Source organism: Lytechinus variegatus, chromosome 6 (assembly GCF_018143015.1).
Source record: "Lytechinus variegatus isolate NC3 chromosome 6, Lvar_3.0, whole genome shotgun sequence".
In the NCBI taxonomy this organism is placed as follows: Eukaryota; Metazoa; Echinodermata; class Echinoidea; order Temnopleuroida; family Toxopneustidae; genus Lytechinus; species Lytechinus variegatus.
Window position 1 is genome coordinate 28,806,779 of NC_054745.1, and position 72,089 is coordinate 28,878,867.

Sequence of the window (72,089 nt, forward strand, 5' to 3'; positions counted from 1 at the left end):
GTACACCATGTGGAGTGTTATAGAAACAGTGGATAGAAGAAGAAAAAGAAATGTATAGGCGAGAAAGTGGAGATTAGAGTAAAGTGGTCTTTCTTAAAAGTAGTCCTGAATAGGACTGTAAACCAGAAGAGATTGATGAGTTAAGAACAGCTTGAGTAGTAGAGCCGATGAGGAGATGCTGGCTTGAGTCGGCGAATAGAGATGATGAGTAGTTTCTGTAACACTTCACATGGTGTACCGGAAAACCACATCAGCGAGAATAGTGTTTATACAGAAAAGTAATATCATTATTACAATCGTATATCACGTCTCAGAATTACACACCCAGATGTTTGGTACTAACTTCCCTGTTTAAGAGTAGTAGGTATTGGACGAAGTTACCCTAGATGTAAAATTAGTTGATGCCATCAAAGGACAAATCATATTTGAATCCCCAGGATCCAACAATTTGAATTATACGATGTCCTAGTTCCATGGAAAAATATAAGAGCAACAAAACAGACTTGAAGGAGCGCCTGTACCTCGCATTATACACACATTTGCCTATAATTCGTAAGCCTGTGACAAATATTTTATATGCATCCTTTAATTTACCCTTTGGGTCGGATGCATAAAAATAGCAATTGCTTCAAACAAAATAAATACGTATCCAAGCACAAGATCATACTTCAGCAATTGCTTTATTTCATATGCATATACTCCTTTGCTAATGCTTGAATCGTTTTCTTGCTTTCAGAAAGCAATAGCTAGCGGTTTGAACATAAGCATTGTCACGCTGGTACGAACACGACTCACAGAAAAGGCAAAACTCGAACGCAAAGGCGTGGCAATGTGAATTAAATTACCGCCCCTTTCATCTAACATCTTTTCCCGGATGTTTTCCTCAGACGTGGTGTCAAACTAACCTTTTTCTTTTTGATAAATTTGTATAGCTACCATTTGGTTTGCACTTATAAGGAGATTAAACATGCATATGTAGGCTATTGTTCACCTTGGGGGTCTCGCTCAGGTGCATTAACCATGTTAACATGATTAAAAAAAAACGCGAGCGTCCTGATCTGCAATCTCTCAATTATGCTGCTCTAATCTGACGGAGCTTGAAAAATCCCAAGTAAAGGCGTGGTCACACCGCGCGAGCGTTGTTGGAGCGGTCATGGAGCGGAGAGAAAAAATCATCACCGCTCGCTTCCGTTCACTATTTTCGATTTCGATTGTCTTTTTTTTTGTTTTCGATTTTCCCCCAATTTTGTGAGCGAAATTCGACCCTCTCTCCCTACCGCTCCACGACCGCTCCGACAACGCTCGGGCGGTGTGACCAGGCCTTTAGTGCTTTAAATGCGCACGCACAAGCGAAATGCTCGCTTTATGCATACACTTTTAAGCAATAGCTGAATCGTCAATGAAATGATAGCAGTCACACCGCCCGAGCATTGTTGGAGCGGTCATGGAGCGATAGGAGGGAGAGAGGGTCCAATTTTTGTCACCGCTCACAAAATTGGGGGAAAAAAAAATCGAAAACATGCGCGTTTCCTTAGCGGTGTACCGCTGAAGCCAGCGTAGCTTTAGCGTTGGTTTAACGGTGGCGAGCGTTGGTTTAGCGGTAGGAAGAGAGGGTCGAATTTCGCTCACAAAATTGGGGAAAAAATCGGAAACAAAAATTGAAAACAGAAAAAAAAAAACAATCGAAATCGAAAATGGTGAACGGTAGCGAGCGGTGATGATTTTTTCTCTCCGTTTCAACAACGCTCGGGTGGTGTGACCAGGCCTTTAGCGATTGCTAGAACTTACTAGCAAACGCAATTGTTCGCTTTTTTTATGCATACGGAATCAAGCAAAAGCCTAGCAAAAGCAATTGTTACTTTTCATGCATCTGACTCATTGTCCCATGGGAGTGAAGAACCCCCCCCCCCCATGATCTTCCTAGTAAGTGTACAACAATGAACATAACATTTAAAGGAGAAGGAAATCTTTAAAACAAGATAGCTTGTGTAAAAACAGAAAAACCAAAGAAACAGATCAACGAAAGTTTGAGAAATATCGGATAAATAAATGAGAAAGTTATGAGCATTTGAATATTGCGATCACCAATGCTATGGAGATCCTCAAATTGGCAATGCGACAAAGATGTGTGATGTCACTTGTGTACAACTCTCCCCATTATTTTAATATATATTTCACTTACATTGCCTCTTTTATCACATCTATCGGTAGATCATGTGTTCTTTCTATAGGAGGGCATGTAATACAGATTTTAAAAAATGCATCATGGATAAAGAGTTTGCATCACACAAGAAAAGCAAAAAAGAGACATTTTGAGGGTATTTTATAGTCCATCAAAGGGAAAGTTGTTCACATGTGACATGACACATCCTTGTCGCATTGCCAAAGGGAGGATCTCCATAGCATTAGTGATTGCAATATTCAAATGCTCATAACTTTCTCATTATTTGTCCGATTATTCTCAAACTTTCTTTGTTCTTATTCTTTGATTTTTATGTTTCCTCACAAGCCTACTTCTTCCAAAGGTTTCATTCCCCTTTAAGTAAAATAGACCCTTTTTCTGAGTTGCTGCATTTTGGCGAAAAGAACAACCTTGCACTAATACTTAAAACATGTGAAAATCTTAAATCCAACATATTACGGGAACTTCATGTAAATGAAGCGTAAAAAAATGTACGATAAAAACGTTATTATGTTTAGATTTAATTGATTTAGCTTAGACTTAATTCAAATATATTCTGCATATATCCATCAAGGCTTAGGATATTGCGTGGCTGTGTTTAATCGAAGTTTAACTTGCTTGATTCCGTTTGCATAAAAATGAGCGAGCAAATATTTTAGTTTGTAATATAAAGCAATTGCTAACTGCCTGGTAGCATTCGCTTGACGATTAAGAAATTGCTAAAAAGCTTACGGATAGAAAGAACTTTTGCTTGTGGGTTTAAAGTGATGATCCGGGCTGAAAATATTTATATCTTAATACATAGAGTAGAATATACTGAGCAAAATGCCGAAAATTTCATCAAATTTGGACAGCAAACAATAAAGTCATTGAAGTTTAAAATTAAGCAATATTTTGTGAAAACAGTCGTCATGAATATTCATTAGGTGGGTTGATGATGTCACATCTCCACTTTGCGTTTTATGTTATTACATGAAATCATATTTTATATCATTATTTCATACTTGTGTGAATAATATGTTTCCCTTTAATGAAATAAGTTGCAGCAATAAATATATAATGCACTAAATCAGTTGTCAATCCAAGTTTTCCAGTTCTTGGAGGAGTTGGAGTTCTTGGAGGGATGTGACATCATCAGTCCACCTAATGAATATTCATGACGACTGTTTTCACCAAATATTGCTAAACTTTAAAATTCAATAACTTTGTTATTTGTTATCCGATTTTGATGAAATTTTCGGCATTTTGCTAAGTGAATTCTACTCAATTTATTAAGCTATAAATACTTTCAGCCCGGATCATCCCTTTAAGCACTTGCTTGGGGCTCTTCAAGCTTTGTTAGAGCAGCTTGAGCGTTTGCTTTTTCAGGGCGTTCGTGGTTTATAACCATGTTTATGCACCTGAGAAAGAACCCCAAGGTGTCTACGTGAACATATTATCTTACTGGTAAGTGCTACCCGAATGCAATCTATAAAAATGTGGAGCGTTGTGGCCCAGTGGATTAGTCTTCGGACGTTGAAACAGAGGGTCGTGGGTTTAAATCCCAATCATGGCGTAATTTCATTTCATTTATTTCATTTTCAACAAAATATAAATCAAATAAATACAATCATAACAAGTCGACATCATAAAAAATCTACCAAGGTCATAAAATCAACTTTAAAAAGACATGTTATAAGAAAGTTACATACAAAATAATCTTGCGTAAAGGATTTTTGATTTACACTTTGTGAAAATGGAGGATCCCACTAAAAAGCAAAGCTTGTATATTGCGGGCTCCTCAAAATATGACAAGCGAGAAATAAATTTTATATATACAAATCAAAATACAAACCATGATCGCCAAAAGGAGACATCATTAAAAGAAAATATTAAACAACCAAAATATACGAAAATTACGCCAAAAACTCAGATCAGGAATGAGAAACTAAAGAAAGAAAGCGGATGAATGAGAGAGAGAGAGAGAGAGGGAGGAAAGAGGGGGGTGAAGAGTGAATGTGAGAACTACAGAGAGAGGAGTGTAGACAAACAGAAGCGAAGTAGGGCATAAGTGAAAAGGGAAGGTGAATAAAGAAATAAATCTGTGATGATTTTTTAGACGTGATTATAGGATTTCAGTAAGAAAGATTTTAACCTTCTTTTAAAAGTGTACAGAGAGGGGGATTTTTTTAAGTCGTTATGAAGTGAACTTCAAAATTTGGGGCTTTCATAAATGAAAGTATTTTTGGCTTTGAACGTTCTGAAAAGCGGTAAATGGAATTCATCTGATTGCCTAGTTGGGTATTTATGAATGCCCTCATTTTTATGAAACATGTCATGAAAAACAATAGGTAAATTATTGCTTTTATATTGATACATAAACTGACCTAGTTGAAATGAATATAAATCCTTAATTTTTAAAATCTTGTTTTCGAAAAATAAAGAATTAGTAGGAGAGCGTATTGGAGCATTACAATAGATCCGGATAACCTTATTTTGCAGTATAAAAATATTTTCTATCAATGTTTGATGGGTATTACCCCAAATCAAGAGACCGTAATTCAGGTATGGCAAAATCAATGATGAAAAAAGCATGATTTTATAATGAGGATTGTGGTAAAACAAATTTCATTCTATTGATAACACCAATATTTCTTGATAGTTTTACATAATAATATGCATTTTCCATGTAAAATGGTTATCAACAATGACCCCAAAAAATGTCTGAAAAAAAGTATGAGAAACCTGTTTTAATGGTGTGTTGTTTAGAATTATACCTGAAGGTAAAGAATCTAAAGAGTTGCTAAATAGCATGTAATTTGTTTTTTGTAAATTAAGACAAGACAAGTGAAAGTTTGTGCGCATGTATCCATTGCGATATACTTAATAACTCAGTATTAACTGTATTAACTTAAATATTTGGATCTTTATGTGAAAAGAAAATATTGGGATCAAATAATATAATATAAATGATAAGGAGTTTGATGATCTATAGAAGTCGTTTATGTACAAAACAGATAGAAGAGGGCCAAGTAAACTTCCTTGCGGTACACCGCAACTGGTGTTTCGCAGTTCAGATTCATATTCGTTTAAAGATACATATTGTTTCCTATTCAGTAAATAACTCCTGAACCACTCCAAGGCCTTCCCACGCACACCATAGTGCGACAGTTCATAAAGTAAAATGTCATGGTTAATGGTGTCGAAGGAGAAGTCCAGGAATATACCTATAGTGTGGGACAATAAATCAATTGAGTGAGAGACTTTCTCAACAAAAGACAATGAAGAGTGTACGGTACTGTGCTTCTTACGGAAGCCAAACTGGAAGTAAGAAAATATATCAAACTTCTTAAAAACGAAATTACAATTTCCTTCGGCAAAAAATGTATCCACATTGTGTTGCACTCGACCCACGTGAGGTAAATGGGTACCTGGCAGGAATTTATTCCTTGAAATGCTGTAAAAGGCTGCGGGGCTAAAGCCAGGGTAATATCCAATTAAGCGCATAGAGACGCATTTGGCAGTGATATGCGCTATAATGTGCATGTTGGTATTATTATTATTAAATTTATTGATTATAGACATGTTATAGAAACAGTTTGACTACACGTCTAAGGAACCGATGTGACATAACAGAAGTGTTATCTTGCCCTGCCACACCTCTGCATTCGAATCCAGCCTTCTGGGGGTCGTGTTTTCACCAGCGTAACATCGCCATTTATTGTTCAAACCGATATCAATTGCTTTCTGAAGGCAAGAAAGGGTTGAAACCCAGCCTTAGGTTATGCATACGAAATTGCTAAGGATCTTTTGCTTTCCAACAAATACAGTGGCGTACAGAAAACTTTAACGTCACTTTTATCTAATAGCCAGTCGATGTAATTACAATTGTGACAAAAGAAAGAACGCCCCCATAATTACCTATCAATAAATACAAGTTCGAATAAACAAAAGTCTTTGTTTTTATTAATTTACATTGTACTATTATATCATTATCATTACATTATGATAATCAATAACAAGGATGATGATGATATTGATAATAATCATGATAATAATAAACAAGTGGAATGCCTCTGGCCGTCTCAACTGCATCACGCGGTTCAATATAGCAGCAGTGCTGACTTTGAATACTACTCTAACTCGCACAAGATGTTCAGTGATACATGGTTACTCTTATGTCCACTTTTTATGAACTAGACCAATAAACTTACAGAGATATGATGGTTATTCAACAAAAAACCCCAACATGGCCAAAGTTCATTGACCTTACATGACCTTTGACCTTGATCATGTGACCTGAAACTCGAACAGGATGTTCAGTGATACTTGATTACTCTTATGTACAAGTTTCATGAATGAGATCCATAAACTTTCAAAGTTATGATGGTAATTCAACAGATACACCCAATTCGGCCAAAGTTCATTGACCTTTGACCTTGGTCATGTGACCTGAAACGCGCACAGGATGTTCAGTGATACTTGATTACTCTAATGTCCAAGTTTAATGAACTAGACCAATAAACTTTCAAAGTTATGATGGTAATTCAACAGATACCCCCGATTCGGCCAAAGTTCATTGACCCTAAATGACCTTTGACCTTGGTCATGTGACGTGAAACTCATGTAGGATGTTCAGTGATACTTGATTAACCTTATGTCCAAGTTTCATGAACTAGGTCCATATATTTTCTAAGTTATGATGTCATTTCAAAAACTTAACCTCAGGTTAAGATTTCGATGTTGATTCCTCCAACATGGTCTAAGTTCATTGACCCTAAATGACCTTTGACCTTCGTCATGTGACATGAAACTCTAATAGGATGTTCAGTAATACTTGATTAATCTTATGGCCAATTTTTATTAACTAGGTCCATATACTTTCCAAGTTATGACGTCATTTCAAAAACTTAACCTCAGGTTAAGATTTCATGTTGACGCCGTCGCCGTCGGAAAAGCGGCGCCTATAGTCTCACTTTGCTTCGCAGGTGAGACAAAAATGATAATGATAACAATAATAATAGTAATAATAGCAACAATGATAATGATCATGATAACCAATCGTAATCATAACAATTGTTCTGCAGCACAATTATTGCATTTAATACAACGTTCTAAGCACTGCATATTTTTACCACGGCGTTAGCACGGCTATACCGGCTCTTGAACATTCAATGACTCTCTTCCTATTGAGGCAGCCGTAGGGGAAATGTGATTGCACCATTATTTACTAAACGTGGTAGAGAATGGCTGATGTTGATAATATCATAGGTAGGATCCATGATAATAGGCAGGTCCCCATAAAGTAGCTTCTCCCATCTGTGAAATTCATGACTAGAGAGGGTTTTTTTTTCATTTTTAACGAGCTTGGCCCCAAAGTCCCCTTTTTAACTCTGTCCTTGCTGCTCTAAATTCATATTTAGATACTTACATTCAACTCTTAACCAGCCAAATGTACTATTCTGTTCTACACTCTGTGTATATACTTTTGGAATTTTCTATCATATTACTATGAACAGATTTATATATGGTCATGTAGACAGTATGAGTCATATTGAATTCTTTGGTTTTTTGAAAAGCCATCACAAACTAGTCTTGCTGTTTCCTAACTCAAATATAGTCAGGGTTAGACATTTCCCCTTTTGATATATTTTATTTTCTCGACTTTTTTAGGAGTACATTTTTTTTCAATATAAACGAGATATTTTATATGTTAACAGAATAGATCAACATGTATTTTGTCTATACATATATAAACACCCTTGAATCGTATGCATCATAACTCAATTTGTTTGTGATAATATGAGTTTACATTATCATATCAGCTAGTTTAACCTAAACATTTCACCACATTCTAGCCAAAATTAAACCAAACTAATAGTATATTATTCTACTTTCAGAATTGTCTCGCTTGTTTGTAACTGAAATTAAAACCCTTTTAGATATTCCTCCTTTCACAGGATCTATCTCTGCATAATTTAAAAAGGATTTTCTCTTTGGTCGATGCGATCTTAACGAAAAAAAAGTTATATTGCGATAGGTTGACAGAGTCAGATCAGCATTACATGAACGTGAATTATAAATGACGCATTCTCTTATTCTAATATTCAGATTTTTGCATTTGGTCAATGTATAAAGTAACATTTAAAAAAAATATTCATTTTTGCAACTGTTGAACTTTCTGCAAAATCCGTAACCAAATAATGGAAAAAAAAATTTCGAGTTTTTTTTTCTGTAATGACGATTTCCAAAATAAAATTAGGAATTCATTGAATCGGTGCGAGTCTTCCTTGTGTATTATACTCATTAACAAATATTTATAACTGACAATCTAAAGTTGATGAAACTTTTCATATTCTCAGTACAGGAAAAAAAATTCTCATTCTCCATATAAGAATTTTCTGTTGTCACGATCTGTAACCCCTGGTATCCTGAATCACTAAATGATTCTTTTATTGCAATTTTCTAAAATGGTCACTTTGTTACCTGTTACATTGTCTGATTTTTTTTATACTGTTCTTTTTCCACATTAGGGATCTATTTTTTATTTTTACTATGCTAAAAATATCTGATAATCTTTTGGCTTCGCTTGAACTCGCTACACACAGCGTGTAATTCTAAGTAATGCAACCCATTTTCCTTTGAAGCTTTATAATTCTAATGCAAGATTCAATGAAGCTCTATCCACTTTGAATAGTATAGTGTGGTACATGTGCACATTCCTCTTACTGGAAATTTCTCACAATCATTATGTAAAATGAGATCCCTTGTCGAAAGTAATTTCTATAGTATCTATGCCTTTGCTGTATTATCTCCCTGCTTGTATTAATCATTTGCATACTTTCTATGTTCCATGCCAACGTTTGTCTATTCATGTTATTTCAATCACCTTGTTCATTTCAATAGTATCTCACTTTCACTCCGATTTTCCAATGTAGGCTACATGTATCTTTACATAATCGACAATATAGACCTAAAACTGTAGATTAATGACCTGGATACGATTCTTATATGTAAATGGATATCCTCATTGTCAACATACTTCACTTTTGTAAACAATTTGATTTCCTCGCTCTTACATTCCATAATACGCTTAAATGATAGGTAAATTGATTTTTTTTCGGTGACGATCCTATCCATGAGGTTAAATAGAACATTGTTAGTATTCATTGTATCATGCCAACGTAGATTTCACCTTTTTTTTTATTCTGAGACTAGTGAAACTCGAGATTTATTTCAACCAAAGACATGCATTTGTACAGGTTAACAAAATTCCGCAGGATCCCCCTTCTTTTTTCCTCTCTTGTTTGTTATACTGTGCAGCCCGGAGTCTGTTCGTCACATAATCATGTACGCTCAAAACATCCGACACACCCTTATTATTATTATGATGTACATACTTCACTTTCACTCTCACATGCACGCACCTTTCACCTCAAATTCACTACTCCTTATTTCAAACCGAAGTTTATTCAGCCTTTTATGAACATAAACGACGTATTCATGAATAATGAAGTCTTTACACCCCAGTGTAAATACTACACTGCAAATGAATTTAATTCAGCTTTCAACACAGCTAAAATCGATAAACCAACCGACTTTAGCCTGATGCACATAAATATCAGAAGCTTGCAAAAAATGTTGATACTTTCAGTGAATTTTTATCCATATTGAATACATCTCCCTTTTCCTTAATCGCCATATCAGAAACCTGGTTACACTCAATTTCACCAAACATTTTTAATATTGACAATTATACATTAAAACATAGTGATCGTAAACGTAGAATGGGAGGGGGTGTCGCTTTTTACATTCATAATGATTTACATTTCAAGATAAGACATGACATTCAACTTGAAGGTATAGAATCCTTATTCATTGAAATTATTGATGATAACAATAAAAACAAATTAGTCGGTGTAGTCTATAGACCACCAAATAACATCGCTAACATTTTTTTTTTCGATAAATTGGAATCCTGTCTTGAAACAATATCACACGAAAACAAGGATATTTATCTCATGGGAGATATCAACATAGACATATCAATGCCTTACTCTCCTCTTGGCCAACAGTTAATTAATTTGTTTTCATCATTTTCCTTTAGTCCTCTGATAAATCAATCAACGCGGATAACAAGTATATCACACACAATAATAGATAATATATTTTTGCAATGCAAATTTATTAGATAATAATAATAACAACAACGGAATAATTTCCTACGACATTTCTGACCATCTACCAATCTTTACGATATGCCGAGATTATAAACATTTACATAAGCCACTCATTAAAGGAAAAGTCACCCGGCGAAAAGAAACTAGACATAACATAGATGCTCTTAAAACTGATTTGAGTGCAGAGGGATGGGAAGACGTTTTTGGAGAAGATAATGTTAACAGATCATATGACATATTTCTAAATAAACTTCTCCAATACTATGACAAAAATATACCTCTGACGAGAATCAACCCAAGTAAAAAGAAGAATAAACAACCATGGATCACCCAAGGCATAATTAAATCAATATTCACTCGTAATCGATTATATAAGATATCGCTTAAATCTCCCACCCTAGAACATATACAAAAATACAAAAAATACCGAAATAGATTAACATCAATAATCCGTCTAGCTCGTAAATCGTATTTTTCTAACAAAATAGAAAACAACAAAGATAATAACAAACATTGTGGATAATGTGGAACACAGTAAATGAAATGTTAGGTAAAAAAACCGCATGATCTTAATAATGTTGATTTCCTTCTAAACGGGCATAAAACGCAAGATCATTCCGAAATTGCTAATGCATTCAATTTTTTTTTTCACCAATGTTGGCCCTAACCTTTCATCTCAAATAGTAAGTAATGCAAACGACTTTACAAAATATTTAGACAACCATACTGAACATTCCTTATTTTTCAATCCCACTAATATTTATGAAATTTTAGAAATAGTTCGATCATTTACACCTACATGTACTAAATCTAGTGGTCATGACGGTATCAGTGTACATTAACTTAAACAATTAAATGGCTTCTCCACTATCACATATATTCATTTTATCTCTCACAAATGGAATTTTCCCCGATCAACTTAAAATTGCAAAAATAATTCCCATATACAAAAAAGAAGACCCTTGCCAAATCGCCAACTACCGCCCTATTTCATCATTACCAAGCATTTCCAAAATACTTGAAAAAATAATTTACAAACGACTATATTCTTTTTTGGACACAAATAACTTATCAATTCCCAATCAATACGGATTCAGGTCAAAACATTGAACTGACTATGCAATTTTACAATTATACGACAAAATAACAGATTCCCTTTAAAAAAAGAGCATACTGTCGGAGTTTTCATGGATCTATCAATAATAATATTGATAGGATCAACTCTGCCATGTGCTTGTAAAGTGTCTACAAAAAATCTTCTTTTCTAGTCTAAGTCTTCATACTTCACACTTCATATGTTGTGCAGCTAATAGATGCCATCTTTGTGACATCTGTGTTGATATACGCTACTATCAGAATGTAGAAACTTTATGTGTTTTTTGGTTGGATTCCTCATGGGTCTTGCAAGGAACTTCTTACTACAGTCCCACACCTTGGACTTTTTGTGATACTTGGAGCTAAAAATGTTAGTGAAAGTGAAAGTGGATCAATGTGGAGAAATGTCCTTGAGAAGTTATTAGTTAACATTCCATTCCTGTAAACATAGTCTTCGCTTCAAAACAGAATACTACTCTATCAATGCTCTTGCTGTTCACATAAACCTGTCCTCTCACTTGGGTCTTTTCCTCCGCTGCAGACTTCACTCACATTAATTTTCAACAATTTGCTTTTTTTTGGATTATTCCCACCCATTTCTCATTTTAAACCCATATTTTTTAATATGCCAACAAAAAGAGAATCTGACGACATTGCCCAGCTTGTCATCGACAAGCTCGAGAAAAGTAGTCAACTAAAAAAGTTTGTAAAAGATGCGGTTACAGAGGCAATGTCTGCAATCATCACCCGGCTAGAGATGCAGGAGGGCCGGATCATGGATCTTGAGGGGAGGATAAAGGCCCAGGAGTCAGAGATTCAACTACATAAGGAGGCAGAAAAGAAATCCGTGGAAAAAATGGCAGTCTTGGAGCAAAGAATTGATGACCTGGAGCAAAAATCCAGGTCACGCAACATCAGGATCCAAGGAGTTCCAGAGGTGAAAGATGAGGATCCAGAGGAGGCTGTCCTTGACGTTGGCAGGAGGATGGGGGTCAACTTGAGTTCATCCGACTTTGTCCGATGTCATCGACTGGGTCCTCCAGTAGACAAAGGAGCAAGGAGAAGTTCTCCTCGTCAACTGCTAGTGGAGTTTTCCAGCCTCCGCACCCGAGCTCGTATTATGGGAGCCAGATCAAAGTTGAAGGGTTCAAAAATCTTTGTTAACGACGATCTGACTCCCACAAGACAGAAGCTACTTTTCAATGTTCGTCACTCACCGAAAGTTGAGCGGTCTTGGAGCAACGATGGAAAAATTTTCGCTGGAATTAAGAACACGGGAGGCGGACTTACGAAAAAACTCATCACATGTGATGATGATATTTTGAAGCTTTGAATTATAATTAATGCCTATTGTAGGATATCATGCTGACCTATATGCCCACTTTGAAAAAAGGGTTATTTCCTTGCAAGCCAAATCCCATGATAACCCAAAATTACTTTTCTTTTTCCATTCAACTTTCCTTTGTAATTTCCTTTGTGTTTTTTTTCTTTCATTGTTATTTCTATTACAATCTCTAATCATCTTTTTTTTTCATTTGCTTTTGTAAGTTAAGTAATATGTTCATTTTATTTTATATACATTATTGGATGCTTTTCTCTTATATATTATGTGTGCATCTTGACAATCTTCCTTTTCATGCTGACATGTTCTTTATGGTGCAAACAGTTAGATTTCACTTGAAATTGTATACTCAACATCCTAATGATTAGTATAGAAGAAGCCATTTGTAGCTCCTTAGAAAATAATTCAAGAATTCTAGAGCTTAGTGATACTGATGATTTAGGACATGCTTCTGCAATTAACTGTCAATACTATTCAGAAAATCAGTTTATTAATAGTTTTCAAGACAATCTTGAAATTGCTACTGTCTTGCATTTAAATATGAGAAGTATGCCTAGGAACTTTGATGCATTTAGTACACTAATTGACAAATTTGAAGATAGTAAAACAGTGATTGGAGTCACTGAGACGTGGTTCTCGAGTGAGAATGACTCAAATCTTTATCGTATTCCTGGTCATAATCTTGTGTCTAATCATAGATATGCTAAAAAAGGAGGTGGAGTCGCTTTATATATTCCAGATTCAGTGGACTTTCAATTAAGGGATGAGCTAAATATGATGGCTGAGCATATGGAATGAATATTTGCAGAGTGCTTCATTCCAGGAAAAAGATATGTTTTATTTGGAGTTGTGTATAGACCCCCTCAGAGTAACTTAGAGAGTTTTGTGAACGAAATGCATAGTATTCTTTCAAACCCACTTTTCGTAAACAAAACAATTTTCATAATGGGTGACTATAATATAAACCTCCTTCAGTGTGATGAAAATTATCATTATGATGCATTTCTTAATATGATGCTGTCTTTTTCCTTAATGCCATTAATTATTAAACCAACAAGGGTAACTGAAGCTTCATCTACGCTCATAGATAACATTTTCTGTAATAGACAACCTTTTCCATCCTCAGGGATCATTGTATCAGATATTTCAGATCATTTCCCAATCTTCGCTCGTCTAAACTTGGATAGAGGCTGTAGACAAGAATCCAAATCAATTCGGAAAAACACTTCCGCTAATATCGCAAAGCTGAGAGCAGCATTAATGGAAACTGACTGGAGTGAAGTTCTTAAAGAAAATGATGTGAACATATCGTTTAAAAGGTTCTTACAAAAATTCATGTCTCTGTATAATAAAAATGTACCAGTTGTAAAGCAAAGTAGAAGAAATCGTAAAACTGTTCCTATTATGCCATGGGTTAGTGCTTCTTTGTTGAGATCCATTAACAAGAAAAACAAGCTGTATTATTCGTATAAAGTGCGTGGTACTGAATCTTCACGTAAACGTTATGTAAATTATAAAAATACGCTTACTTCAGTTCTTCGTACTGCAAAGAAATCATATTATTGCACTCAATTTCAAGCAACAAGAAACAATATCAAGGGAACTTGGAAAGTGATTAAGAAAGTATTCAAGTCAAAGGAAAGATATCACATGTAAAGAGTATTGAAATTAACGGTCATGTGGTGGAAGAAGGAATATTATAGCAGACAACTTTAATGATTACTTTTGCAGCATTGGTCCAAAACTTTCACGGGCAGTGCCACTTTCTCAGCAGACTTACAGAGATTTTATGAAAGAGCGAAATAGTAAAAGTTTATTTTTCTTACCAGTAGTTCGGGAAGAACTGCTTACCATTGTGAAATCTCTTAAAAACGGGAAAAGTCCCGGTTATGATGGGGTTACGAACAACTTAATTAAAGAAATTATCTTAGGAATTATTCAACCGCTACTTCATGTCTTTAATCTATCAATGTCATGTGGGGAAGTTCCTACTGACATGAAAATTGCGAAGGTCGTACCCATTTTTAAGAAAGGGACCCTCAATATCTGAATAATTACAGACCTATTTCTCTATTGACTGCATTCTCAAAGATTCTTGAGAAAGTGATCTATGTTAGAACTCTGAAATTTTTCAACAAGAGTAATATATTTTCTAAATTTCAGTTTGGCTTTCGTGAGAAACATACCACCACCCATGCCTTGCTACATTTTATTGATAAAGTATCACAATCCATAGACAAAAAGATGCATACAATTGGTATATTTCTTGATTATTCGAAAGCTTTTGACACAGTAGATCATGATATTTTGATTGGCAAGTTATCACATTATGGTATCAGGGGTACAGCATTGGACTGGTTCAAGAGTTACTTAGCTGACAGGAAACAATTTGTCTCGATAAAGGATGCTGAGTCAGGTTTACAGAATGTCACTTGTGGTGTTCCCCAGGGATCCCTTCTTGGTCCGTTATTATTCATTGTGTATATTAATGATTTTCACTATTCCTCTGATATTTTATCATTCATTTTATTTGCAGATGATTCAAGTTTGTATTATTTCCACAGAAATCCTGAGACCCTTTTAAAAACAGTTAATAGTGAACTGAGGAAAGTCACTTTGTGGATTCAAGCAAATAAATTATCTCTAAATTTGCAGAAAACAAATTACATGCTTTTTAGCAACAGGATTAGAGAAGTTCCAGGTGATGTTATATTTAATGATGTGTTAATAGATAGAGTAAAGACGACCAAATTTCTGGGGTTGCATATAGATGAAAAACTGATTTGGAAAACCCATATAAATCATCTATGTAAGACATTATCAAAAAATTGTGGTGTAATATATAAATTGAAATCCTTTTTCTCTACTGATATTCTTTGTATGATTTATTCAACACTAATTCTCCCTTATCTCAATTACGGTGTTCTTGCATGGGGTAATTCTCTTAAAACCAATCTAGAAAGGGTGTACTTGATTCAGAAAAGAGCTTTAAGAATTGTTTGTAATGTTAACTATCGCTCGCATACTACCCCACTTTTTTATGAGCATAGAATTCTTAAATTACAAGATATCTATGATTTTCAACTTGGTACTCTAATGTATACATACAATGCAGGCATCATGCCACCAGCTCTGGTCACAATGTTCATGAAAAATAGTGACATACATAACTATTATACACGAAATGCTTCTGCATTCCACTTACCAAAGTTACAAGTTTTGCTTTTAGGACAGTTGTAAATACAGGACCCAGGTTCTGGAACTCTCTCAATTCAAATATTAAAAAATCGGTAAGCATTTATACTTTTCAGCGTGTACTTAAAGGTTATCTTCTTAATTGTTATTTGTGAGTTGCTCTAGGTTAAGATATGCTTTTATATACTATGTTATTTTTTAATTTTGGAGCCTATAAAAAAACTGTATATAAGACTGGAGAATGTTATGATATATCAATATTTATTTATCTTGTATCTTGTCTAACTGGATTCTTCTGCAGAGGGTCAGCCCATGTTTTTTTTTTCCCTATTGTATTCTTTTCTTGTGTATCTTTTACCTTTGTCATGTTTTGTTTTTTACTTTAGTATTTTACATACGATCTTCCTCTTTTTTTCATGCCATGTTATCCATACTTATTTCTTGTTCCATCATATATACCTTAATTATATCATATTGTTGTTAGTTTATTAGACTTCATAATTGTACATTCAAGCAATGTATTCTATTTTGTAGTGTGTTTTTTGTCATTGATTAGTTTTAGTTTTTCTCTTTTGTGTGTGTTTTATTGTTGTTGCTTTTTTTTTAGTTGTTTTGTTTCTCTTGTATTTTTAAGGATATTACATGTACACACTGAATACTTTTTAGTCATGTACTTGAAACAAAGGAGACCCTAGCCTTACAAGCCTTGCTTTTTCAGGGGTCCTCCTTGTCTTTCTCTCAATACGTAATTAGTTATTTGCTGTGTTTCTTTTTTTTCTCTACTGTAACAATGATTTATGGTTAATTGATTTTCATTTGTAGAATGTGAAATCACACTTGTAAGATAAATGTATGTGCAGACAGAAAGACGAATAAATATCTTATCTATCGAAAGCATTCGATACTATCGATCATCATATACTAATAAATTACAAAAATATGGAATCAGAGGGATTGTTTTATCATGGTTTCAAGATTATCTGTACAATCGATATCAATATGTTTATTTTAACTCTAAATCTTCTGAAGTTTGCAATGTTAAGTGTGGAGTACCACAGGGTTCTATCTTAGGCCCTTTGTTATTTTTAATTTATATGAATGATATAATCAATGCTTCACCCCTACTTACTTATGTTCTTTTCGCAGATGATACCAATGTATTTTTTTCACACAGTAACTTAGAAACGCTTGTAACAGTATTCAATAATGAATTAAATAAATTGTCCATGTGGTTTAAATCAAATAAACTCTCCTTAAACATTAACAAAACAAATTTCATGTACTTTAAACACATCAATTCTAAGCATATATTTCGTGGCTCCATTAACATTGATAACATCCATCTTGCTGAAAAACAAGAAACGAAATTCTTAGGTGTATTAATTGACTCTAATTTAACTTGGAATAGCCACATTCGTTATATTAGCACACTTGTTGCCAAAGGTATTGGCATACTATTCAAACTGAAATATTGTCTTTCCCAAAGATCGTTATTTATGCTTTACAATTCTTTTATTTTGTCACATATATCATATTGCAACATATTGTGGGGTAATTGCAACAAAACCAAAATAGACTCAATTCTACGCCTCCAAAAGAAAGCACTCCGCATTTGCTCCCACTCGCAATTTTTAGCACATACTGATCCTATTTTTCGGAACCTGAAAACATTAAAAATTCATGACATTCATACTTTCCAAACTGCCATTCTTATGTACAAGTTTTCAACTAAATCTATAACTACACCCTTTCAAGATATTTTTGTTTACAACAGCAACATTCATATCCCACACGCCACTCATCCAACATCCAACTCACAAACCCGATAACAATATTCGCACATAAAACGATCACACATCACGGCCCAGAAATCTGGAATGATTTGCCCAATGATATAAAACTCACTGCATCTATCTTTTCTTTTAAAGCTTCATTGAAAAATATCTTTTTTCGAAGTATTCTTAGTATCACACCTGCACGTTCACCCACTTTCACACACACGCACTCTTCATTTCTTCTTTTTTCTTCTTTCTCCTTTTCTAATGATTTTTGACGTAACATTTTGTTCCAGACCCGGACCAGTATAAAATATTAGGTTTCCATGTAGCGCTCTTCCCACTTTGGCTGCTATTGCTCAAGCATTTTTTTGCTTATATAGTGTGCCACTGTATTTGTTTTTTTTTTCATTACTTTGTCTTATCCTTATGTATTTATGTCTAAATTTTGTTATGATACTATTATAAATCTGTCACATTACAATGTACTTTCATTTCATATTACGATTATGTTTTATGTATTGTAAAATTTATTTTAACTTTACAATAAATGCAGAAACTCCTGCAAAAACAAAAATCAAGATTTTTTTGGTATCATTGTTAAGAAGAATCATTCTTTCACATCATGTGTTCGGTTTATCTGAAAATTCTGTAACGTAATGAAACTTTTGATATAAAACATGTTACAAAAATAATTATTTTCATCTGGCAAAACTTTACTTTTGTTTTTAAAACTTTAATTTTTAAAACTTTACTTTTGTTTTAGCCCAATTATTTTATATCATATTTTTTTTCAAGTGACATAAGTTTCAAAATAAGAATTGAGATTAATCGGGTCAAGATTACACTTTTTATTGGCCAAAGCAGCTTCAGAACAGGAATACTGAACCCTGATTAGTCAAAACATGGACCTATTAGGTCCATGGTCTAAGTTACCACGCACCCACCCGAATTATAACGCTTCCAATGCGGGGGCCTCCAGGTTCACACTCCCCATGTGGTAATCTCTTCAAATCACCCGCACCTGTTGTTTTTAAACTTTATCCAGCCAATGAGAACTCTGAAGTTGACGCTACTCAAAAATTTTAGGAAGCTCGTCTTGCACCTTGCATTGGAGAAGCATGATCTTGTCCTGAATAAAAGGTGCCCGATAGAAAAGTGACATTTTGAGAAAGCAAAGAATTCCAGCTTTGTGGTGATAAAGATATCATTGAGGCTCAATATAAATATTTTTCACAATTTGAAAAAAAAATAAAACAGAGTAAACAAATTCAGGTTTGTGACACATGATCTGGCCTAAAAATCCACTTATTTATCAACATATTCTTTACCAGATATTTTTTTTGTTGGCCAACATGAAACAGAAATATTTACTCTGCCCAGTGGTGCATTGGTATTATTTGACTTGTCAATGAGGATAAAGTGGGTATAATTCTTCGAGAAAGAAAATCTCACGATTCACGAGATTTTGCAGGGAGGAAGAATTATCCACGAGAGGATTTGGATGTATTTTGCCTATTTTGCTCATTAGCACTAGCCGGTCTGACTGCATTGTCAACGTCTTACATATTACCTTGGACAATTAGGTTAGTCAGACTATGCAGTTGCTCTATATAATTGTAATGATAATAATGATTGGCATTTATATAGCGCTTCATCAATCTACTACTGCTCAGAGTGCTTCACAATTATTAGTCCCGACCTTTCGTTTGAGGACGCGCACGCTTATTTAAGACGGTAGTTGATTTTGGAAGAGACTTTTTGGGCCCATCATCATGGTGGTAAAATTCTGTCCTGCAATGCAAATTGTGTGATATGAGATTTTGTTTAGTTTCGCATCTGCAACGGAAACTTTCAATATGGGTTTCATGTGCAAAATTCTGGTTGCTACTATGGTAACAGCGATATATCCGATTGAGGACGACTTTCCAAAGCCACATCTGGCTCCCGCCTCCCAGAGCTCGAGAGGCCGTCCGGGGCCAAATTCCGTTGATTAGTGGATACCAGGAGCGACCACGCGTAAAAGGGGACAGAGTGGGCAAGTACGTTACGTACAGGCCTATGTAACGTTAAAAGGGTGTCAAAACAATGTTTAAAATGCTGACAAAGGGATATATATATATCCAATACTTGTAGGGTTTCACAAGCCAAATACTTGTTAAGAGATGCATTTTCATAATCTGGAAAATAATTGCTTCCCTTGTTTAGAGCACTTTTCGAAACCCCATGGTCGTGCCTGGTATCCACTCATCAATGGAAGTGGTCCCCCCGGAATTTGAATCTAATCCCTCATTTCTGGGGAGGGTAAAACATAATGCCCATTACATCGTGTGCTAGAGGCATATCGTTTGTGTAGGAGTAAAAAAAAAGAAACAAAAGAAACGCGCAAGTTCAAACGTATGGCATATGCTGTGTACATATCAACGCATGATTCGGCTGGAGAGGTTGATCTGACCCATGAAATCAATTGCCAGTGATCCACCAATAATCCACATTAAATGCAATATCGATTCGATGGACTGTAATGATCTATATCTAATCCTTCATTCAGTAAGTTTTTCCTCACTCAATATGTACTCGATTTGTTCGAAAAACCACTTTCTTATCCAAGTCATTTTAGATCCTGCATTTCGAATATCTCCAGCCATCAGTCGTAATATACATGCATGTATGGTGCGGGTGTCGCGGGAAAGGATTTTGAACACGAAAAGTGGATCTGTAGGGCCTGTAACCCCCCTGTAACACAAAGCTTAGCATTGATTGTAGAGCAGGATTCTATGTTTGATTCTATTAACTATAATGTACAATCAATCTTAAAAATCAAGTGTATGGTTAAGCGTTAAATTTTGTGTTAGGGGACCCTAATATTAGCGTCCGTGAGAATTGCGAAAGGTCACAACTATCCGGTCACTGGATTCATAGCATTTCAATCATCCTGTTAGCCGCACACTTGCTAAACCAACAACAATGACGGTTGTTTCCTATCGGTACCCAATTAGCACCTGGGTGAGAGTGGCAAAGTGTGGATTGATGCCTTGCCAAAGGATGCTAGACCATGGTGGGATCCGAACACACGACCCTCTGATTACAAGGCGAGAGTCAGAACCGCAACACCACGGCGCTTCCACCATAATTATATGAAATATGAAATATTTTGATTTTCTCCCCCTTGTCATGTGAAATCAAGTTTTATTCATCCCTGAACATGTGGACTTAACATTGTTTAAGATTATGTGGTTTAGTCAAGTTGTACATTAATGTCAATTCTGTAAAATTTCAAATACTGTATAATTCAAACGATAAATAACAAAGGAAATAGTGAGTGATGGACATCATCGACTCTCTCATTTGCATATCACTGAGTTGTGCATTTAACTAAAAAAAATAAGCGAAACTTTAAAATGTCACAACTTTCTTATTTTACATCCGATTTTAATGAAATTTTCAACATTATGCTTGTAAGATTTTTCTCTATTGATTCAAACCAACATTTCTCCGGGGTGGACTTGACCTTTAACGGTTCTCTGATATCTCTTCTAGTGGACATTTAAGTCTATCTTTTTTTCTGCAGTTGTCCCTAGATAATTTTTGATGTCACGCTACCCCCTCGAGGCCTCGCCATCGTCAGTTTCATACCATGTCCGCGGCTTATTCGCTTGACGTGAACTTGAATTATCTATTTTCAACATACAAATCAGAAGAAATATAAATTAACAAAAAACGAGACAAATTGTGAGGGTACAGATGCAATAGAGTATCATTAATGCAAACGAAATATACGATACATTCCAATCATATTTTCCTGCAATAAAGAATGAAGCATTTTTAACAGTGTGAATAAGTGAATGAATGCTTATAAAGGACGCAGGGGTGGTGAATTTAAAAGTGATCTGATCTGCATCAGCGCCGTACGCGCCTTGGCAGTTGATACAAATTAATAGACCAGTTCGTAGTTACTTCAGGGACAATTTTGGTCAAATGACCTTTCATTTCTTTCATTATGATAGGCAGATTTCAAAGCAAGATATTACGTAGACTTGCCTTACATAGCAGGATTAAGAAATTGAATAGACCAGGGGACTAGAATAGCACACCAATGAACACTTCATGAAGGTATTTGTTGCATTCCTACTTTGAATGCATATCATAGCATGTTGCACAATGTACTTGGCAAACTGTGAAATACCAGTCGTTCGTGGACGCATTGTTGTTTTTTGTGGATGTAAATGAAAACCACAATTCAAAAGAATATATGAATAATCAAGACATCAAAGTTGGTGCTTATCTCATTAGATTTTAAACCACCATGTCACTTTAGTACAAATGACCTTCCTCTGATCATGCGTAGAATCCTTTGATCATGCGCAGAGTGGAACTACGAACTGGCTTATTTCTCTAGTTTTGTGCCGTCAATTTTAATTCCCTCGCAACTAAATCCCTAGGCATATCCATCACAGCACTTCGTCGGATCTCGCAAACGTCACCACAGTCTGATAACTTTTCTCTATTCGCAATCGGCTTCGTGTAGTGAGGTTTGGGAGCTGCTCTCTAAAAAATATCGGGTAAAAATCCTCCACGAGTCTAACCAATATTGGGAATTTCTTTTGGGCATTTTCATTAAACCAGTCTGATGAAAATATAGCCCATTCAAAAGGATAATGTGTTTCCCGCATTGGGTAAAATATTGCTCCAAATTGGTTGGACAAATAATTGGTTAAAATTTTACCCGTGGTTTATCTACTTAGTCCTACAGCCCTCTGGGTTAGTGTTTGACTCTCGGAAATGGTAAGTATCTGTCAAACTGTTCTATAACCATCACTTAATGGTTAGAATCCGAACTTAAATACTTCTTATTCCTTTTGGTTATTGGTTTCAGTTTCAGTTTCAGTTTGGTTTATTTCATTTCAACTCAAATCAATTTTAACAGCAAAAGAAATCATTACAAAGATATAAATGAATATGCAAGTTTATACAGTATGGCAATGTGGCATATATAAGTAGATATATACAATAGACACGGAACAATATAATCATTATATAATCTTTACTATTTAAATAAATGTTGAGGAAATGGAGGGATCCACTAAAAAGCAGGGCTTGTTGAGTGTGGATTCCTCAAAGAATAAGTTAAAAGACAGGTTTGTAGGTATAAGTATAAATGCAAGAACGAGAAAAAAAAATCGTAAGAAAGCTATTGTGACGGAGTACGGAAATGATGGATGAAAGTGAAAAGATAGATAACCGAGAAGAAAGACTGGTGCACCTGTGTGGATGAAAGAGAATGAAGGGGGGGGGGAATAAGGGTGATGGCAGATGAAAGGGAAGGACATAGAGGAAAGAAGAGAGAGAGAAAGAGAGAAGTTGGGTCCTGAGCGCTCAATTTGGACTTACTCTATAAGATTCGAGAATGTGCTTTTTAGCTTGATTTTAAAACAGTTCAGACTAACCATGCTAACGGAGTTAATGATGTCGTGACTGAGTGTATTCCAGTATTTAGGACCGTAAAAGGAAATTGTTTTTTGTGCGAGTTGAGTGCGAGTACGGGGAAGGTGAAAACGGAGTGATTGTCTTGTTGGGTAATTGTGAATGGCGTTATTTTTTGTAAACATGTTAATTAATATGTTTGGGAGTTCGTTTGAATTCAATTTGTACATAAATTGCCCTGTTTGAAAAAGAAATAGATCTGGAAGTTTTAAAATATTGGACTTGTAAAATAAATTATTAGTATGAGAACGAGGAGGAGCATTATGTATAATTCTTATAATGTTCTTTTGTAAGATGAGAATTTTGTCTGTAAGATATTTGTTGGCGTTACCCCATGTCATTATTCCATAATTCAGATAGGGAAGTATTAGGGAGGAATATAGTGTAAAAAGTGTTGATTTTGGAAAAAAGTGTCTTATTTTATTAATTATACCAATGTTCCTTGATATAGTTTTGGATATATTTTTAAGATGAATGTTCCATTTCAATTTATCGTCAATCATGAGACCTAAAATTTTAGTTGAAGAGACCCTTTTTAGAGCAGTATCGTCCAAAAGGATGTCTCCAAGTAGATTTTGCAAAGTGTTACTAAATAACATAAAGTTTGTCTTCAGGATGTTAAGGGATAATTTGTTTGCTTTAACCCATTCAACTACATGTCTCAGTTCACGATTTATAGTAGACAATAGTGTGTTTTGGTTCGCATGGGAATAAATAAGGTCGAATCGTCTGCAAATAAAATGAAAGATAGAACATCTGAAGATTAATAAAAGTCATTTATGTATATTATAAATAACAGGGGACCTAGTATACTACCCTGTGGAACTCCACAATTTATTGGTCGCAATGCAGAACTGTGATTATCTATTTGTACAAATTGTTTTCTATTCGATAAATAATTCCTGAACCATTCCAAGGCTTTCCCTCTAACACCATAGTGTGACAACTTTACTAATAGGATATCATGGTTAATTGTATCGAAAGCCTTGGAAAAGTCCAGGAATATTGCAATTGTATGTAAATGTTGATCAACGGCATGTGATAATGTATCGATGCATTTCAATACCGCTTGAGTTGTATTGTGATTTGCTCGAAAGCCAAACTGTGATTCGCAAAAAATATTATGTTTGTTTAAGAAGTCTGTTACTCTAATAAATACGATCCTTTCCAAAACTTTGGATAAGGATGGTAACAGTGATATTGGTCTGTCGTTTTGTGTAGTTTAGTCTGTGTGGTTCAAATGATTACCTTGCTCAAGGTATACTTTAGGTTCATTTCAAGCAACTTGCTGAAGCTGACGAACCTTCTGTATAAATAAGTTAATTGAATTCAAATTGATTTTATTACATTTCGTTAAAATAAGAGATACATCCAAATTCATAGATTTGTTAATCAAAATAAAGTTACAGATAAAATGGCTGGTGTATGAAACCATAGAGGGTTTTAACCAGCAGCACACACAACGAAAATGCGAAATGTATATGATTGCGGGAGTGGTTTACTGTAAGCCATGTGGGGGGTCCTAGAAGGGCTAAGAAAGTTGATAGAGGTAAGAAAGAAATGGAGAGGCCAGGGCCCTGTCTTAATCAATCGTAACTCTATGGAAATCCATCAGTGTCATATTTTTTCTACAGGAAATTTGCAAAGAAAAAACAACAAAGGAGAACACACCAAATTGTCAAAAAATTCAATGAATTTATGGATATATATTCATACCTATTTTTTTTTTCATAGTTGCAATTGGTCGGAGCTATCGCGCGCCTCCATCAAGAGATATGATTATTAAGTAGTATATGTGACCTCTGTCCATCTTTATCCAAACAGTTTACGGAGAGAGCCATCGTGATACTTATCCTACTCAACCACCAATTCAAGGGTAAGTTTTATTTCAATCCGTCTTCGTTTAGTAATTTATCCCATTTGGGGGAGTGGGCACAAACACATCTGTTAACACTACCATTGAGGAATAATCGTAGAAATCCTCCAGGGTATAAACCATTCATTTATTGATGAAGCACAGTTTAAAGCTGCAAAAAGTCACTACATGAAATACATATGTCATCCGATAATTAATTCACCAAAATGTACATTAAAGAATATCATTACGTCACATCTAAAGAAAAATTAAATTGTATTATTTTGCTCAACCATTTTGTCCATGTTGGTTGGTTTGGTCACTTGGTGATATCTCATGTTCATTTTTGGAGTCAAAACGGAATTCCTGGAATGGCGTGTGAGAGAAATGAAAAAAAAAAGAAAAAAAAAGAGAGAAAAAGTGGTGAACATTTAAAAGAATTCAGTCAAGCAATAAAATCCCTGAGACAAATTGGCAACAGCTAGGTCGGTAATATTATGACAAGAATTACGGACAAATGTTCATCGTGCTGAGGACTTTTAGGCTTAATCATCAGGGATATCATGGATATGTGTGTTTTTTTTTAATGTACATCGCTGAGGAAGTGATCAAAATATAGAGAAAATTGAAGAGTTTGATGTTTTCATGAAAAAAAAGTTAAGAAAATACATTTAGCACGTGTCGGCCATTTTGTGTATTGGATCAAATTAAAGTGTAAACATTGCTCTACCTCACTATGGACTCACAGATTTGGCCATCTCGGAGTCTCCATACATTTAGTGATTACAATAATTTCTACGATTATTCGTCTATCTGTTGCCCGAGTTTGTTCAAACTTAAACCCATCCGCATCTCTGATAGCACTTTCATATTCAAATTCAAAATTAAATTCTGTTTAATAGAGTACCGAAGCAATGACGTCAGTTGCGATGGTTTCATGGCGGCTTGCTTCTAAACAAATGAATCCGGGGCGCGAATGTCTCTCATCGAAGAAAATGGCTGCTAACGGAATTTCATCGCTTGCAACCTTAGAATGATGGTAATTTTGGCAAATGCAAATGTGTGTGTATAGACGATCGTCAGCTGCGACTCTGATCAGAACCATCCAGCTCGTTGTCATGACAGTGACGTCACATTTCGGTACTCAGTTAAAATATAAGATTACATATCGAAAAGTCCGAAGACTAACAAAATTAGTTTACAATCGGCGTCATTAGACAATATCAGATGAAATGTATATAGTTTACAATCGGCTTCATTAGACAATATCAGATGAAATGTATATACAAAACGCACGGTCTACCACTTGAACAATGATAGAAAATATACCCACATTATAATATTTAACAATTACTCTGGCCCACCACGCATGCACACCTGAAGGCCATATCCCAGGCCACATCCCATTAGTCCGGCAGCCCAGGAGGTTTATTCAACCGAAAGCCGGACAAGCAAATGACCCCATAGTTGGATGGCATGGACCTTGAAGTTTACAAAAATGCATTGCTGCCGGGTTCTATGCGTGGTCTTCCCTCCGAAATGACGTAATATATGACGTCATTACAAAATGGCCCTATTTCACAATTTTTCAGACATTCTACACATAGCATGAAGTCAAGGGAGAATATCTCAGCCAAATCATGCTTGTTTTGTATGAAACTTTCACAATATATTGTTCAAGTAGTGCACAAGAGATATGCAAAATTTCACGAACAGAAATTATTGTTTACATATGCAAATTACGTAATGAAATTTGCATATCATTAGTTTTGGAGATTTCTTGCATAAAAAATTTTCGAAAATCGATTCAGAAATTTATTTTCTTTTTTTAGTGTACTTTATTTGATATTTTTCCTCTCAAGCATAATATCATTGTCTTCATCTATATCTCTACTTTAAGAAAATATATGTCAGTAATTGGAAATGACATTATAGACTGTGATTTCAGCCCCCTTTCCAATATGGTGCGCACATAGAAATCGTGCGTTTTTGGCCTATTTTCACCATATAGCTGAGGTTGGCGACCGATATGCCTACTTCATTAGTGCTTCTTGCATTTTGCATGATATTAAATCTTCCAAACAACATATTTTCATCTTCATTTTGACTCTGGTGATACATCAATGATTTCAGCACAGATTGATTGCCCATTGGGCAGTCTATAGGCTACGTTTCAGCCTAGTTTTCAACAACGAACCTATACCATGTAAGACTGCATCGTTGTAGTCGAGTCGGATAAGAGGTTCCTGTGTACCATCAAAATATTTTTCACTCAATTTTTCAATCAACGTTTTGGTATTTGTCCAAACTGTCTCGTTAATGAATCTTGATGTTCCCTTCCCAAAATCGTGTCCAACGGGGTTCAAAATTGATATCTTTGGCGGCCCTCTTGGACTTTTTTAAAATGAAAATCAATTATTTTCATATTTTATTGCACAGAGTCTGACAATGGGACAATCTTTTAATCAATACGCATTTCTCTATGATTGGGATAGTAGAAATCGATTTAATTCCTTTTCTGATGATATATTTTGAAATAAAACTTATCCCGAAATGGGCATGATTTTGGTCAAAAATTTGCATGTGCATTGATATCTATCTGTTCAATCATTAACATCAACAACTATTTCAAAATATCAGCATTCGACACGAAAGAGGATATAATATACCGATAATACTGTAACGCCTCATGACAGTATGTATGTCTTTATTTGCTTGGTTAAAGGGCAAATACCATTATTACCCATTTATTGGAAAATATGCCACTTTGGAGCCCATATTAAGGCAAAAAACGTTTCTGATATGGAATAAAGCCACTTTCATTCTTTTTAAACTACATGGAGATAAGAAGGGTAGAGTTTCCTCTATCTGCTACTAGCATACTGAAGCATACCCCCTTCAGGGAGCGTCGAAATCACCCACCCTTTTTCATATTTTACCTATTTGTGGGAAAATATGCTTTTTCAAGCCCCCATTGAGGCAAAAAGTGTTGCTGCTATGTAGTACGGCCACTTTCATTGTTTTTAAACTATGTGGAGACAAGAGTAGAGTTTCCCCTATCTGCTACAAAAAAGGTGTGCTGGTACAGCAAAGCCTACCCCCTCTGAGGACTGCTGAAGTTACCCGATAATTATACGTATTTTGCCCATTAATGGGAAAATATGCTATTTTCGAGCCCCCATTGGGGCAAAAAGTGCTTCTGCTATTTAGTAAAACCACGTTTATTATTTTCAAACTATATGGAGACGAAAGAGTAGAGTTTCTTCTATCTGCTACATGTAAAGAGGTGTTGGCATATTGGAACAATCCCCCCTTAGGGGGTCTCCGAAATCACTTACCCTTTTTCCATATTTTACCTATTTATGGGAAAATATGCTATTTTTGAGCCCCCATTGAGGCCGCGTGTTTCTGCTATGTAGTAAGGCCACCTTTATTATTTTCAAACTTTATGGAGACGAAAGAGTAGACTTTCCTCTATCTGCTACATATTGTGCTGGTACAGTAAAGCCTACCACCTTTGGGAACTGCCAAAGTTACCCGCCCCTTTTACGTAATTTGCAAATTCATGGGAAATGTGCTATTTTCGAGCCCCCATTGAGGCAAAAGGTGTTTCTGCTATGTAGTAAAACCACTCTTATTGCTTTTAAACTATATGGAGACAAAAGAGTAGAGTTTCTTCTATCTGCTACATATAAAGAGGTGTTGGCATATTGGAACATACCCCCCTTAGGGGTCACCAAAATCACCTACCCTATTTCATATTTTAATTATTTATGGGAAAATATGCTATTTTCGAGCCCCCATTGAGGCAAAAGGTGTTTCTGCTATGTGGTAAAGCTACTCTTATTGCTTTTAAACTATATGGAGACGAAAGAGTAGAGTTTCCTCTATCTGCTACATATAAAGAGGTGTTGGTATATTGGAACATATCCCCCTTGGGGGGTCGCCAAATTCACCTAACCTTTTTCCATATTTACCTATTTATGGGAAAATATGCTATTTTCGAGCCCCCATTGAGGCAAAAGGTGTTTCTGCTATGTAGTAAAACTACTCTTATTGCTTTTAAACTATATGGAGACGAAAGAGTAGACTTTTTCTCTATCTGCTACATATAAAGAGGTGTTGGCATATTGGAGCATACCCCCCTTAGGGCGTCACCAAAATCACCTACCCTATTTTATATTTTAATTATTTATGGGAAAATGATCTATTTTCGAGCCCCCATTGAGGCAAAAGTTGTTTCTGCTATGTAGTACAACTACTCTTATTGCTTTTAAACTATATGGAGACGAAAGAGTAGAGTTTCCTCTATCTGCTACATATAAAGAGGTGTTGGTATATTGGAACATACCCCCCTTGGGGGGTCGCCAAATTCACCTAACCTTTTTCCATATTTACCTATTTATGGGAAAATATGCTATTTTCGAGCCCCCATTGAGGCAAAAGGTGTTTCTGCTATGTAGTAAAACTACTCTTATTGCTTTTAAACTATATGGAGACAAAAGAGTAGAGTTTCTTCTATCTGCTATATATAAAGAGGTGTTGGCATATTGGAACATACCCCCCTTAGGGGGTCACCAAAATCACCTACCCTATTTCATATTTTAATTATTTATGGGAAAATATGCTATTTTCGAGCCCCCATTGAGGCAAAAGGTGTTTCTGCTATGTAGTAAAACTACTCTTATTGCTTTTAAACTATATGGAGACAAAAGAGTAGAGTTTCCTCTATCTGCTACATATAAAGAGGTGTTGGCATATTGGAACATACCCCCCTTAGGGGGTCACCAAAATCACCTACCCTATTTCATATTTTAATTATTTATGGGAAAATATTCTATTTTCGAGCCCCCATTGAGGCAAAAGGTGTTTCTGCTATGTGGTAAAGCTACTCTTATTGCTTTTAAACTATATGGAGACGAAAGAGTAGAGTTTCCTCTATCTGCTACATATAAAGAGATGTTGGTATATTGGAACATATCCCCCTTTTGGGGGTCGCCAAATTCACCTAACCTTTTTCCATATTTACCTATTTATGGGAAAATATGCTATTTTCGAGCCCCCATTGAGGCAAAAGGTGTTTCTGCTATGTAGTAAAACTACTCTTATTGATTTTAAACTATATGGAGACGAAAGAGTAGACTTTTTCTCTATCTGCTACATATAAAGAGGTGTTGGCATATTGGAGCATACCCCCCTTAGGGCGTCACCAAAATCACCTACCCTATTTTATATTTTAATTATTTATGGGAAAATGATCTATTTTCGAGCCCCCATTGAGGCAAAAGTTGTTTCTGCTATGTGGTACAACTACTCTTATTGCTTTTAAACTATATGGAGACGAAAGAGTAGAGTTTCCTCTATCTGCTACATATAAAGAGGTGTTGGTATATTGGAACATACCCCCCTTGGGGGGTCGCCAAATTCACCTAACCTTTTTCCATATTTACCTATCTATGGGAAAATATGCTATTTTCGAGCCCCCATTGAGACAAAAGGTGTTTCTGCTATGTAGTAAAACTACTCTTATTGCTTTTAAACTATATGGAGACAAAAGAGTAGAGTTTTTTCTATCTGCTATATATAAAGAGGTGTTGACATATTGGAACATACCCCCCTTAGGGGGTCACCAAAATCACCTACCCTATTTTATATTTTAATTATTTATGGGAAAATAATCTATTTTCGAGCCCCCATTGAGGCAAAAGTTGTTTCTGCTATGTGGTAAAGCTACTCTTATTGCTTTTAAACTATATGGAGACGAAAGAGTAGAGTTTCCTCTATCTGCTACATATAAAGAGATGTTGGTATATTGGAACATATCCCCCTTTTGGGGGTCGCCAAATTCACCTAACCTTTTTCCATATTTACCTATTTATGGGAAAATATGCTATTTTCGAGCCCCCATTGAGGCAAAAGGTGTTTCTGCTATGTAGTAATACTCTTATTGATTTTAAACTATATGGAGACGAAAGAGTAGACTTTTTCTCTATCTGCTACATATAAAGAGGTGTTGGCATATTGGAGCATACCCCCCTTAGGGCGTCACCAAAATCACCTACCCTATTTTATATTTTAATTATTTATGGGAAAATTATCTATTTTCGAGCCCCCATTGAGGCAAAAGTTGTTTCTGCTATGTGGTACAACTACTCTTATTGCTTTTAAACTATATGGAGACGAAAGAGTAGAGTTTCCTCTATCTGCTACATATAAAGAGGTGTTGGTATATTGGAACATATCCCCCTTGGGGGGTCGCCAAATTCACCTAACCTTTTTCCATATTTACCTATTTATGGGAAAATATGCTATTTTCGAGCCCCCATTGAGGCAAAAGGTGTTTCTGCTATGTAGTAAAACTACTCTTATTGCTTTTAAACTATATGGAGACGAAAGAGTAGACTTTCCTCTATCTGCTACATATTGTGCTGGTACAGTAAAGCCTACCCCCTTTGGGAACTGCCAAAGTTACCCGCCCCTTTTACGTAATTTGCAAAATCATGGGAAAATGTGCTATTTTCGAGCCCCCATTGAGGCAAAAGGTGTTTCTGCTATGTAGTAAAACTACTCTTATTGCTTTTAAACTATATGGAGACGAAAGAGTAGAGTTTCCTCTATCTGCTACATATAAAGAGGTGTTGGCATATTGGAACATACCCCCCTTATGGGGTCGCCGAAATCACCTACCCTTTTTCCATACTTTACCTGTTTATGGGAAAATGTGCTATTTTCGAGCCCCCATTGAGGCAAAAAGCGTTTCTGCTATATGGTGAAGCCAGTTTCATTCTTTTGAAACTGCATGGAATTAAAGGAGTAGACTTTCTTCAATCTGCTGCTAATAAGTGGTTGCACAGCAAAGTCTATCCCCTCCGGGGGTTCCGAAAGTCACCCACCCCTTTTCCATATTTTTTCCAATATGGGGAAAATCTGCCAATCTTGGAGCCTCTGAAGAAGGTAGCAGTCGATGTGCCAGCACTTTTTTTACATGTAGCTGATAGAAAAAATGCCTCTTCTTTTATTTCCAAGTGGTTTCCAAAATCAAAGCAAGCTTTACTATATAGCAGAAATGCCCTTTTGTCTGAATGGGGGCTCAAACATTGCATTTTTTTACAATAAAGAATGAAAATAGACATATATGTATCTGATAAAGAAGATCATACTTTGTCATCTTTATGTGGTTACAAAACAAAAACAAGGGCTTTACCGCAAGGCAGAAACACTGTTTGCCTCAAAATGACTAATTTTCCGAGAAACTGGCAAGATACGAAAAAAAATTGGGTGACTTTGGCAGCCCCCTGAGGGGTAGGCTTTGCTATGCCCCAATTTCTTTATATGTAGCTGATAGAGAAAAGTGATTTAAAGGAAAAAAATACATACTCAAAACAAAATTTTACCACATTGGGGGCTCCGAAAAGCACGATATAATAGTCAAGCTATGGATAATGGTATGGTACTGTATGTAACATTTTACTGGTTCTTGTGGGACTATAATTTAAGGTGCCCGAGAGTAATTGCATGCAAAATGAAAATGCAGAGCAATGCCTCGAACTTCTATCTTTTTCAAGAGATTTAATTATCATAAAAATTGCTTTGTGTAGAAAATGCCTTTTACCCTCATATACACATGATACAAGTAATACATACCTTTCTATCGATCGCTAAGTACGTTATTTTCTGCATGTCAGGGACATCAACAAAGGCGATCGGATGCAAGATGAAACAGATAGAATGCACATGAACATTTTGGTTCAAAATTTTTGATGAATTCTTTTTTTTAATATATTAACCGGACTATTCAGAAAACAATTTCAACCGATTTCTACTATCCAAATCCTAGTGAAATGCGTATTGATTTAAAATTTCCCATTGTCAGACTTTGTGCAATAAAATATGAAAATAATTGATTTTCATTAAAAAAAAGTCCAAGAGGGCCGCCAAAGATATCAATTTTGAACTCCGTTGGACACGATTTTGGGAAGGGAACATCAAGATTCATTAACTAGACACTTTAGGCAAATACCAAAACATTGAGTGAAAAATATTTTGATGGTACATAGAAACCCCCTTATCCGACTCGACTACAACGATGCAGTCATACATGGTATAGGTTCGTTGTTGAAAACTAGGCTGAAAACGTAGCCTATAGACTGCCCAGTGGGCAATCAATTTTTGCTGAAATCATTGATTGATCACCAGAGACATAATGAAGAGGAAAATATGTTGTTTGGAAGATTTAATATCATGCAAAATGCAGGAAACATCAATAAAGTAGGCATATCGTTCGCACACCTCAGCCATATGGCCAAAAACGCACGATTTCTACGTGCGCACCATATTGGAAAGGGGGCTGAAATCACAGTCTATAATGTCTTTTTCAATTACTGTTATATATTTTCTTAAAGTAGAGATATAGATGAAGACAATGATATTATGCTTGAGAGGAAAAATATCAAATAAAGTACACTAAAAAAGAAAATAAATTTCTGAATCGATTTTTGACAATTTTTTATGCGAGAAATCTCCAAAACTAATGATATGCAAATTTCATTACGTAATTTGCATATGTAAACAATAATTTCTGTTCGTGAAATTTTGCATATCTCTTGTGCACTACTTGAACAATATATTGTGAAACTTTCATATAAAACAAGCATGATTTGGCTGAGATATTCTCCCTTGACTTCATGCTATGTGTACAATGTCTGCAAAATGGTAAAATATGGCCATTTTGTCGTGACGTCATATATTACGTCATTTCGGAGGGAAGACCACGCATAGAACCCGGCAGCAATGCATTTTTGTAAACTTCAAGGTCCATGCCATCCAGCTATGGGGTCATTTGCTTGTCCGGCTTTCGGTTGAATAAACCTCCTGGGCTGCCTGACTACATGGTCCCGCAGAGTCAGCACCCCCATCGAAATCCGCCAAGCTGCAATCCCCCATCCCCAAAAGGCTCATCGGTTAGACCACAGGTCGCAATTCTAATGAGCAATATAGGCCAGACTCATCAAAATCTCGTGGCTAAATTATCCTCCCTAAAAAATCTCGTGAATCATGAGATTTTTTTTCTTTCTCTAAGATATTACCTACTTGTTATTTAATCCTCAAGTCAAATCAAATATGATTTAAGCAATTTTTTTAGCCGAGGACAGAATGATTACCTTACAAACAATAATTAACGCGAGCGCCCAACGTGAGTAATTTTTTTTGGTAATATTCCAACCTGAAAAATGGACATTCTTAGTATTTTAGTAACCATGAACAGGATGAGTACTTACTAAACAATAATTGATGCGAGCGCGAAGGTCAAGCCAATTTTTTGTCCTAATGTGAACTGTATTATGTTTTATTTAAAAAAGAATATCACGTTTTGAAAAAGGGCACATTACATTTTGAAAAATAGGCATTTTACATTTTGAAAAAGAGTATTTTTTCCTAGGGGGGGATTTTTGGCGGGCACGTGCCCCCATCGCCCCCCCCCCCCGTTTCTGCCGCCCCTGGTTATTTTTTATGATTATTATCAGTGAATTGGTAGCAGTAGAAGTACTAAGCACCAGTCACATATAGACCCCGGACCATCCCGGATCTGATCCGGGTTAGTCTGGGGAGAGATCCGTGTTGGCGCCTTATGCATCCTTGGAGGTCCATTGTTGTTCGTGTTGGTACACCAGCCAGGAATCTGTAATATGTCCACACTTGTACAGTTTGGAGTCAAACCGATGCTGTTTTAATACTACTTGGTGTTGTACAAGCACCTATCCGGTGTTAGATCAAAACGAAACTCCTGTTGTTTAACACTTCTCTGATTGGAATATATAGATTCCGGGCTGGTGTCAATCAACGCCAGAGTTTTTGCAGTGTACTATATACCTATTAGATGCCACTTCCTTTTTTTTCTTCTGATCTATTTGTACCAAGACGTTTATGGTACCGGAACATGCGCCGATATTCCCCAGGATGTCTGTCCTTATGGAGTTTCTGATTATACCGGTGAATGGGTGAAATATGTTCCCAAGTACCTAACACGTGATCATCCCGAGTACGACGTCAGAACACCACCGGAAGCACGTGACAAGGTTAACTTGTACTGCGCCCATCCAGGTATAAATCTATGAAATTTGTATCCGAACGTGGTAGATATAGAATAATTCCTATTATGCTTGTAAGCTTTCAACAATTTCTGGCTAGATTATGAGCCTTTTCTGAACTTTTTAGGACAAAATAGCAAAGAAGAAAGGAAAAAAAATCAACTGTTTCATTCCCATAGAATTATTGTGAAAAATACAGTCGTAGGTGTGCGTGTTATCTAGAAAACCCCTTTTGATAGTTGTGCATGAAAGTGGGGGAGGGATCGCTATGGACATGGGCATGATGGAACAATAGATGTTCCCCATCCCCATGAACAAAGGAAAATCCTCTGGGCTTAAGGCCACATGTATGCAAATAATAATAACAATAAAAAAACACTAGGATGGAATTTTTAAGTAGTTTATCGACAAATAAGTTTAAACCAAATGGCCCGTAATCTCAAAAGAGGTTTCAATTGTACCATGGTACAAAAACATGGAGTATGCAGATTTATTTCGTTAACGCGCTTCATTTTAAACGCACTTGGCCAAACGTGCATTTAATTGGATTTAACTTTGTGTACGCGATGACATTTAAGCGTAATTATGTTCAAATATAACGTGGAGTTCAATATATTCCACAGAGACGGTTAAACATTACAGTAAAAGAATAAAACATCACGCAGAAAAAAGATGAAAAGGAATTAGGTAGAGAAGTAAAATGTATTTCTTTTTATGCGCTTACGGGTGTACTTTAAACATCTTGTCGCTTCACACCAACTGAATGAAGAAAATTCGTTGAACTACAAACTGTAGTTAACTTTATTTTAGAGTGCTATACGATTCGGCGAGCATGATGGTCATATCTGACCATATATTTCATTTTGTGTCAAAAGTAATGAATCTGACCTCAAAACTAACAATTAACAATGTAGATTAATGAGTTTTTTTAATCTCATTTTCTGCAGAAAGGTACCTTTGTAGCCCATACGAATTTAAGGAAGGATAATATTGGCTAGCTTGCCTCGTTCCCTTAAGAAAATCAAGTAAATTCCAGGGACCTATCCACGGAGGATTATTCTATTGTTAATAGGGGTGCTGAGCATTGTCACTGCACCCACAGTAACAATAGATAATCCTCCGTGGCCAGGTCAATGGTAAACTCAGCACTATGCAAGTTATCAAACCATACCAATTGTCAACTACCTCGCGACGAATCGTTTTACGACAACCCGCATCAGAGCGGAGTTGCATGGGGGGGGGGTATAATTGTCAGTGCCATGATCTGCGTCATAACACAAAATGGAAATTGTATCGATAAGTCAGATTACAATGTATAGTATTTACGAAATGCAATTGGTTTTTACAGCTTGTTACTCCAATCCGTGTCTTCATGGAGGAAGCTGCGTGGAAGAACTTGACGGGTTCAGTTGCTCCTGTCCTGGGATCTATTCCGGAATTCAGTGTGAACAACATGGTACGTTTTTGATTGAAAATAGCTGATTTAAGAGTAGCCAGAATTAAAGGGGTATTCAGAAAAATAATGAAGGAAAATGGGGAATTCATTGTGAGCAACATGATAAGTTTCGAAATATTAATCACGAAATGACCAGTCGCTATCTCGAGAAATTCGGCAGTGTATTCCTTTCATGAATATTGAGAAGTTTAAAGATTAGTAAAACCTTTGTTCACGTGATTAAAATATATAGGGCCTACACTCTTTGATTAGACTAAACAGCGCATGCCGAATGAAACATTAAGCGGTCTGCAATATTTTGTTGATATGAACATACTTCCCACATAGGTATGTTTCAAAACCGAAGGCAATGTTAGTATGATAATGCTAAGCATTCTTCATGTTGACAAGACCGCGTTGAAATAATGGCGCGGACAATGGTCACAGTATCCTTTTACACTGCAAAAACTCCGGTGTTGATTTAACACCAGCCCGGAATCTATATATTTCCACACCAGAGAAGTATTGAAACAACACCAGCTTGGAATCAAACCGATGCTGTTGTAATACTATTTGGTGTTGTATAAACACCACTCTGGTGTTAGACCAAAACGAAACTGGCGTTGTTTAACACTTCTCCGGTGTGGACATATATAGATTCCGGGCTGGTGTTAAATCAACACCTTAATTTTTTCAGTGTATAAAGAATTATTTACACGCAATATTTCATAATTTATTATTTATGATTATTTACAAGCAATTTTTATAACAAATTTTACTTTCACGATACATGTTTTTTACAACTCTTTTGTGTGTGTTTCCAGCATGTGACTCCAATCCTTGTCTTCATGGAGGGACCTGTGTGGAGGAGCTTGGTGGGTATAATTGTTCCTGTCATGGAGGCTATGTGGGAATTCACTGTGAGAAGCCTGGTGAGTTTTTTTAGGTTTTTGTTTTATAAAAGATAATGTAATAACGGTACAACAGTGGAGGATACGGGCAGTGTGCAAGGGGCCCACGCTCTATCTACTGAATATTTCAAGAATCATTCATTCAAAATAATTGCTAACACTGCAAAAGCTCTGGTGTTGATTTAACACCAGCCCGGAATATTTTGTCCAAACCAATCTGGTGTTAGACCAGAACGAAACTGGTGTTGTTTTTCACTTCTCTGGTGCGGACATGTAGATTCCGGACCGGTGTTAAATCAACACCAGAGTTTTTGCAGTGTGCGGGAAAGTCTAGGAAAGACAAATCTGTGCACCCTGATTTTTTTTCTGATATTCTAATTTTGTACCCTCTGTTTCAGAATTCGGGATCCACCCCTGCAGTATAATTATAGGGATATTCAGTGGTCGGTAGAAATAAATTGACCGATGGTTGCATCTAGAAAAGTACAGTGCAAAAAACTCTGGTGTTGATTAAGTTTTAACACCAGTCCGGAATATATATATGTCCACACCAGAGAAGTGTACCAGTTTCGTTTTGGTCTGACACACCAGATTGGTGTTTATGCAACACCAATTAGTATCAAAACAGCATCGGTTTGATTCCAAACTGGTGTTGTTTCCGGGGGGGGGGGGCACTCAGTATATAATGCATAGTGGGTATGTGCCGCGGAGGGGACCCCATTTTTACACTCAAATTTCCGTTCCAATTCATAGCATTTTTGTCGTATTGAGAAAAGGAACAAAGAAATCCGCCCCAAAGCTTCGCATAGTTTTCGCTACGCCGTTCCGATCGCATTGATCTGTTACAATGAGCTGCAATTTTGGTGAAAGCGGCCGCAGAGCGCCGTCCGACAATCGCCCCAGCTCTGCGCGAGTTTTTGCAGTGTATAAAGAATCATTTATAAGCAATATTTCATAATTTGTTATTTATAATTATTTACAAGCAATTTTTATAACAAATTTGTTATCAACCAGTGAGAATGAAAAAAATCAATAACTTTGAACCTTTTTTTGCAAATTTATTATTATAAATTATAAGAACACGCAACGTAGATTTTTTAAATCAAGTCTAACCTACACCAATAACGGAATTATTTAACGATAAGTTGCTTCCTCAGTGTGGGCGGGGGATAAAGTAGTTTAGCGCCGCCTTGTTCACACTGCAGTCATGGCAGGATTATTATTATATATGTTTTTTACAACTTTTTTTGTGTGTGTTACAGCATGTGACTCCAATCCTTGTCTTCATGGAGGGACATGTGTGGACAAGCTTGATGGGTATAATTGTTCCTGTCATGGAGGCTATGTGGGAATTCACTGTGAGAAGCCTGCAGGATTTTTTGGGGTATTTTTGTTTTATAAAAGATAATGTACTAACGGTAGAACAGTGGAGGATACGGGCTGTGTGCAAGGGGCACACGCTCCATCTACTGAATATTTCAAGAATCATTCATTCAAAATAATTGCTAACACTGCAAAAACTCCGGTGTTGATTTAACACCAGCCCGGACTATTATGTCCACACCAAAGAAGTATTGAAACAACACCAGTTTGGAATCAAACCGATGCTGTTGTAATACTAATTGGTGTTGTATAAACACCTATCTGGTGTTAGACCAAAACGAACTTGGTGTTGCTTTACACTTCTCTATTGCGGACAAATATAGATTCCGGACTGGTGTTAAATCAACACCAGAGTTTTTGCAGTAAAATATAGGAAAGACAAATTCTGTGCACCCTGATTTTTTTTTCCGATTTTCTAATTTTGCACCCTCTGTTTCAGAATTCGGGATCCATCTCTGCAGTATAATTATAGGGATATTCAGTTGTCGGTAGAAATGAATTGACCGATGGTTGCATCGAGAACAGTACACTGCAAAAAATTCTGGTGTTAATTGAACACCAGTCCGGAATCAATATATATATACCAGAGAAGTGTACCAGTTTCGTTTTGGTCTTACACCAGATAGGTGTTTACACAACACAAATTAGTATTACAACAGCATGGGTTTTGATTCCAAACTGGTGTTGTTTCAATACTTCCCTGGTGTGGACATATATTGATTCCAGGCTGTTGTTAAAGGGGAATCCAGCCTTGGCCATAGAATGTTGTGTTGGGAAGGAAAAAATGAATTAAACAGAATGGTGAAAGTTTGAAAGAAATCAAACAAGCAATAAGAAAGTTATAGCTGCTTTAAAATTGAGATCACTAATACCATGTAGATTTCAAATTGGCAACTGGGTAAGTAAATTATGACAAGTGGCAAGGACAACTTTCTCATAGGCCATGTACTTTATTATCAGGGATTTGTGGTTTTCTCCTATAAGTACCCATTCCCCTGGGGCAGTAATCTAAATATAACCCTGGTAGTACTTGTTTAATGTCCTCGTGAAAGAAAAATATAATTTGAAATGAACCTTTTGGGGAAAATGACATTTTAGCCAAAATATGTATTGGAGTACATGGAAGAGTAGTCCTTGCCTTACATCACTATGACATCACATAAGCGGCCAATTTGAAGTCTCCATGGGTATAGTGATTACCAATATTAACAACTTTTAAAAATTCATAACTTTCTTGTTATTTGTCCAATATTGTTCAAACTTTCACCTATCAACTTGTCTGATTTTTCTTTTTCTTATAAAAACAAGTTTTTATTTGGGTTGGATTCCCCTTTAAATCAACACCGGAGTTTTTGCAGTGTAGTTCAGTAGGATAGAAATTCAAAAGTATGTGGTAGTGCCCATTGTGTTCGAATCACACCATAGGCTAGCGTCCGTTTGAAAGGCATCAATCCAAATTTTGCTACTCTCCACCCAGATGTTAAATGAATATACCTTGTAGACTGCGGGAATGACTGTTCGATCCGATGGCCGAAATTCCTACGAACTGGGAAGCGTTTCATCAATATATTCATCCGACAAGTTGTCAGATCTGACATCTTTCCATGATTTTGATTGGCTAAGAGGCACTCTTTCTATGGTAACTGTCGGGAAAAAATGGGACTTGTCGGATAATACGTTCGAGAAGTCCTTTCATGAAACGCCCCTAGGGGTATCCGTAAGAATGCAGAAAACGATTTTTTAGCTCCATTTTACATGTTTTAGATCCCTGTAAAAATAAACGATGTACTTACACCCAATTCAAGATACATGTTTGTTTTATTCATTTCAACTCACACAGGACGCAGATATTAACGCTTAAATAACAATTAGGGCCAATGCTAGGCGTGCTAGGAGTAAAGGCCTAATGTTTAGGTCCACCCATGTTGTATTGTGACGTAACCGTAGAATGGCAATGTTTTCACTACATTTATAAGAAATGTAATAATGATGCCCAGAAGGAAAAACCAGTTCCACTGGACCAGTTAGACCAGTATAATTTTAACTGGTAACTCTGGAAATTGGAACATCGGTTTACTGGTCTAACTGGTCATACTGGTCCAGTTAAAATTTTACTGGTCCAGTTGAAAATTAAACTGGTCTTGAAGTACTGGAATTTTATACTGGTCTTGTTTCTAGAGGTTGTTACTGGTCTCACTGGTCGTCATACTGGTTTCATTGGTCGTCATACTGGTCTAACTGGTCGAACTGGTCCTCGTACTGGTTTAACTTGATCAATTTATTACATGCATTTTGGTTTGTTATATACCATGGCCAGTAAAATATGATGGAAAAGATGGTTAGTAAATTAATCTTTCTGCTGTTATTTTGAATGTGATGTATAAAATTACACATTTTCATTGTGAATTAGTTCACACAATTATTTTGAAGGTTTTCAAACAACAATGAGTGCTATTGCAAAGATATTCCATTATAAATCCTGATATTTCTTTAAAGGAGACACCCGAAGAATCCAAAGTATTTTATAATGCCTTTTTGTGGTCATCATTGTAAAGGGGAAGTATTACTAATCAGATATATAACTTCACTTTTCAAAATAGTCATTAGAGTTTTCAGAAATCAGCTCTCAAAAATGATTTATTTTTATGCCATATTTCTGCCTTCCATTGGTCCTCTTGCGAGCTCCAGCTGAGTGACGTCACACAATGAGCGTGAGCAGCTGAGCTGACAGCAGCCCATTGAAGACGATCTTTCCAATCAGCGTTTTTTGCTCTTAGAATTGTTTATTCCTCACAAGATTGGTCTTGTTATATAGATAAAAGTTTGAATTTACTGAACAGTGAAATAAAGTGCACATTTAACGTATTTTGGTAACCGATATTTAGCTTAGAAAAAATGATTTTTTTTTCAAGAAATATATTTGAATAAACAAAGCATATTTTCACTTAGAAATCACACTTGCGACAAATTGATATTATAATCAATATAAAGCATAGACATTCTTCGTCACGACTGAAAAAAATTATGAAATTTCATTACGTAACAAAGTCAGGAACCACAAAATAACATGGCAATATCCATCGCGAAATGATTGAAATTGCAGTTGAATTGCCGAAACATGATTAGCCCACAGCGGTGAGCGGACTTTGTTTCATATATCTTAAAAGCACACTATAGTGTAGGGAACGGTCTGTGGCCAAACGCGTTGGCCATCGTTTTGTCGTGTGCGAGGACCCTGGTTCAAAACTCGGAATAACATGGTTATTTTTTTTATTCCTTCTCGTCCCTACCCAGCTTTTTTTTCTTGTGAAATCCCATTCAGACCTGTATTTATCAAATCTTATTTAATTGCTGCTTTTGATTTTCAAGTTCTTGATTAGATTCTACTCTTATTTGGGATGGGAGGGGTACAGCTAGGATGAGTTAAAAGTCAAGTCCACATCAACTAAAAATTATTTGAATAGAGTAATTTCCCTTGCTGTTTTTACTCAAAACAGTCACAAAACAATGATATGCAAATTAGTGTTGTCACTCACATCACATTCGTTTCTAATTTTTTTGTGGCATTTTGTTTTTTAATTCTTTGCAGATTTGAGTATAGGAATTTCTTCATCCGAACACAATAGGTTACATTTACGGAACTGTAACTCTAAATGTTATTTGGAGGAATTAAAATCCCTCTGAAAATTTTTCAGAAAATAAATAGAAAATTAAATATCAAATCTACATGTCATGTAAATATATCAAACAACAAAATACAAAAGAACTTAGTGCGTGTGACATTACGGTTAGTGTAATTTGCACATCGACACAGATGAGCATATCATCGTTTTATAAATTAGGCAAAATTTCTCAATGTTAGAGTAGTAATTATATAAATTTGAATCAAAGTTTTTATGAAATTTCCTGCAATATCTTATTTTTCTTTAAATTCAAATGAATTTTTGATTGTGTGCACTTCTCCTTTACTCTTAATGTAGGGAATGCATAGCAATATTTATCCAGAAACAAAATTGTCTTAAAATATGCAAATCTGTAATTGGGCACATGTTCACTTTTCTTTCATCCAGGCCACTTCCTCACACCCACCAGGGCCAGGCTTACAGTCTTAGAACAAAAAAAAAAATGATGAACCATCACACAACAGCACACAACATTCAGTGCTTCACAATAAATATTTCACTTCTGTTCATACATGTACATGCAATAAATATTGTGGAAAACAAATAAAAGGCGTACCCATATTCAAATACCGTTTAAAAGGACAAATATATTATACCTTTCGAGAAAAATCAGCACGTTAGATATCTGATAACAAAACACAAATATGGGGCACTGCAAGAAACTTATGTTCCATTGCAAATCAAGCGTAAGTCTTAAATTCAAATTCAAGCGTAATAAGGTCGAGTTGCAATAGCAGTTCAACTACATGTACATGTTTGTCTTTAATCAAAGGACTTACCCTTGATTTGGGACGTGTGATTGATTAGAAAATTTCTTGCAAAATGCCCTAATATTAAAATTGTTTTTTTCGTTTTAATTTGTGTGTTCTTATTTTCGACAAGCTGTATTCCTGTCCAAGTCAATTTTTTTAGTTCTCTCCAAAACTGTGCTCAAAATCGTTTCCAAGATCGATAAAGATAAATTTTCTGTTGCATCATTATCAGTCCAAAACTTGCATCGTAGCTCCTGGAAACAGTGAAAAAAATGGCTATATCCAAATCAGTAAGACATGTAAGAGGACATGATGGAATCTCCCAGATTGAAGTAGCGAGCAGAGACCAGAAGTCACCAGAGTCAGCAAGTGTGCAGATCTGTGTGTAGAAGAGAGAAAAAATAAAGAAATAATTTAAATAATCAAATCAAAGTATGAATTTCATTATCTTGATGATTGACGACGTGCGGTGGCATGTAATTCCCGGTCAACAACAAATAATAGTAGGTTTAGACACTTGAAAAATTCCACTCAGAACACTGGTGCTCTACCTCAACGCTCAAGTGATGTTTGTGTAGGCCCCACTCTACTTACCGCTTAGCGGTAGTGAATCACTTGAGGTACGGTACTCTGTGTCATTACAAAGAGTGTATTTATCTTCATTGTTTTATGTTGAAGGCACTACGCATTCATATGTAGAAGCACTCTAATCAGAAAGAAACACCAGACTCTAGTTTTGGCCAGGAATCAGCATGATCAGGGTAACCACTGCTGAAAATTTGTCTTGCTTCATGACATCGGCATTATGGTGATATAACTCTGTGTATCTGGATGTATACGATACAGGGCCCTCCTGAGCATAAACGCATTGGGTACTAGTCCTGTGTATAATAAAAACTTAAACATTTGGCCTTATCGTGAAAACATTCGGCCTTATCGTGAAATTTGGTGTTTGTGCGCTCGTTGTGTACAAAGTCAATGGGAGTGGATCACCGCCGTTGACGAAATAAACGGCAGTGAATGGACTGGTGACAAAAACTACGATAATGCCAAACATTCCTCTGAAACAGCATATTTTCAGCCATGGTCCATGCCAGTGCTCCTAAATAATTTAATCGCCCGAGTCCTGACCAGTTTATTTAGAAATCTGACTGAAGTCTTTGTGAAGAAAAATCTGCTGGAATTGTGCAAAAACATTATTTCTAAAATAAAGACTTTTAGAGATTTTAATAGTAGTCATGCCAAAATGCATGATTCTAAAATTATATCAGATCTGTATCTGTCATCTGACCTGAATGCATCGTCAGAACAAGTACAGACTACAGTTTCCAAACATGCTTACCTTGACTTTTGACTGGATCAAACAGCGTAACCTGCATCGGCAGCAAGTGAATGGGACCGTACACTGGTACAGCTTGGAATCAGAGCAACACAACGAAGACTGTCGAGTGGACAAAATCGGTCTTTCCAGTTCATAATTCAATAAAAATGGACAAAGTAACACAGTTCTGGTTCTCTTATAGTCTGAAGATGTCGAAATCGGATATCACAACACATGAAGAAAACGGTAAATTCGAAGAAAAATAGAGACCAGGAAGGTGTATCAGTGTATTATGCACAGAGAGATCACTCCTAGTACCAATGAGGTCCAAACATTACATGTATGGACCTCATAGGCGACATCAGTGCTAAAATTGGGTTAGAGATTTATGTGGATCTAAATTTATTGTAATTTCAACAAAAGTACTAGCTAAATTTGAGGCTTTTGTTGAAATTTTGCTTTAATGATACATTCATGCTTCAATAATTAACAAAAAATTGAAAGAAATGAAGGGGAACTTACATTTTGACGACTTTTTCCTGATTTTCTTGGCAGTTGTCCTTCACTTCTGACTCTCGATCGGACCTGATATGCAGATCACGTATACGCGTTCTCGTCAGGTGATCGGTCGGTTATTCTTTTCGCCAGATGTTGATAATTATATATTTCATAACGCAGCTTTCATCGCAAATTTAGCTGAAAGAGATTGAAGTTGAACAGCGCAAGCTTTAATTTATTCAGAAATAACGTTTGATTGCACAAGTTTCGCCTCGGACATTTAGGATCATTTGGTCCCATATTGGCGTAACTACGGGGGGGGGTGTCCCTACCACCGTCCACACCGGGCGTCCACAAGCCAGCAATTATCTTTTTTCTCTCTTTTTTTAACCAAAATGCTTCCCCCCAGAAAAAAAAGAACCAGGGTTAAAGAGAAAGACAATTATGATAGAGGAACACAAAATACTTTATTTTTTCAGCTTTTAATGCATCGACTTATAAATTAATCAAATATTAAATGGGGCTTAGAACATTTTTTAAAAAGTCAATTAATAAAAATATTCCGCTCTTCGGGATTTGAGCTTTCATGAAATATCAATCTTTTTCATGATTACCGAAAATACTTCAAATGTCCAAAAAAAAATTATCGGTGTATTAGCTGATACCTTGCGCCCGCCTTAATTATTTTAATGTTGAGATACTTTGCTTTAATTTAATGAATTCCTAAAAGCATTAATTCTCAGATCATTTGTCGCAATCGAATGATTCGATTGGTAAGCTAGTTGTATAATTATTATGATTCATGAATTGTTTAAAATGTGTCTCTCTATCAGTTTTGAATATTTAAAAAAATGTCAGCTCGTGCTTTTTGCTCGCAATATTTTGATTAGTAAGAAATTCTTGTGTATGCGAGTTTGATACATAAATAACTAGAGAGAGAGAGGGGGGGGGGGTGTCCCTCAGCTACTTGTCCTTGCTTATTCCATATTTTTTTATTATGCTCGTGTTGTGAGTATTTCAAAGTCTTTTCTTTTTCTCACCCTTTTTATTGTCTCGGAGCTTCCCTCTATTTCTTTGCTACGATGTATAGCCCATCTTGTTTCATTTTTTTATGTTCTCATTTCATTGAAAACATAATTATTAAACTGACGTAGAAGACTTTACAACAAAATTTTGATATTGTTTTTTCTTGTTTGTTTGGCTTTCTTTTTTCTTCTTCTCAGTCCTTTTTCTAATTAGTTTCCCTTTCCTTATTTTATATTATTTCATTTCATGAGGCATCCGCCAACTTATATACAACAACAAACGTTAGAGGCGGATATCCAGTAAGGGGGTGTGGTGGTGTGCCCTCTAAAAAGAGGAAAATAGGAAGGAAAAAAGCAGGAAGGAGAAAAAATAAGAAAAAAAGACGATGATGGCAATGATGATAATGATGATGAAAATTATCTTGGTGAAGATGATAGTGGTGGTGATGGTGGCGGTGATGATGATGATGATGATGATGATAATAATGATGGTGGTAGTGGTGATAAAGATGAGAATGAAGTTGGTGACGATGATATGATGATGTAATTTTGTCTTTAAAAAAATAATAGTGCAAAGGCGAAATCATTTAAAGTTTATTATGAAAATAGCAGAAAAAAATAATTTGAAAAATTGTACGTATGCGTATGGAAAATCTATCCCCCACCAAAAAAGAAAAAAAGTGAGATTTTGTTTTGTTATTTGTGACGGCGTAGGCCTATGCGAGCAGCTGTGTGATATAATTATGGTAAAAAAAGTAAATGAAATGCCAAGAAATACATGATAATGACTTTTATTGTACATTCAGTATATCAGTAGATAAATTCATACTCGTTCCAAAAAAGAAGAAAGTGGGTATATTATGGACCATTAAAAATGGGCAGTTGCTCTATATATTATATTACATAGAATATATAGAGCAACTGCTCGTGTGTAGCGGTAAGTTATCTACATAATTCATGCGGCGCACGGCGCGTGCGCAATGTTTAATAATTATTGTTGTGAATACAATGAATGTCATCAAAAACATAATAACACAGATCAAATAGTGCCAGCTCGACGCGCAAAATGAGAAAAAAATATATATTTTCTGCCCTGATAATTTGATAACCCTAACCTAACCCAATTTCTAAGTATTTTTATCATAAACAGGATAACTATATACAATGATTGAAATTAACTTTATATTCTTTTGCGAACAAAATGAATATGAAAGACAGCTTTTTGATAAAGAACACAGTTTTAGAGCGTTAGAGCGCGATTTATACCTACAACCGCTAACATAGGCGGATCCCGGGCCCCCCTATTGGCGGAGCAAAAAAAGAAAAAAAGAAAGAAAGGAAAAAAGAAAAGGAAGGGAAAAGAGAGGAAAAAAGAAGAAAGGCAAACATAAGAGGAGGAACATGATTAAATGAAATAACATTAGGGGAAGACTCTGAAAATAATTTTTTTTAAATCTATTTGTTAGGATAAAAAATTTTCGCTCGCGCTTCGCGCCTTATTGTCTTTTAGGGTATTTGCATATCTTGCTCAATATGGAGCTTGAAAAATCAAACTTTGAAGTCATTATACAAAACATATTTCAGCTGGGAAATTGAACTTTCATTATTTTGTTTCATTTACAAATTGATTTTTAAAAAGTGCTCTGTAAAAATGTCTGTGTTATCATCTGAACATTATCATTTTCTGCTTGCGCTGCGCGCTCGCAAAATTTGAATTTTCAGGTACGTATTATTTTCCTGTATTCCATAAAGTTCTCAAAAAGTCCCCTATTCAGGTCAGATTGTTAAAACGTATCAGCTAGCGCCGCACGCTATAGCATTTGGATTAGTCGGTTATGTATATCCCAATATTAATTCTAAATCAAACTAATTTGATGACAGTTTATCAAAAAATTCGACTCGCGATTTCTGCTCGCATTGATAGATATATAATGCCTCTTATGCATAATTACAAAGTGCTTTAAATGTCCAGTTTTCAGGCCATAAAATTAACACATTTCGCGCTCCCATGCGAGAGAAATAGGAAGATGGTCATCAATTTCATATGATGACATAATGCCCTCATAGCATGTTCCGGTCCTATGTAAAAACTCAAAGTAATAAAAATAAAATACATCAGCTCTTTTTTAACTGTGATCCATCACAATTCACAATTTTCCCACAAAGTGTTTGCATTACAGAGCTTAAATTCACCCTTTGTTATTTCATATATTTTTAGCTCGCGCTTTGCGCTCTCTTTATTGATTTTCATGATAAGAAAGTTACTTAGAATACCCAAATTCTAGGTCGAAATCTAAAACACACGTTAATTCAGATACGCAGATTGTTCTCTATTTAAATCATTATCCAGTTTCAGATCACAATATCAAAAAGTGTCTGCTCGCGGATAAATAACTTATCCTTTTCATGATAAAACATGAATAGTGCGTCCAGAATCTTTCCCCATAATTTTGTTTACCCATCACATTTCTCCTATTTTCTCCTCCCTTTTATTTTCCATTAATTTTTCTTTCGTTCACTTTTTTTCTGTCCTCTTTTCCCATAATTTATTTTACCCATCACATTTCTCCCTATTTACTCTTCCCTTTTATTTTCCATTAATTTTTCTTTCGTTCACTTTTTTTCTGTCGCCTTTTCCCTTCTAAGTTCAATTTTTTTTCTCGTCTCACCGCTTTTCCTCATCCCCAGCCCTCGATCGACGCCCGTGCAGATTCGCAAACAATATCAAGAGTATGTCTACTTGCAAGGGCGGAAATCTCTCCCCAAAGGTAGGGGGACCAGGGGCTGGAAAATTTGACAAGCAAAAAACAAACAAAAAAAGGTTTATCACCCTCTAAAGAAGGTCATCTTGACCAAAAGAAATTTGAGAAGCAAACAAGCAAAAAAAAGGGGCATGCCAAAAGTAAGATCGTCTCTTCCAAAATACATTTCGAATTTGAACGAAATGACCAAAAATAGTAGGGGGACATTTCATAATGTGCCCCCTACTATTTTGGGTGAGGGGACATGTCCCCCGGCCCTGGGGTTTGCGCCCATGTGGGTGGGGGTGTTGCGCCTCCCTATCGGGATCATATCACAGCGAGTATACACTCTTCCATATTGGAAGAGTGTTTACTCGCTGAGATTTCGATCTCACACATAATTTTATAAAAAAAATAGAACAGCTACGCCTTGAACACAGGCCAAAATGCCTAACGATTTCTCCGCGGCATTAACAACTCTCGTAAAGGGCGCTCCATTTATAAATAAAGTTGCACGAACAGCTCTCTATGGCGACAAAATTTAACGCGGAATTGCAGCCAGCAGCGTGGGAAATTGGCAGAAAATTCAAGAAGAGAACCGGTGAGTACCGATTTAACAGTATTCATGTATTAATTAATATTTATTTAATCATAAGAATAATTTTTTTTACGGAAAGAAAGCTTAGTTCTAAGCTAGGGCGGCCCAAATGCGCGTGAGTGGAGTCCCAGTTTCTTAACACGGGTAAGTATTGCGGTGTCGCCTAGAGTGAGAGAGATAGTGTGTAGTCGATCATGTGACGTCATTATTCTCGACTGTTTTCGATCGCGTGAATGTCTACCTGGGGGCGGCTGGGGGGCTGAGAAGGGTCTCTATTAATTTCATTTCTTGCATTTCCACAACATCTGTAAGACTTTTTAGTGACATATTTGTGTATAAAAAGACAAGACCTTTCCATTCATATATAATTTGTCTATAATCATCACTTTCGTGAATTTTCTTTGTGTGTATCCTTTAAAAAACAGGAAATATGCAAATGAGGTAAACCACGTGATCAGCATCATCAGAGTTACTGGTATTACTGGTCTTGACCAGTTTAATTTCAAACATTGAATTACTTTAGACCAGTTGACTATATATCAGGGGAATACATCTTGCTTTGATCTTAATCATAATTAGAGGACAAAATTATTTTAATCATAATATCAATAATTGATAATTATGATATTATTAATAATAATTACAATATCAACAATAATAACAGTAATAAGAATGATTACAAGAATGATCATAATAATAGTGATAATCATAAGAGCAATGATGATAACAATGATAACGATAATAACTTTCTCTGAATTGTAAGATTCATTTTTCATAATTTGTTAAATGATCTGACTTGAAAGTCATTATTTATTGGACCAGTAACCAGAATGCAATTGTTTGAATTGGTCTCCAGTTCATTTTTACTGGTCCAGTTAAAAATCAACTGGTCCAGTAAACATATACTGGAAACCAGTAAAAATCTACTGGAAACCATTTATTGGACCAGTAACACCAGTTTAATGAAAAACAATTTAACTGGTATTACTAATTGCTTCAACTGGAATGCAATTGTTGGAACTGGTCTCCAGTTGATTTTTACTGGTCCAGTTAAAAATGAACTGGCCCAGTAAAAAATATATTGGAAACCAGTATAATTATACTGGAAACCAGTAAAAAATTACTGGTCTAACTGGTTTTTTCCTTTTGGGTGCTCTATATCAGTAACATCAAATGTTAGTATAACTCAAATTATGATGGAAATCTATGTACGGTATATATCTTCTTTCTTGTTTTACATTGAAGTTTGTCCAGACGAATGGGTGTATGGAGGAACGAAGTGTTTTCTGGAAGTGGCTGGCCGAGAATCCAACTGGACTAGTGCGCGTGACTATTGTAACGATCTGGACGAGGTTGTACTCGGAAACGGAAACAGAGTTGGACCATCTCTACTCCTCATAGAGAGCGAGGAAGAGTATGATCTTCTCAAACTCGGCATATCCGACCATTGGTTCCACTGGTTGAACTGCCAGGTTGTTGACAGAAATATTACTTGCTTCACAGACAGAGCGGGAAATACAAGTGACTACCGACGTAAGCTTGTTTGTATACAGCTGATAGCGAAAACATATTCTTTCTTCTCCTGTGGTTTCAAAACAGTGAGAGTGTAGAGGAAATGCCACCTTTTCCAAATGGGTTCTCTATAATTGCATTTTTAAAGAAAATATTGATTTTTAAGAAAATATGAGAAAAAGGGTGGGGTGATGTCGGAATCCCCTGAAACGGTAGTTGACGGTGTCCTAGCACTTCTGGATAATTATGGAGCTGATAGAGAAAACCCATACTTCTGTTCCAAGTGGTATGTAGCTTTAATTTCAGCAGCTCCCCAAGGGAGTAGGGTTCTCTATCACATACATATAGCGAAGTACCTGGCACATCGAAGCCTACCCCCTCGGGGAGCTGCTGAAAATACCCAACTCCTTTTGCTTATTGGGCCTATTTCTTGTAAAAATTCACCATTTTGGTTCCCTAATTTAGGAAAAAGGTGTTTCTGCAATAAAGCAATTTCTATTGTCGGTTTCATTCTAGTCTGTATAATTAGTGTAACTAAGACGCGGAGGTTGCTTTTTCGTTTCGTTTTATCGCAATAATCGTGTTCATTTTGAAGTATCTGCCCTTTATCTAATCAAATCAATACATTTACACTGTCATGAACGAATATTCTCTTTTCTATATCCTCTTTCATGTCAAATGCTGATAATCTGAATTTAGTTGTTTATGTTTATCATGTTTATGATAAAACAGAGAGTTTTCAATATACATGCAAAATTTGGACCACAAAAAAAGTACATTTGGCGATGATTTTTCTTTTTTGGGGAAAAATATTGCTCGGATTTTCATTCTCACCTTATATATAATTGTTTGAAACCGCAAAATCGTAAAATAGCCTCAAAACCTGATATACTTAGCTTTTTAACATGCAATTATCAGAGTAAAATGAACACAACGTTGGAACGAAGCAATATGATTACAAAAAACCCGACAGAGACAATGGACGCTTAATGACTAGCTGTCAGGTGTCCATGTTAGGCTTAGTATTTCTTTTTAATTATGTGTTAAATTTGCTTCAATTAACGGAAGTTTATTAAGCCTATTTTTTTTATCTTTTCAGCCAATCACTGCTCGTCGTTTAGGGTCCACTACGTCATTCTCGTCTGTTTCGGTTTTAGTATTACTTCGTTCTAGCATTCTGTCCATTCAAGCGATTTTATAATACTAAAATTAAAATAGTTGGATTAAACTTTTAAGGCGATTATTGGGCTTTATGTTTTTATTTGTTTACACTTTTTTTCAGATTGGTCTAATGATCCAAGCTCATACGAGAGTACCGACTGCGTGGGTGTGAACATTTGGAGTGGCTATTGGATTACATATAGCTGTTCGTATACGTACTTTTTAACCGCTTGTCAAGTGAATGTATTTGCCTAAATAAATACACCGACATAAAATGCACTAAATACCCTTCTTTAGCATGTTTAGTAGAAGAGAGTGAAAAAATATACAAGAGTTTCTTTGGCACAAGTTTTCGCTAATTTTTGAGATTACACAACGTGCACATCTCAAGCTTCAGTGAACCCTAATCTCCACACATTGTATTTTCCCATATGTTTGAAGTTATTACTATGTTTCTTCTGCATTCAATTAAATCATTAATTTGTGGGTATTCTTGATCAATTTTGACACGATCATTTTTTAAGCTTGGAATGTTTCTTTTTCAAACTAAAGAATTACTTCTGAGTTCTCAAGGTATTTTATATTCCCATATCATAACTGTTTAAATCAGAACAATATTTTACCAATTTGATTAAAATAGTGACATTGTTGCGATTAAGGAAATTCAAATTTTCTTGTAATGCTTTAATGTGGCACCTTGCATGGCCAGGTTGCCCTTATGTCAATTATGTTATATTATCAATATCAATTGAGTATGTTATCATATTTTCATTACTATATATCATAGATCTGTCTACCTTAAAGCACACACAATCTGAGTCAGTCACTGCAGTATGGTTCACGATCATACTGTGATAAACTGGAAGACGTTTTCACACTCCTTGCGCAATTAAAAACTCAAACTCATATTTTAGCTCGGACATCGAGCTTTTATCATTTTTTTTCATTTACAAATTTAAGTGATCTGTAAAATGTCCGTTTTATGGTCTACATATCAGCATTTTAAGCTCGCGCTGCGTGGTCACATTGATCACATTAGCTAAGTTCATATTGTCTCCGTGTATTCCATAATGTTTTTTCAATTAAACAAATGTATTCAGAATGCCCAGATTCTAAGGTCTAAATCTAAAACATGTGCGATAGCCTGCATGTTCTTTATTTAAAATGTACTTAAATTATCCAGTTTCACATCAGAATATCAATAATTGTCTGCTCACGATTCACGATCGCATTATTAATGATACCCAATTGACTAAATCCTATTTATGATTTACAAAATATTAATAGAGTGTCCCGCTTTTAGGTCTAAAATCTCAATTTTCTTCCTCTCGCGCTTCGCGCTCGCATCAATTGTTAAGTTACATACCTATCCCATTTATTAATACAAAAATTAGAATGACCAATTTTTAGGTCGGAATGTCAAAAAAAAATTCTCGCGCTTCGCGCTCGCATTATCTAAATATATTGGCGTCTGCAGTAACCATCTAGTTACATACGAATCTTGTTCAGGATCACACACAACATTGCCAAGAAAATTAAATTTTCAGGAAAAAATGACAGTTAAAAAAATCGCTTGCGCTTCGCGCTCGCACTTTTTATAAGGCTTATGAGATTATTACATGTTTATGTGGTTTTATAAGAATAAAACTAAGAAGTGACTGATCGGGGAAAATATAGGTGAAGATAATTTCGGGCCCCGTCCCCTATTGGCGAAAATCGGATCCGCTCTTGTGACACATACACACACACCGGAAAAATGGCCGGTGGCCCCCCCCCCTGAAAAAGCAAGGACCCCCAGTGCCCCCCGGGAAAAAAAATCCTAGCTACGCCACTGGAGTTCAGAGGAGCAATACCGATCGCGTTATCGATATCCTATGACGTCACGCCTCTGCGCTGCTGATCATCTCAACTTTACGCGAGAAATTCTCGACGACGAAAGTGAAATCGGGAAGAAATTGCAGTAAAATGTTATTGTACAGAATGCACAGGTTAAAATCACTGCAATAATCAGAAAGCATAAATATTATTTTTCATTAAAATGTGTAAAACTCTAATGATTTGCGCTCATATTAACTGTAATAGATAATTTTACGGGGGTGTTTCATCGTGTTCGCCTCCTGTTCGTAAACTACAGTTCATCAACACCAACACCGAACTTGAAATCACGATTTCCCCAATCCTGGGGGTTGGTGTTGGTGAATAGGGAAATTGCACGTAGATCGTCAACACCAGCTGTAATGCTCGGTTGAGCAGACGACATTCAACACAAACTGCAGGAAATACGTCATATTTTCCGAGGTCAATCCCAACACCAGCGTGATTTCAAGTACGGTGTTGTAGCTGGTGTTGGTGTTGTCCCAACACCAATGTAAATTATTACCCATAGTGACCTATCAAAACACAAACTATGTGACCCAGTTCGTTACACTGGAATTGTAGTGTAAAGTAAAGAATGACAGATCAATGTCGTATTTTTTATTCATAAGTATGTCATGTAAGTAGTCATTGGCGGCGGAGCAGAGGATTATCTTTTGTGTTGGGGGGGGGGGGGCGGCTATTGTTGCGTTCCCCTCCCCCCCGAAACACAAGAGATAATCCTCTGCTCCGCCGCCAATGTAAGTAGTACGTATATATGTGATGTAAACTTTGCTAGATGAGAGATGTAAAATTCCTAAATAAATTATGGATTGAGGTCTTGAAGTTGAACTGAAAACCTTTATCAAAATGGCTTTAATTATTTTGTGCAACTTATTCCCGTTCAAATCAACAACCAGTCGCTATCCATAAGCGATATTCAATATCACACTTTCTCTAAAACCGAATGAAATTTTAAAAAAATGACCGCCCTTACCAACAGATGGTGACAATCAACATGTAGAAAACGTCAAAATGTATAGGTAAAGTGTTTTCGCCCTCTTGATCGAGGGAAACAGGCAAGCTGCTTTATAGGGCACACGAGAGTAATTCATCTGCGCGCAAAGCATGCCGGACAGGTGTTAGTAAAGATCACATGACTTTATTAATTAAAATAATTCATCAAAAATAGATCAAATGTTTGTATATGAAAGGACGATAAAGATAATACTATGTTCATACTCTTTCATAATTAAGGCGTTCGGGGAGGCTAGACTGCATTTTTGTATTTCATTTTAATTATTACCCACAATGCAGTTCTGGTTTTTCTGGCAATGAACTGGCCGAAATTATGGTTGGTCTTATTTCAGGCCATTTAACTTTTGATTGAGCTGGGCAAGTTCCTGATTACCATATCAAGTCTTAATGTACTATTAAATGTGACTAATGTCAGTGAAATAAAGGAAAATCTATCGAGGGATTGATTTTTAATGATTTTTTGATGAGCTATGATATAAACACGTGAGTGAATGGGGCTGTAATACTCATGTGTGCCCATAATCAGATAATGCGCGTTATACCATGCTCACATTTGTTCTACGGCGGCCGTACGGCGAGTCAAAAACAGCCGTTTTAACATTTTTGTGCCAGCTAAATATAGGTGGTTTGAAAATAAATGAATAAAACGGCTTTTTTCGACTCGCCGTACGGCCACCGTAGAGCAAATGTGACCATGGTATTACCTTTCCATGACATCCTCTGCCAATCACGAAGACTTACAAAGGATGAGGGTTAGATCGAGGTTCAAGATCAACTCCCACTATTGCGACAGCCAGGAATTAACGTTAGACTTTACACCTAATGCTATCTCGGTTCCATGCGTTATTCATGCCACCTTTGCTAGAGTATTTTGGAGATACCAAATTCATTTTGTCTCTGGCCTCGCTTATGTTGGAGAAACTAGTGATTTTTTTTTTCGCAAATGCGACGCAGATTGAATATAAGAATAGAGTCAATGGCAATGAACAGCTAGGTCTTTGTCGAACATTGGTTAAACCGGGAGACATGGAAGAGCTGTTTCGTGGTGGAAGTTTGTCATTTTTCCAGAAAGTGATGCTTTAATTAATTGATTCACCAAATTTCGACAAAGGCTTCTTGGTTGTTGATGTTTTTTTGTTGTTGTTGTGAAGGGCATTTGACAATATATATTCTAGGTTCTTGAAAGCGTCCTTTGTGAATACTCCCTATTGTTCTTTACTTTGGCTCGTCAATATAGTACCGCATCAGTGTGACCTTACTCCCGAGCATAGCGCCCTCACAGTTTGTCACGTTGCAGACCCGTTGAGCCACCAGAAACAACCATAGCTCTCAAGAGTTTACACTTTGAGAATGTCCTCCTATTTAAAAAAAGCATCATGAGGATACATTTTTATCACAGATATTGTTAGGGTTTGGTCCCATCTATCACCATTATGCACATACCCCATACACGTAACATATCATCGGCGTTCATCCGAACCGTCGTATCAATTTTGTTCCCCCCCCAAAAAAAAAAATAAATAAAAATCGATTTTGAGATTTTTGCAGAAAATGAATATACAAGTCCTATTCTATTCATAAATGAAGGCATCAATTTATTTTAGTTTCAGAGATATGAGGGGATTTTTACGGCGATGACATACATTTTTTTTGATAAAATGCGCAAATCCCATTGGGAACATGTACTGCAGCAGAGCGATACGACTTTTTGACTGACCGCGATTTCAGTGCGCGCGGTCAACCAAACTGTCGTGTCGGCCAACTGCAAAATGATTTTGCACGTCAAGAGCGATACGACGTTTTGACTGAACGTCGCATTCAAATCGCGGTCTGGGTTGTTGTATTCCCCGTGGCATTTTTGTAAAGGGTGAATCTAAACCGCTAAAACCGAAATTGCAAGCACGGAGCTCTTTTGCAATATTTTCCACAATCCTTGGTTTTGTGTAAAAATAAGGATACCATTGTCAAGCAATTTTCTTGGTCTTTCCAACCATGTATTTTTCTAGCAATGAATATGTTGTAAGGCCGTAGAACTAATTGCAAAAATTAAAGTAAACTATGAAGTCGATTTTCTCTGAAATGGGTTTTCAACCGTCGTTTGTGGATACGACGGTTCGGAGGACCACCGGCAATATTACTGCGACATCAGTCGAGTTGCGTCGAGCTGCCAAGAGTTGTAGAGCTGTGCCGAGTAGCTGCGAGTAACGGAGTTATCAAGAGTTGAATGAAAACTTGCCGCGAGTAGCCCAAAAAATCAAGTCGCCACAACTCACACAAACTCGTAAACCCAACTCGGCTCTGTGTGAACAATGCATCACACATCCTCCGATACACCAACCACTCCGCACACAAGTTCACAGACCCTTTACATAGTACTGTTTACATATTCCCAAATCTCCCTTTTCTCATTGGTATAGTTTGTCGCTGATCATAATGGACAACTGTCATATTGTTGTACCTATACCTTCAAAATGGGTTGCCTGAGTTGAAAAAGGTTTATGTTTAGCCCTTTACAAGTGTAAGGGGGTTTGTGTCTGTGTGTGTGTGTGGATGGCGATGCGTGTTGGGGGAAGGTGATGTGTTATGTGTGTGAATGTGGAGACGAGGGTGTGTGCGTGTGTGTTTGTGAATGTGCGGAAGGGTGTATGTGCGTGTGGTAGGTGTCTTCCTGCCTGCACACAATATTTGTTCACACTTTGTTTAATTCTTCAGCCGTCAACCCGGCGCAACTCAGATACACCCTCTTGAGATTGACTCAGTCATACGCGCAAAGATCCAAATGAAATTGGTACCGGAATGTACAGGGAGAAGGTAGGACATATCGATTTATCAATAGATGAGACATTTTTTTTTCTGACTCACTCTGTAGAATGTTAGGATTTTATTTTAATTAATTCTTAAAATGATTTTACTATACTCATGTCGTCCGTAAACTTACATTAGAACATAATACAACCCCCTCCCCCCACAAAAAAAGAGCCCTCCACCAGCTGTGAATCAAAATAAGAAGACATACTTAAATAAATCACAATTATCATTTATGTTGAATTATATTTCCTCTTCTATGGCTATTTAAAGAGAAAATTGTAAATAAGGATAGTCAAACTTTCGGTTGATCCCAGATTGGACTGGTATATCAAGGAATGATTTGAGCGTATTATTTGTTTTGTTTATAGTTTTTTTAAATAATATCCCGTTGTTGTTTTGTTCAGGAGCATCAAATAGTTTTGATAATCATGAACGCAAACTTCTGACTATAAAATGGGACGACTGTGTTACAAATAATTCTTACAATAGTTTTAGTCTTCAAAACTTTTGTATGCATTACAGAAGAATGAAAAACACAATTTTAAGTCCTCCACCAGCAGTAAATTAACAAGAAGAAGTACTTAAATAAATCAAAATCAACGTTATAGTTAAATTATATTTGCTACTATATAACTTTTTAAAGAGCATATTATTAATAAAGGAGAATTTCCATGCTTGTTTGTGATGGCAGAGTGGTATACACGGAGAATGACATCAGCGGATTTTTTTCAATCGATATTTTCTATTTTTTTGTTAAGGAGCGGTAGACAGTCTTGATCATTTCCTATTTCATTGAAGGAACTTTTGAAATGTTAATGCTTGACCTTTGACCTTGCGCACAAGGGTGTCAAGAAGCGCGCTAATCCACGTGACGTCACTCCGAATATGAATTCCACTCTGGCCATTGATTGCTTCTAAGTCCCTTCCATGGAGGCAGTTGGGACTCGCTTGTATTTGATGTCGGTTGGACGACGGATTAGCTTGACCACGTCCATCAGGATTGCTACGGCAACCACGGTTGCGACCATTCCAATGAGGAATATCCTAAACGAATTGTAGGCAGACAGTCAGATATGAAATAGAGAGGAAAATATGAGAGTATACTCAATTGATATGGAAAATATAACCTAAATTCTCTTCTGATGTTGGCATGCAAGTTATGTTCAATGTTTTCTCACGCTATTCTTTTTTTAAGCTTCAGGGCCCCCCTTCTTTCCGGTCGACAATTCCGAAGGTTCTCTATTCCGAAGGTTCGTAATTTCGAAACACGTTAATATGCCTATACCTCTATGTTCGTTAATCCGGAAACGTAAAAGGGTTCGTTAATCCGAACATTTGTGGCGTTATTGTGAAGGTTCGATAATCCGAAAACGAAATAAGGTTCGATGTTCCAAAAGTTCGTTGGTCCGAAAACGAAATAAGGTTCGTTAATCATTACGTTTTCGGATTAACGAACCTCATTTCGTTTTCGGAATTACGAGCCTTCGGAATTACGAACCTTCGGAAATACGAACCTTCGGAATAACGAAGCTTCGGAATTACAAATGTATGCGGACATTTTCTACACTCTAAAAACAGTTTACCCAACATTGTGTAAAATGGCACATGTATGCTTGCTTGTTAAAATGATACCAAATAATTTGTAAATTCTGTTGGGGATGTGTGAATCACAGTTTAAAGGATAATACATTGAGAACATTTATGCGACACTTTCATGAATAAAATGCAATGAAATTCCTGTAAAAGCCCACATTGACTCTTAATATTGATTTTTTGCATTAGAGATAACTTAATCCGCAATTGAGCGAAATTTCCGTATCGTCAAATAATAATAATGATATTTAGAAATCATATTTAACACAATATTTTTACTCGTACATCACAGTTATATGCATATTTTATGATTCCCACTGAAAATAAGTTTTCCTAAACGCATGTAAAATAATTTAATTAGGGCTTGTAGCGGCTATTTTGAATGTCAAAATACAGTATTTATCACTTACATGGTAGAAGAAATGCTATATTTCATAAAAATCATGCTTTCAAATAATATTTTACTCATACAGAAGGATTATATGGATTTCATAGTCAAGTAAATCCAAATTCTTACAAAAATTACATGTCCCCATTCACATTGTAGATAATACTGTTAGGGTCTATAGGGGCCATTTATCTCATGCATGACAAAAGAAATGATATGTTAAGCTAGAAACCATGTTTTCAGACAATATTTTACTCGTATATCACAATTACATGCATTTCATGTTCTTATTCTTGTAAAAATTCGTTTCTCCATTCGCATTGTACATAATGTAAATGGGGCCAATGGCAGCCATTTTGAATTCAAAATACAGCATTTATCACATAAACTGCATCTTCAATATCATGTTTCATTAAACATGTTTTTTAAACAGTAGTCCACTCGCTTAACTTAATAATTGCATTTTAGTACTCACTCTTGTGATTTTCTTTTGTCCCCATTAATATTATCCATAACACTGACAGGACGTTTGGTGGCTTTTTGAATAACAAGTGGAATGCCTCTGGCCGTCTCACCTGCATCACGCGGTTCAATATAGCAGCAGTGCTGACTTTGAAAACTACTCTAACTCGCACAAGATGTTCAGTGATACATGGTTACTCTTATGTCCACTTTTTATGAACTAGACCAATAAACTTACAGAGATATGATGGTTATTCAACACAAAACCCCAACATGGCCAAAGTTCATTGACCCTAAATGACCTTTGACCTTAATCATGAGACCTGAAACTTGCACAAAATGTTCAGTGATGCTTGATTACTATTATGTCCAAGTTTCATGAATCAGATCCATAAATATTCAAAGTTATGATGGGAATTCAACAGATACCCCCAATTCGGCCAAAGTTCATTGACCCTAAATGACCTTTGACCTTGGTCATGTGACGTGAAACTCATGCAGGATGTTCAGTGACACTTGATTAACCTTATGTCCAAGTTTCATGAACTAGGTCCATATATTTTCTAAGTTATGATGACATTTCAAAAACTTAACCTCAGGTTAAGATTTTGATGTTGATTCCTCCAACATGGTCTAAGTTCATTGACCCTAAATGACCTTTGACCTTGGTCATGTGACATGGAACTCTAATAGGATGTTCAGTAATACTTGATTAACCTTATGGCCGAGTTTCATGAACTAGGTCCATATACTTTCTAAGTTATGATGTCATTTCAAAAACTTAACCTCAGGTTAAGATTTGAGGTTGACGCCGCCGCCGCCGTCGGAAAAGCGGCGCCTATAGTCTCACTCTGCTATGCAGGTGAGACAAAAATGTTACTTTTATTACATACATGACATAACAAATGAAACATTTTGTTAGCAATCAAGTTGTCATCCATTAGTTCACAGAAAATCACAATTACTTGCATTTAGTGCTCACCTTTGTGAAAATTATTTTTCCCCATTCATATTGTACATAATGTCGAATACAGTGGTCTATGGTGGCCATTTTGAATATCAAGAAAAATAAATGTTTTTCAAAATTTGCTTTTTTTTCAGAGAGCATTTCACTCCTGCAACACATTTACATACATACATTTTATAGCCAATCTGCTGGCAGTTTTATGATTTTCATGGGTAATTTGCATATTTTGGCGGCCATATTGGATTTTGCCAATTTGCGGAAAATGCTCAAGGTTACACAAGTGGCATCATTCAGATTCGTAATCAGCACCCTCGAATTGACAAGAAACCATAAAAAAAATATTGTATATTTGAAAAAACAAGGGGAAGATCGGACAGTACATACACCGCGTAATGAAACGCTCGTGAAGAGCGCCCCACAGTGTTGAGTAAGTAACGACCTTTTTTACCTTTGCGTATCGAGAGATAGTTGTGTACAAAACATATGCGTGAAATGGTAAAGGGTTGAAGGAATAGACGATTTTTACATTTTATTTATTTTATCTTAGATTAAAGATGAATATATTCCAGAGGTTGCTGGGTAACAAAACATGCAAAAGGTGGAATTATTCCCATGCACCATTCTTGAGCCCTCTCCAAAGTCCCCTCTCTCAGTCCCCCCCCCCCCCCCCCCTATATGTTTTATACACAGCTGCGTGCCGATGTGCGATGGTTTGCTTACCCAACGCTAGTGGGTGTCCTTCCCCCATGAGCATTCATAGGGCGTTTGGGAGCGTTTAAAAAAAAATCGCCGAAGCGTCTGATTTTTTCCTCGTAGTATCTTTGCTAAAGATGACAAACTTGGCTGTTTTATACAACTTTGTTTACGCTAAAAGTGTTCATCACGAAACTAAAGAGAATAAGAAATTGATGACAATTCAAAGTTTTCCGTTGGTTCGTTGAAACAGCTCCATATAGTCATGTCTCAATGAAGTTATAACAAGCAAGCCGATGACGTCATGTCTCCACTTATTTTTTTTATTTTTTTTAAATCATATTTATTTATTTGTTGTCTACCATAAACGAAAAATATATTGAATACGGATTTAGTGTGTGAGATAACAATAATTGCCTCTTCTTACCTAGCTTACTACAAACAAACATAACAAAAATGTATGAAAATATAAAATGTATTATCATTAATGTAATTATATCAAGAATTAGTGGGGACATGAGAACATCATCGGAAATTTTGCAAATCGACATAATGCAGGTAGCTGTTTTTCACAAAAGATTTTAGAACAATTAAATATCTCCGTTAATTTTTTATTAGATATTGATTATATTAATCAAATTTTCAGCGTTCTACTCGTTCATTTTTTTTTTACTCTTTTTCATTCTAATGATATTATTTTCAGCCTGGAATATCCCTTTCCGGAGAGATAAATAAATAAGTAAAAAAAAATGTATTTAGTATCATAACGTGGTTGTCGGACTCCGGAGAACTGAAGTTGTTGAGATGATGATTCATGAAATAAACCATCTGCTTTTCTTTGCCAGTGCTAGTTTCCGATAGGAAAATTTACGAGTTGCCTCCTCCATTTATTATCATTCACAGTTATTCACTTAAACATGAGTACTTTGACATTTTTTTGCCAGATTTTGGTCAACACGAACCTACTCCATTTTGTCTCTCAATTATCAGTTTTTCTGTTTGATAGTTATCATCTACAACCTGTTCACAAAATGTTGAATTATTCGCTGCTACCAACTTTACGCGATTCCCTCTTGAACGAACTATAGTTCCGTTAGTGCAAGTTCGTTGATATTCTTTAAGAAGCCTGCGAAAATGGGCAAGATCCCGCTGGAACCCCGGACCATAGCGAGCAATCTTAACCCAGAGCGACTGGTTGAAGTAATCGTACAGGATCGAGTCTGCCAAGTTCCAACTGCGCAGACGCGCTTCCTGCTCTACCGTCAACTCGGATCGGAATTTTTCCTCACGCGCGTTCTGCGTTATGTATACGATGTCTTTGAAGTCCCAACACATTAATCTCCGGAAAATAACCAGCGATTCGTCAAAGTATTCGGCGATCAGCACTAAATCGATGATTCTATCGAGATGTCTTATCATCCGACTCACTTCCTCGGTATTCCCGAAGTTGTCTGTATCCGTCAGATCATAAAGTTGTCCGTTTCGCGTATACCAGCGCGCAAACCACGATGCGCGACTCCAATAGAATGCGGGATTTGTTAGGAAGCGCGTCAAATCTTCAGTAAGCGTGGTGTTTCTATCGAGAGGACGGAGTCCCATGCTGCCCCCAGCGTTGAAGTGAGAGAAGGCGGATTCAAACTGAGACCGTGGTTTTCGGATGATGGTGATCATCTTGAAATTCGGAGCCATCAACTTCATCAACTATATAAAACAAATCGAAATAGAACATATATTCAGGGGCCCGTTTTATAAAAACGTCACAATGATAGTTCAAAGCGACTGAAATCGGTCAATTTGATTGGCTAATTGTAAACTTGTTAAAGAAATTGATCACTTGTTATTACGACAGGTCCTTATGGAAAGGGACCTAGGTCTTATTATCATAAAGCTAAAATTTATCAAAATAAGAGACCATAAATTAATCAGAGGCTACTATAGTTTCCCAAAGACTATTGGTTATCCCTAAATTTAATCGCCTGCTTAACCCTATTTGTTCACGCAATTCGCAAAAATAACCTTGACCGCGACAATGCTTACAAACATGGAGGGATTTACTTTGAACTTAAAATAAACCTCACCTGAACTAAATTTGGCAACATCCTGAAGTGTGCCGTCATCAAATTATAATTTCGGTAGTTCCCGTAATCACCCTCCCTGACACACATTGGAGGCAACAATCTTTCCACTTCTAACTTCTGCACCGTGAAATGACCATGCGAGTGCTTCCGGTTATACATAAACGATAACTTCCGGGTGAATCCGAAGCGATTTATTATCGTAGCTAGTGTGGTGCTACCGGTCTTGTGAGTTTTCACGAAGGCGAGATTTGTCAGAGGTTTACAGGCTTGCGTCCATGATTCGTTCAACCTTGAACGTTTGCCATCTTCGAGAAGACTTCCGCCGTTTGACTGCTTCCATGGTGACGTCATTGGCAGAGCGGGACTTTCCCTTGATCTGTATGATGTCATCAGTGTGACACTGAACGAAGGAGACTGGTGCATCCATTGTAGTGTTAAGACCAAGAGCACAAGGATACACGCACATGACGCACTGGCTAATATCAGATAATTCTGAAATGAGATGGGGAATACAGAAAGGGAGACATTTTTAGATTGTAATCCCAATAATACAGATAACATGGATAATGGAAAAAAGCTTGAAAAATAAAGAAAATTAATCAGTCAAAATTAATTGAACCAAAATGACCTTTGCACTTTACCCCAAAGCCCGGAGCTATAGACCTATTCATGTAACTGATGTAACACCTGATAACCGTGATCTTCAAGTTCAGTAGAATAAGGTTTCATAATTTCTCAGATATCTTGCTAATGTATTCAAAATCAAACCATTCGCAAAACCCTTGTAGGTTATTACCAGTTTATTGACCCCAAGGATCTTTGACCTTGGCCTAGTAAACTTGATACTTAAAAAAAGTTTTTATTGTGTTTTCATAATTTTGGATAACAAATCACATATAATTAATTCAAGTAATTTAAAATATAACAGAATAAAAAAATAAGAAAAGAAAAAAGCTGCATACACATTATTTGTTTACATCAGAAAAAGTACAGCTTATCAACAGTCACTTTGTCTCTTCGAAGTATTCCCCATTCCCTAAAGTAAAGTAAATGCAAGAATGTAATAGCAGAGGGATAAAAAACTTGATACTTGATATGCGTCATATGCAAACGAACAGGAATATTTAAAGAAAGGTTATCTTTTTTTGACAATCATAACCTATGATAAGTTTTGATGTTCTACCACAACATGGTCAAAGTCAATTGACGCTAAATGACATTCAACCTTTGTCACGTGACCTGAAATTCTTGAAAGATGATCAGTGAGATACTTGATTACCAGTATGTCCAAGGTGAAAATTGATGTCGATGACAACGCCGGAAAAGCGGCGACTATATTAATATCCCGCTTCTGCATTGCAGGCGAGACAAAATTAATTACAATGTAGATCTACAGATTGTATGTGTTTACCTGACATAAACTACCAATTATTTATGTGCTGTAAATGCAACTGTTTTTTTTAAGGGAAATTATTTATAACGGTTGACAAAACTGCATGATTAGAGATTGAATAAAAACAGGTCAACTACTAAACACATTTAAAAATTAGCGTTAAGAAATTATAAGGATGATGGATAATCAATAAATAATTGATGAAAACAATGAGATTTATTCATCAACAAGTGGAATGCCTCTGGCGTCTCACCTGCATCACACGATTCAATATAGCAGCAGTGCTGACTTTTAAAACTACTACAACTCGCACAAGATGTTCAGTGATACTTGGTTACACTTATGTACACGTTTTATGAACTAGACCAATACACTTACAGAGATATGATGGTAACTCAACAAATACCCCAACATGGCCAAAGTTCAATTACCTTACATGACCTTTGACCTTGAACATGTGGCCTAAAACTCGCACAGGATGTTCAGTGATACTTGATTACTCTTATGTCCAAGTTTCATGAGTCAGATCCATAAACTTTCAAATTTATGATGGTAATTCAACAGATACCCCCATTATGGCCAAAGCTCATTGACCTTTGACCTTGTTCATGTGACCTGAAATACGCACAGGATGTTTAACGATACTTTATTACTCTTATGTCCAAGTTTCATGAACTAGGTCCATATATTTTCTAATTTATGATGACATTTCAAAAACTTAACCTTAGGTTAAGATTTTGATGTTGATTCCCCCAACATGGTCTAAGTTCATTGACCCTAAATGACCTTTGACCTTGGTCATGTGACATGAAACTCAGGCAGGATCTTTAGTAATACTTGGTTCACCTTATGGCCAAGTTTCATGAACTAGGTTTATATACTTTCTAAGTTATGATGTCATTTCAAAAACTTAACCTTCGGTTGAGATTTTGAAAATAATTCTCCCAACATAGTCTCAGTTCATTGACCCTAAGTGACCTTTGACATTTGTTATGTGCTAGAAACTCAGGCAGAATGTTTAGTAATACCTGAATAATCTTATGTCTCAGTTTCACGAACTAGGTCTATATACTTTTTAAGTTATGATGTCATTTAAAAAACTTAACCTTAGGTTAAGATTTGATGTTGACGCCGTCGCCGCCGCCGTAGCCGTCGGAAAAGCGGCGCCTATAGTCTCGCTCTGCTATGCAGGCGGCCTCCCAGTGGCGTAGCTAGGATTTTTTTCCCGGGGGGCACTGGGGGGTCCTTGCTTTCTCAGGGGGGGGGGGGCACCGGCCATTTTTCCGGTGTGTGTGTATGTGTCCACAAGGTCGAATACTTTCGCCAATAGGGGACGGGGCCCGAAATTATCTTCACCTATATCAGTCACTTCTTAGTTTTATTCTTATAAAACAACATAAACATAAAATAATCTCATGAGCCTTACAAAAAGTGCGAGCGCGAAGCGCGAGCGATTTTTTTATTTTTACTTTAATGTATTTTTCCTGAAAATTTAATTTTCTGGGCAATGTTATGTGTGATCCTGAACAAGATTCGTATGTACCCCAAGCGCGAACAGAAATTTTTATCAACTGTTAGATAGCATTATGGAAAAGGGACCTGTTAAGGACTGCTTACAGTTACCCACTAAGACGGTATATATTTCAATAATGCGGGCGCGAAGCGCGAGCAATTTTTTTGACATTTCGACCTAAAAAAAGGTTAATTCTAAGCATTTTTTGTATTAATTAATGGGATAGGTATGTAACTAAACAATTGATGCGAGCGCGAAGCGCAAGAGGAAGAAAATTGAGATTTTAGACCTAAAAGCGGGACACTCTATTCATATTTTGTAAGTCATAAATAGGATATAGTCAATTGGGTATCATTAAAGGAAAAGTCCACCCCAACAAAAACTTGATTTGAATAAAAAGAGAAAAATTCAACAAGCATAACACTGAAAATTTCATCAAAATCGGATGTAAAATAAGAAAGATATAGCCATTTTAAAGTTTCGCTTATTTTCAACAAAATAGTTATATGAACGAGCCAGTTACATCCAAATGAGAGAGTTGATGACATCACTCACTCACTATTTCTTTTGTATTTTATTATATGAAATATTTTGATTTTCTCGTCATTGTCATGTGAAATGAAGTTTCATTCCTCCCTGAACACGTGAAATTCCATTATTTTAACATTTTGTGCTTCAGGCAAGGAGGTCCTTATCGTCAAATTTGTAAAAATTGAAATATTGTATAATTCAAACAATAAAAAACAAAAGAAATAGTGAGTGAGTGACATCATCGACTCTCCATTTGGATGTAACTGACTCGTTCATAACTATTTTGTTGAAAATAAGCGAAACTTTGAAAAGTCATAACTTTCTTATTTTACATCCGATTTTGATGAAATTTTCAGCATTGTGCTTGCCTGATTTTCTCTATTGATTCAAATCAACATTTTTCTGAGGTGGACTTGACCTTTAATAATGCTATCGTGAAGCGTGAGCAGACAATTATTGATTTTCTGATGTAAAACTGGATAATTTAAGCACATTTTCAATAAAGAACATGCAGGCTATCGCGCATGTTTTATATTTAGACCTAAAATCTGGGCATTCTGAATACATTTGTTTAATGGAACATTATTGAATAAACGTAGACAATATGAACTTGGCAAATCAAACAATGTGACCACGCATCGTGAGCTTAAAATGCTGATCAATATGTAGACCATAAAACGGAAATTTTACAGAGCACTTAAATTTGTAAATGAAAAAAAAAATAATGAAAGCTCGATGTCCGAGCTAAAATATGTTTTGCATATTGACTTCAAAACTTGCTCCACATCAGCCTATTGAGCAAGATATGAATCCCATTGAACAGGCAATTATGGCGCGAAGCGCCAGCAAAAATTTGATATAGTAACATGAAAAGATTTTTTTTAAATTACAAGTCTTCCCCTCACATTATTTCATTCACTCGTCTTCCTCCTCTTATTTTCCTTTTCTTTTTTCTTCTGTCTTTCTTCTTCTTTTCCTTTTTCTTTCTTCTTTCTCCCTTTTTTCTGTTTGCTCTGCGAATTTTTTTCTGGGGGGGGGGGCACGTGCCCCCCAGGCCTCCCCCCCCCGTAGGTACGCCACTGCGACCTCCGAAATACATTCATCTTAAATTAAGGGGGAAAATGTTTTTTTTTTTTAATGTAGAAATCGTTTATTCCTTCAAACCTTCACCATTTCTCTCATATATGTTTTGTACACAACCATCTTCTCGCGATATGCAAAAGTAAAAAAGGTCGTTACTTACTCAACGCTGTAGGGCGCTCTTCCCGAGCGTTTCATTACGCGGTCTGTCCAAACTTATCTTTCCCTTGTAGCATCTTTGCTACAATATACATGTATGGGAATTTTCATTGACAATATTAACTAGACACTGATGATTATCTACTTCTTTGTAGATCTAGATCTTATAGTACACTGTATTCGCGAAACTGGACATGTCAATCCATATTTAAAGTCTGCCGAGAGTTAGCCCAGTGGCGCCTTTATTTGAATGGGTGTAAATTAGAAGAAAACTACGAAGTCGAATGTCAAAAGGGGGGTGGTCAATAATTATTCATCCAGTTTTAACAAGTCTCCAAGACCTCAGTTTCCTAGAATGTAAGGCTAAAAATCTTTGATATAAAAATGGGTGATTTTTGACTAGAATTTCTAGCCTAATAGTTAGGCCTATATCGAGGAAATCTAGATCTAAACTTCATAATGTACATCTAAAGTTAGAACCTAACTTACTACACTAGAATATAATTATATGCTCAGTGTGGTTTGTATCATTTGACACCACAGTAAGATGTAAAAATGTGGACATTGCATTTAGATTCTAGGCCTATATCTAGACGCTACCATTGAGTACCAAGAATGTTAATTATCCAGCTTAGGCCTAGATCTATCTCTGGTTCGGATTTCGATTTGGGTCTAAGAAACGTTGGGGCTGTGGCCTAGCGATGATCCAGGCCTCTCTATGTGTACTACTAGTACTAGTTCGGCTGCCTAGGCCCTAGCTGCTTCTAGACTAGTTCTAGGTCTATGCTATGCCTAGGACTTGCATTGGGACGATATATCGTGTTTAGGCAGCCGCCAGCTAGTAGCAGTAGGTTAGAAAAACTAGTTAAGCCTAGATCTATTACTAGATCTAGGTTAAGTTAGATGTAGGCTAGATCTACTCTGTCTTAGGCCTAGATCTAGACCCGCTTTTTCCACACTAGTACTAGTAGTGACTAGTACTACTAAATCTAGGCCTAGTACTATCTACAGTAGGCCTACACTAACATTAGATCCAGATCTAGTCTACTAACGGTAGATCTACATCTAGACCCTACAGTCTAGTATAGACCTGTTAAAACTTAAATCTTAGGGGGCCTATAATTTATTTAGATCTAGGCTAGGGCCTAGAGAGGTTAAAGTTAGTCTTCTAATATTAAGATCTAACGTTAGAAATCTAGGCCTAACAGTAGTGTTAGTATACTATAGGTCTACATCGTCACCGGGGCAGGCGAGGACTTGTAGAAGTCGTCTAACGATAGGACTAGGCCTAGGTTAGATCTAACGTTTGATCTCTCAAAAGGTAGGCCTAGACTTCTAACATTATATCTAGCTTAAATTGCGTCATGGAGGTGGGAACTAGTCCAATCTTGATATAAACTTAGTCTAGATCTAGCAGAGTCTAGATGTAGATCTACATCCAGATCTAACTCTGGTCGATCTAAGTTACAATTAGATCTAAGTTAGAACTTAGAAGTAGAACTAGACTAGACCTAAGTAACGGTTAGATTTATAACTAGAATCTAGGCTTAAGGTTAGAATAACGTTCCCTCTATTCATGTGCAGTGCCATGGCATTGTCACTGACGGCGTCGCTTTAGGGCCTACTGTTACTACTACTACTACTACTAGGTCCTAGATCTAACTTTTAACAGGGGCCCTACATGCCTTAGATCAGCCTAGTATAGGCCTAATACTACTAGTAATATTATCACTGTGACTCTGAGTGACGTTAGACGTTCTAACCAACGTTACCAGAGCTACCAAGTCTCACGCATTATGCGTGAGACTCAAGCATTTTGGACTCTTATTCATGCCCTCAAATCTCTGTCTCACGCAACTATCACAGCCTATCCCCATATACATTGTACACAATGTCTGTGATCCCACTCAGATTCACAGAAAAATCTCGCACATAGCTGGTCTTTGAACTTGGCATCTCTGCGTTACCAAAAAGATATCAAACGTGATCTAGGACTAGGTCCCTAACTAATATTAAATAAATAAAAATAATTCTCTAGCCCCTTATTCTAAATGAGCAAACTAACAAAAAGCGGACTGTAACGGAGTCAAACGGACGGTAACTTTCTCACCCTATGTAGTTTGGTCCTCTTCATTTTCGAATTCACCAGGCACAGCCACAGCACAGGTACAGGTCGGGCACCGTCCCGTAATTTCGTAAAACAACCCGGGGTCCGTTGCAGAAAGAGTTGCGTTTAAACGCAAGTCAAAAAATCAATCGTAAGTCCCAAATGCGCGCTGTTGATTGGTTGAAAATCAAGTTACGCGTGATTTTTAGAGTTGCGATCGATTGCAACTCTTTCTGCAACGGGCCCCCGATCACCCAGTGCAGCATATCCACGTCCATGCATACATCACATTTGCATGTGTAGGCAGGCTATAATGAACTCGTACTCCAGAATTGTCTGTGTGGGCGTGGCCAGTTGATGGGTGTGGCATGTGCTCTTTTCTTTGCAAAGTACGCGTTAAGCATTGGAGATTTATAAATGGAACACCGAGGGGGGGGGGGGGAGGGGAGATGGTAGCCTGGAATATTGGCGTAGAAAATGAGGGAGTGAGCAAACGCCAGCCCACCCCCCCCAAAAAAAAAAAATGAGGGAGAAAACAATTTAAATAATCCACACTGGATATATCCATACATGTTGTTTGCCGGACAAGACGGTTATTTTAGAAAACTTATGATTATCATCATTATCATCATATAGATCAGGCATCATCATCATTCTCATTATCATCACCATCATCATCCTCATCATCATCTTCATCATCATCACCATCAATATCACCATCACCATCACCCTCACCACCACCACCATCATCATCCTCATCACCATAATCATCACTACCATCATCATTTTCCTCCTCATCATCATTATTCTCCTCATCCTTATCATCATCATTATCATCATTACCACCCTCCTCTTCGTCATAAAAATCACTATTATGACCATCGATCATTAACGCCAGGATCATATTCATCATCATCATCACATCAAAATCACTATCATCAGTAAATTGGCTAAATACCAGATTAATTTCCAAAAGTCCCCTCTACTACCACCACTACGGCATCATCAGCCCCATCATCCTCATCACCATCCCCATCATCCTCGTCATCATCAGCAGCATCACCATCCCCCCCCCCCCCTTCTTCGTCATGAAAATCACCATCATGACCATCCTAACGCCAGAATCATAATCATCATCATTAACAAAATTACTATCATCAGAATAAATATTAGATTCATTTTCCAAAGTCCCCTCTACTACCACCGCCACCAACAGTAACAACATCATCC

The 72,089-nt window shown here is 36.3% G+C and overlaps 1 protein-coding gene across 1 annotated transcript; it reads left to right on the top strand.

Annotated features, from left to right (window-relative positions):
- The first annotated feature begins 12,061 nt into the window (after positions 1-12,061).
- LOC121417690 lies at positions 12,062-53,328 on the top strand. Its single transcript, XM_041611423.1, has 6 exons — positions 12,062-12,551; positions 35,006-35,188; positions 36,524-36,631; positions 37,435-37,542; positions 50,768-51,055; positions 52,317-53,328. Exons 1-6 carry the CDS (start codon positions 12,062-12,064, stop codon positions 52,448-52,450), a joined length of 1,311 nt encoding a protein of 436 aa, XP_041467357.1. The 3' UTR covers positions 52,451-53,328.
- The last annotated feature ends 18,761 nt before the right edge of the window (positions 53,329-72,089 follow it).

Bases quoted from the DNA above. Each gene is read 5' to 3' on its own strand.
- LOC121417690 (XM_041611423.1), top strand. From the start codon at position 12,062: ATGCCAACAAAAAGAGAATCTGACGACATTGCCCAGCTTGTCATCGAC. The intron at 12,552-35,005 runs GTATTATGGGAG...ATTTGTACCAAG, and splicing joins CAGCCTCCGCACCCGAGCTC to ACGTTTATGGTACCGGAACA. The intron at 51,056-52,316 runs GTAAGCTTGTTT...ACTTTTTTTCAG, and splicing joins AAATACAAGTGACTACCGAC to ATTGGTCTAATGATCCAAGC.